The 60,948-nt window shown below is 36.4% G+C and overlaps 5 protein-coding genes and 1 pseudogene across 6 annotated transcripts; 3 read left to right on the forward strand and 3 right to left on the reverse strand.

Annotated features, from left to right (window-relative positions):
* Positions 1 to 7,576: 7,576 nt before the first annotated feature.
* Positions 7,577 to 10,064, reverse strand: LOC143631873 (uncharacterized). The gene is made up of 2 exons (XM_077100497.1): positions 9,692 to 10,064; positions 7,577 to 8,986 (listed from the first exon to the last, which is right to left on the reverse strand). Exons 1-2 carry the CDS (start codon positions 10,031 to 10,033, stop codon positions 7,733 to 7,735), a joined length of 1,596 nt encoding a protein of 531 aa, XP_076956612.1. The 5' UTR covers positions 10,034 to 10,064; the 3' UTR covers positions 7,577 to 7,732.
* Positions 10,065 to 32,503: 22,439 nt separating this feature from the next.
* LOC143631834 (receptor-like protein kinase ANXUR1) lies at positions 32,504 to 33,802 on the forward strand. Its single transcript, XM_077100459.1, has 3 exons — positions 32,504 to 33,436; positions 33,532 to 33,588; positions 33,656 to 33,802. Exons 1-3 carry the CDS (start codon positions 32,504 to 32,506, stop codon positions 33,800 to 33,802), a joined length of 1,137 nt encoding a protein of 378 aa, XP_076956574.1.
* A 41-nt stretch (positions 33,803 to 33,843) lies between these two features.
* LOC143631835 (receptor like protein kinase S.2-like) lies at positions 33,844 to 39,570 on the forward strand. The gene is made up of 8 exons (XM_077100461.1): positions 33,844 to 34,308; positions 34,362 to 34,637; positions 35,137 to 36,024; positions 36,282 to 37,175; positions 37,847 to 37,987; positions 38,514 to 38,620; positions 38,819 to 39,179; positions 39,313 to 39,570. Exons 1-8 carry the CDS (start codon positions 33,844 to 33,846, stop codon positions 39,568 to 39,570), a joined length of 3,390 nt encoding a protein of 1,129 aa, XP_076956576.1.
* A 579-nt stretch (positions 39,571 to 40,149) lies between these two features.
* LOC143631874 (uncharacterized) lies at positions 40,150 to 44,540 on the reverse strand. The gene is made up of 7 exons (XM_077100498.1): positions 43,837 to 44,540; positions 42,357 to 42,854; positions 42,135 to 42,287; positions 41,962 to 42,030; positions 41,824 to 41,871; positions 41,307 to 41,740; positions 40,150 to 40,857 (listed from the first exon to the last, which is right to left on the reverse strand). The coding sequence occupies exons 1-7, from the start codon at positions 44,507 to 44,509 to the stop codon at positions 40,243 to 40,245; spliced, it is 2,490 nt and encodes an 829-aa protein (XP_076956613.1). The 5' UTR covers positions 44,510 to 44,540; the 3' UTR covers positions 40,150 to 40,242.
* Positions 44,541 to 49,005: 4,465 nt separating this feature from the next.
* Positions 49,006 to 51,924, forward strand: LOC143631773 (F-box/LRR-repeat protein At4g29420-like; annotated as a pseudogene). Its single transcript, XR_013153429.1, has 2 exons — positions 49,006 to 49,393; positions 50,809 to 51,924. The product of XR_013153429.1 is annotated as an F-box/LRR-repeat protein At4g29420-like (transcript).
* Positions 51,925 to 53,147: 1,223 nt separating this feature from the next.
* Positions 53,148 to 56,614, reverse strand: LOC143631875 (phospholipase D alpha 1-like). The gene is made up of 4 exons (XM_077100499.1): positions 56,399 to 56,614; positions 55,785 to 55,853; positions 53,847 to 55,710; positions 53,148 to 53,606 (listed from the first exon to the last, which is right to left on the reverse strand). The coding sequence occupies exons 1-4, from the start codon at positions 56,489 to 56,491 to the stop codon at positions 53,170 to 53,172; spliced, it is 2,463 nt and encodes an 820-aa protein (XP_076956614.1). The 5' UTR covers positions 56,492 to 56,614; the 3' UTR covers positions 53,148 to 53,169.
* Positions 56,615 to 60,948: the final 4,334 nt, after the last annotated feature.

Genomic DNA, 60,948 nt, shown 5'->3' on the forward strand with positions numbered 1-60,948 from the left:
CTCATAGCATCGTCATAAGACGTCTCTGAGAAGACCCGATGCACAACCTACAAAGAAAAAGTACAAGTATCAGAACCTTTTCTTTTTACAAAGAAAAGCGTGAAGACATGAAGCTAGACTTACCCGAGACAACGCTTCTCGAAGAAGCCATTCCTTGGCAACCAGAGCTTCTTGGAGGCCGGCTTGAGCTTGGGTACAGGCGCGTTCGGCTTCACTTTTATTAAGGTTGGCAAGCAACACTTCCTTTGCAGCAGCCTCTTCGACGCCCTTTAGCTTCCGCTCAGTGTGGTCAAGCACGCCCCTCTGGTCCAGGATCTCTTGGAGCTTCTTCGCGTCCTCCATCGCCAAGGCATCATGAGCCTGCTGGAGAGCCTCTAATTTGGCCTTAAGCTCTTCATTCTCCACGCGTAGAGGCTCGGCAACAGCTTCAGCCTTGGTGGCCCTTTCAGTTGCGTTCCTAGCAGTCTCCTTAGCCAGCCGAAGCTGTTCATTAACAGCTTGGGAAGCCTTGGAGCGAGCCTCGAGACGGGCCTGAACCTCAACTTCAAGGGCCTTGAACGCCTTCTCCTTCTCCGCAACCGCGGCGGAGAGCCTCCTATTCTCCTCCCGGACAGCCCGCGCCTGAGCTACTTCCTGAATGCGAGCTGCTTTTAACTTGTCGTTTTCACGACAAAGCAGCTCGACGCGCGGCTGCATCCGGGCCAGGAGAACCCGAAGCTCATTGCTTAGCCTACCCTCCTGGTAGCTAGCCATGGCTTCCCCCAACGCACCACTAGGAGCAGCGTGACGAGCCCACTCCACGCACTCCACAGGGGTGCGAAGGGTTGTTCCTCGGCGAATGTTCCATCGTGGAACATACACTTCATTGGAATCCGACACTGCAAAAAACAAAGAGCAGTTAGGAAAAGATGATTGAAAAATATAAAATAGGCCAAAAGAACCCTACGCACCTGTAGGGTCAATAACAGGCCGATAGCCTCCGAACCCATCACCTGAACCCAAGGGAAATCCATCCAAGAGGTCAGGCAGATGGGAAGGTGACAGAGTTTGGCGATACGCCCCATGCATACCTGAAGGATCGGCCGTCGTTGCCGATGACGGAGGAGGCATGGTGGCGGCCGCCGCGGTGGCCGCTGCAGAATCCGCAGCAATAGTAACCGCCGGCTCGGTGAAAGATGCTGTAAAAATAGCACTCACAGCCGGCGGTGACGTCATCACAGCTGGAACAGTCGGCTCAAAGGAGTGAGCAACTGAACCAGCGGAAGCAGGCGCAGGCGCCTGGGTCGACGCCTCAGGTAGGCTGACCAAGCCTACCGTCATTGGCGGAGAGGTACTCCTCTGCGCTCCACCCTGGAATGCGTCAACATCCACGCCTGCGTAAAGAAGATAAGTGTTAAAACGACATTAAACTATGAAGCTAAAGATAAAGGAAGTTTGTACTTACGGGTTTTCTTGAGCCTAAAGGTACGGAGAGGAGGGGACGAACCCGATGGAGCCGGCCTCTTCACGCCGGTCACCGTCGTCATCCTTGGCTCTTCGGTGACAGTTGTCACAGCCTCCGGAATGGTGATCTTATCACCACCGGGATTCCCCGCTGGATCGGCAGTGGAGGTTATCAACGTGTACCACCCCTGGATGCACCTCCAAGTGTAGAAGGTCATCAGGCGGTCAACATAGGGCTCAACGCCCAAAATCCGGCACACCCACTCGAAGTGGCGAATCTTGGCGATCGCCATGGGGTGCAACTCGGTCAAATGAACACCGTGCCTCTCAAGGACACGGTAAACAAACTTTGTCAATGGGAACCTAAGATTCCCATAAACAAAGAATGCAGCATAAACCCCGATCTTGCCTCTGGGGGCATCGTACACCGTCTGATGGGGTTCAGGAAACTCAGGCTCGAGAGACTCGAGCATGAACTTCCTGACGACGTACCGATACAGATCGCCAGGCAGAGCACACTGGCACTCGCCAGCAGTACTCTTGTCATCAGCTGTAGATTCGAGATCACGAGACATCTTGTAAAAGAAGAAGAAAACGATTTCGGGAGAATGCTTGCCTGAAAAGGTGAGTATTCGCTGGAAATCGCAAAGAAGATGAAGAGAAGAGTGAAAGTGTGGATTACAAAGAACCCTCTCCCCCTTTATATACTAATCGCAATTAATGCGATGAAATTAATGCGGAAGAGAGAGAAAACGAAGGTGCAATGAAACTATGACACGTGGCAAAAAGCAAGCTGGCAACAGCTGTTGACAGGACGCATACCATTAATTTCGCGGCCACGCGCCCGAAAAATCGCGCCCACGCGCCTGAAAAAGCGTCTGGAATGACCATGTACTGTCACGTCACCATAACTTCCTGCACGTCCTGACACAGTCAGAAGAAACCGTCGCACGACGTTTCAGAGGTTTGGACTGTTCTTATCCTTCCACCAACTCTTCGAATTTCAAAATTCAAAATTCAAAAAGATTCAAAAGTAAGCGGGAAAATACCCCTTAACTTGGCAACCAAGTAACCGTAAGACGGATGCGGGTACAGTGTTAAGGCAAAACCCTTCACATACTTAGCACCCGCAGGGAATTGACGCCAGGAATACCTTGGAAGTGAAGTAACCGTAAGACAAGTGCGGGTACAGTGTCAAGGCAAAACCCTTCACATACTTAGCACTCTGCAGGGAATTCAAACCAAGAAGGATCTTCTGGGCCATGCTTGCGGAAACGGGAATAACATCCCCGCATGACGGGAACGTCGAGAACTATATTGTTCGAAACTCCATGGTGGGATTGATGGTTTTAGCATAATTGATCAGTATGTTGAAAACTACCAAAACCCCATGGAGAATCCACACAAGTGGGACTCAACGCTCCTGACGTACGAGGAGGTTACAAACCTACCCGCTTCACACCCAAAGATCAAGCAGAAAAGTCGGGAATTTCTGCGTGACATCAGGAAAACCGCGGGAAGAATCACCACGGAAAACCTAAAAACTAAACCCTTTTCAAAAACCCCTTGCTAAGTCCAAAAGTTCACCTCACTTATTAATAATTCATGAGAAGAATATTGGACTGGAGGGACTTGAAGAGGTAGGTCCCAGCAGAGCCCAGTTGGACCCGCAAGACTCACCTTGAATAGGGACGTCTGCGCAATGACCAACTGCTCCATCAGGACCCACCATGCTCAGAGAACCTTACGCGCAGTACGCCAGCTGTACCCGCAGGGAAAGCCTCCCAATGGTGAAGTACCCCGCCTGTTCCCGCAGCTGCGGATACAAGCCATCAGGGAAGGCTACCCGCACTAACAGCAAGGCTACACGCACAAGGCATTCGCTACTTCAGTAGTCACATGAAGGAATGAGCAAGGCGGGAATACTCCCGCCTAAATGAGCCAGTCCGTATGCTTCTGGAAGGTCTTCGTACTATACCTACTAAGGTATGGGCGGAACAGACAATTTGACCAGAGCAGCCCATGAACCAATCACAGGGTGACAGCTCACCGACAACACTACGAGGAGGAGCACCCTCTAGTACTGTTTGTCACTATTAGCCGCTGCCTACTCACCAACCCTTACGATGGGACGTGCGCAGCCTACAGTTGGTGGAACAGTGCGTAGCCGGCAGTAAAGGAACAGTATACAGCCGACCTTGTTACTGTTGGCCGTAGCCTATCCACCAACCAGCATGGCCTGTGCGTAGTCCACTGTTGGTAGAACAGGAATACTATTCAGCCGGCTGTACCTTCTAGGAAACCTACCTTCGGCTATAAATACTCCAACACCTTGGAATGGTAAGGACATTATCTGATATCTCAATCTTATCTAGCAATCTCTTAATATACACTTATATTCAGAGCAATCTAGTCTGATTCTCACGCCGGAGGGTGGTCACAAGGAGGAACCCCCCCCCCCCCCTTCTCAGTGACGAGCTTACGGTGTCTGTTTTGCAGGTCCCTTGAAGAACAACCTTCTCTGCTGGACCTCATACTCGTGGGAAACATTACTTAAACCCCAGATTATCTATAATCTGCCCAGGGTTCACTTAGTGTTTCTTCATGGATCAATTCAAGTTATTTTAACTTTTTTAATATATATATATATATATATATATATATATATCATCTTGACTTTAAATTAAAATATAAAAAAAGTAATTAACAACTTAAACAAAAGTTTAAACACAACATTTTGTTAATTAAAAAATAATACTAGTTTTTAATTGGTTCAATTGATATAAATGCTCTAAATTCACGAAAGACCCGACCGAAGCCCGAAGACGTAAATGCAGTTAATGTACGTGTAATAATATTATGGTCTACTAGTTCATCACTTGAAGGATCCTCCACGTGTTTAGAGATACACGCGAACATTGGTGAAAACACTTGATTCTTTGAAGTTTGAACATATCATATGTTTTAACTTTACATATGAGTCTTCAAGTATTTTTTATGGGTGTGATAAAAAGACATATTTGCCCTTCGCGTGAATATAATTGGGATCTTCAGATAAGGCTACTTATGAGAACTCCAATAAGAATGTGATGCAATCCAGTCAAAAAGAAGATGGCAGTAGGTATGTTTCTTGAATTTAGATCTAAATGATGTGTTAACACATTTATTTGAATGTTAACTTTTTGTGGACTAGTTCAAATGTTTTGTTACACAAAACAATGATAACGAAGAGCAATAGAGAGAAAGATGCAAATTTTGCCCAAGTTTTAGGTCACTCGTGCATTTTTGTCCAAAAATGAAGTGAAGAAGATGCATAGGTCGGGATTTCCAATATACATAATTATATTTAAAAAGTATAAAAAAAACATGTTAATTAAATTAAAAAATAAAAAAAATCTTGAAATCCATGTCACTTGTCCACTTGAGAATAAAAAAAGTATTTCCTAACTGATACGAAAAAATGCTAAAAATACATGTTAAAACCGATAATTTAAATAAAACATAAAAGTTGTGTGACTCAATTACAACTTGAGTTGACACTTATAAAACTTATAATATTTTGCAAAGTTACCCCTTAAATCAATTATCAAAAGCGCTCTTTCTTATTTCTTGAAATAAAACAAAAAATCTCTTTAATTATCAAAAGCGTCCTTTCTTATTTCTTGAAATAAAACAAAAAATCTCTTTAATTTTAAGACTTCCTGTGAATCCATTCTAATCATGATTAATCATATTCAATGGTTTATAAGAGAAGAACTATAGAGAGAAAAGATGTAATTCCATTGATTAGTTGTGTAATAATATATGTATTTACATTTAACAATATCTTGTTACTAGCTTCATCTTATATTATTTTATAACAAATATAAACGTTGATCAACAAATACAGTTTAAACATGTATATTTGATTATTATTTTCATATCCATGGCTTCCCAAAGCACTAGCCTTGCTTTGTGAAACGAATATTAAGTTTTCCACGCCTGACTTCCTTAAGTTGGAATGCAACTTTATCCCCAACGTTTAATACACCCGGCACGATTCCACTCATTTTTGTGAAATAATATTCACCAAGACGAAAGCGAAGCGATACTTTGGGAGTTTGTTTCGAGGTTGATCAAAACGACATCTAAAGGCTTTTCTTCCTTAAGCATACATTTCGAATACGCATCTAGATGGGTCACTATATGGTCTTCGACGTCTTTCTTTGGCAAAAAAACTGTTCCCTAAAAATCTATGTCACGTCCCTTGAGCGTTTTGTATACCTTTCCAAAAGACATCTCGATCGCTAGCTTACGAAATACGTATATGGGGGAGTGACTATTGCAACAATATGCGAGGTTCTATTTATATACAAACGAGTTAGCTTGAAATGCTTTTTTTTAAAGATGTTAATTACTAAATTTAAAATGAATATTATATTTGCGTATCATTTTATAAATGAAATTAAGTATTACTTGTAAATTCAGTCATTATTTTCTTAAATGACATCATGTTTTACTGATTTCAAAGTTACTTTTATTAAAAAAAGGATATTGGATTTTGATAATCCGAATTTTTGCCTATTGACCGATATTAATCTCAACTTAAGAAATTCCCTAGGTTAATCCCCACTTTCACTCTATTGGCCTTCATCAAGCTTTTACCTAACGGAGACTAACTTGGTTAATTTTAGGGCAAAAAATGTTATTTCTTCAAGTTTGGGAGAAATAAAAACGTAATTAAACTTCGAATTATTAGATTCAATATCCCTTTATTAAACTTTTTTTTTTGGGGGGGAGGGGGCGCTTGGCGACAGTCAAACCACTTATTTTGCATGGTGTTACCCAACCCGTTACATAAACAAACATAACATGTGAATCCGTTTTAATGTTTTTGTTTTCTTACAAAACAACCCGACCCGTCCATTTTGGCAACTTATAATGATTTATGATACTCAACTCATCTACTATTATAATAAATAAAAATGTTGATTGAACCACAAACTCCTTAATTGACATAATAGTTTGTCAAGTGGCACTCTCATGTATTAACCTATAATTTTTAATTAAATTAATTAATTTAAAACTAAAATTTAATTAAGATTTAAAACATACTTATATAGCCTTATCATTATCCAATCCATTCCTTATCTAGCATTATCGTGGATTACAACTAAGGGAGTTTGGTTCATATATTTATTTATTATGATTGCCCAAATGACTTATTTACTTTTTTTCTCACAAACCTGAAGTATATTTGACTCTTGATTTATATTTTGTTCCAAGTTGCCTGAAATAGATCCCCTTTGTCAATGACAAATTTGGATGTACCATGATAAAAAAATTATCCATAAACATTAGCGAGTTGGGTAGAAACCAATTGATCAGATTATTCTAGGTTATTTTGACAAAAAAAAAACCCTTATTTACAAGATCAAAAACATAAGCGGGTTTGGTAGAAGGTCAAAGTGACTAATTTCGTATGGACTGGTTGGAACCGGAACACTCCTTGTCCAGTATTTTGATTAGCAATATGGGTGTCACATATGAATACAAAAGACTTATTATTTTGAAATCGAGCTAAAATGAATTTAGCCAATCTTTCTTTCATTTTTTTCTCCATCTTTCGATCTATTTGACTAATTATGAATGTAAAAATCGAACTAAATGAACGAGACAAGTGTCGGGTATTAAATCATGGTTGGTTTGGTTATTTTTTGTTGTGAATTGCAGGTTAGAAGCAATAATTGGGCATCAGATGGCTTCATCAATGATTAGGAAAACTAGCAATAAGTTCAAATAAAAAAAATTATATATGATTTGTATATGCTTTGTTGCTATTCAACGTATGGTTTGTTAATGTTTCAGTAAAACTATAGCAATTTATTTGTATATATAAAACTTGCAACTTATTTGTAATTTTAGTGATTTATGAACTTTTCATTTTTCATTATTATATGTAATATGTAAGTTTAATCATATTACGAATTTAAAAAGATTTATCAATTATAACGTTTTTATTGTTCAACCCGTGTAATACACGGGTTCCAAACCTAGTATTGTATATATAAATACAAATATCGACTCTATAGTTTAAATTGTAAGATCAACATCTCAACAATTAAAGTGTGTGACATCCTTCGAGATTTAGGTGTGAAACACCAAACTAAAGTCACTTATTTTGAATCAATACAAACATAACATATCAATGTTCATCATATATACAACAATGTTTATATACAGTATATACGAGTCGTCCACCTCACGACCGAGGCGCTGGCTACACCGAACTACAGAAGTTGAATTCGATCTACAGCCGATGGTGCAACGAGTAATAAGGAACTGCTTGTTTTCTCTCTTCCATTTCAAGTTCTTTAAGTGGTATAGCTGCTAAAAACCTCTTTATAAACTCTTTACAACACTCTTTCCCATTGCAAACCACTTGGCCCGTCCCATTTTCGTTTAAACACGAGCCATTATCGAACCTTAATATATACGCTTGATCACACCCTTCGACGAGCCGCTCACCCAAAGTGTCGATAATATAGTAACCGTCTTCATCCACTTTCAACACGAAAAAATGATCATTCCAGCTCACTATGTAAACCCCTAGGTTTCGACTAATTTCACGGTCCCATATGTCATCAAACGACATTACACCCGTTAAGGATTCAAATTTTTCAGGACTAAAGAACCCAACAAATGATTTCTCACGGGAAACCGTTAATGGGCGGACCCCAGCTCGTAACACGGTTTCAAGGTCGAAATGTTTGTCGGGGAATTCGGCCACGTGGGTTTGGTTTTCGCAAAGGGCTCTCCATTCGGATGAACCATCGATAATGAGTGTGTCAAATTGTTGGACCGTTGGCATTTTAGTCGAGTCACTCGACATGAGCCAATTTGCAATAACCGTGACTAAAGCGGTACACGCACTTGGCCCCGCTGCTTTATTACTTCGTTGATCGAAAGACGCGAAGAAACTTTGTGTATTAAGTTTCGATTGCCCGTCTCGACTAACGAATTCTCTTGTTTCCCATGTACTATGAAACGAATTATGCGCGTATGGTTGACTTCGGTCAACCGAGTCATTAGAAATTAACTTCTCGGGTCGGGATTCTTCGGGTTTTGTTTTCGCGGGTTTAAAGTTTAGTCGTCGCCTCTTCCAGTCAAATATCCCGGTCTTTTTATCCGTATCCGGATAACCAACAACTGAAGACGATGGAATCGTCGTCGTTGATAACGATTCCATCGTTCCTTCCCGGCCAAATGTGACCGAGTCATCCGAGTCAGACAAACTCACATTATCCAAACTCAATTGTTTCTTCTTGGTTCTTATAACTTGAGTATCCTCCAACTGAGTCGACTCGGTAACCGGTTCAGCCGAGTCCCGAATTTCAACAAAACTCAGTAAAACCGAGATTGTTGCTTGTGTTGTCAATCCGGCCACCGTGAGATCAATCGGAAGCTTCTTTTCGATCACCGAAGATTCGATTTTAGAAGCAAATTCAGCTAAATCCAATGATGTTTTGCCTATCTGAGTCATTTTTCCCTTCATGTATTCTCCCTGAATGCATACATAGGACATATTAGCAACGAATCACAATTTATAATTACTTTTAAGTAGTTATTAATCCAGAAAACCGATCCGAACCCAAAAACATAAACCGACGTTTTGATTTTATGTTTTAGTAAACGCCAAACTTTCGGTTCGGTTTTGAATTTACGTGTAACTAAACCTGAAAAAACAGAACCTAGCCAAACTTATAGATAATTATTATTTTTCATTTTAAATGTTGAAGTAATTTATATAAATAATAATAAGGTCAGCTAAAAAAGCTCGTAGCCCGCCCGATAAAAGCTCGAACACAACTAGCTAAAAAAACTTGAGATCAAATTATCTGAGTCGATCCGGCTCATTTTTGTAAACGAGTTGAAGCTTGGCTCAGCTTGTTGGCTCGCTCTTTGGCTTGTTTAACTTCAAGCTCAAGTTGAGCAAAGCTGTCTCATTTAATTTCAAGCTCAAACTCGAACCCAAACTAGCTCAACTCATTTACAAGGGATATGATTTAACCCAAATACTATAGCCAAAATCCATAATTATTAAGTTAGCAAACATAAAATTCTAGATTCAAATTCATTATTTTCCGTGATTTACTTTTTCGTCCCAAAATTTTCAAGCAAAAAAGAGGAAAACCGAGAAAAGTCAGAAAACCAAAACCGAAAAACCCGAAACAGAATCATGCCTAGCAATACACATCCGAAAACTTACATAGGTTAATTTGAAGGTGACAATCCATGGAACAAACTTATGTTGATCAAACAAACAAATATTCTCCAAACCATCTTCTTCTTCCCACACAATAACCTCTCCTTTCCTAACAACTCTCTCCTTTCGCCACCTCTCTCCATGCCGCCACCGATGAAACCCGACGACCGCCAATCCATGTTTCCGCTCCCCCTTCCACCTCACCTCCAATCCCATAACCTTGTCTCCGCCTCCGTCGCCATGTTCGAATCCTTCAACCTTTATTCGCTCCAACTTTACGTGAAACTTTTTATATCCGGTTGGTGCATGCTGCCACGGTGACCATTTGTTCATCTTAACCACCATTTGAAGTTGAAAGATTTTGTTAATATTCGTGAGTTGTGTTGGAATTTTGGGTGTTTTATTGGCTTTGACTACACGGAAACATTTGTACAAGACACGTAAAGTCAAACCGAGTTTTTTTGGATTTGGACGCGGCGTGAGGGAAAACATTTGTTGAAAGTGTCTTTTTAAGGTTGTTCTAGATTAAGTAACCCCTTGGGTTTGGATCTAACTTATGAATCTTATCTTTTGTATAAAGATATTATATTCGGGTCAACTAGAGTCAACTAGCTTAACCGGGTAAGACCCGAGCTGCCTATCTGACACGGATATATTTAAACAAGTCGGTTTTCGGGAGTAAGAATGTCATTAAACGGGTCTAGATTGGATATGTCGGTAAGACCTGTTTGCTCACCCCTAGGCCGTCCCCGATAATCTCTAAAAAGTTTTGGACCGAGAAAAAAGTATTTGGGCTTTTGTAAAAAAAATATTGGATTTAAACAATTATACATTTAAATAGGCTGTTTGGACAAAAAAAATAGAAAGTAACTTAAATAAGTTAAGTAATTTGGTTTAAACATTAAGAATATATAATTTTTTTTAGAAAAAAAGGTATATAAAATATTTTCTAAAAAAATTGGGTCTACTGGGTGATCGGGCAGGAAGGGAATTGATCAAAGAATAATGACAAATGTTGGTTGAGGCAGAAAGGCAATTAAGATTAGTTTATAATTTATTTATGAATTTTGTACAATTAGGCTTTGTTTAGTATGATCAAAGCGTGATCTTAAAATAGAACATATATTATTTGATGCATTTTAGATGAATCCAGGAACGGCCTTTGGTGCACTTTTAGATCCTGTGGCTGATAAGGTAAGCCTTTAACAATATATTCTATTTTTTCAACTATGCTTGATCAAAACCAGAATTGCACCTCAATGGCCACCTTTTGATCTTACCGCATAACTTGGATAATCAAGGAGAAGGAGTGTCTCCATATAGTCACAAACTTTAATTTTATCACAGTCTCCATCGGTCCCAAGAATATTATCAGCTATAGGGTCAACATTTTTGCGAAAACCTATAAAAAAACCATCATTGTTTGAAGTAAAAGCGAACAACTTTGTAAACGAATCACCCTCCATCATCCATGCATCAAAACTTTCATTAAGTACACGATTATGCTCAACCGCAACAAGAGAACGCCCTCGCGTATACATGCCCGGAACCATACGCACTGCTGAAACGAGACTAGGGGGAGGGTTATTTTTTTAAAATATTCAGTTGTCATGTCGAACGATATAATCACATACTATTTCTCACCATCAATAGTATCAGTTGCAAGCCAGTAAAAAAGACCATCAAGAACTAGCTCATGCGGGGGTAAAAACCGAATCGAATTGCCAAGGAGACTATTGTCGTGTGGACTTCTCCAACCCCGTGTACGTAATGTGAAAACCCAAACATGAGGAGAGGGTGGGGGGGTGTAGAAGTAGGACTATACTTATCTTGATCGAAATATGTAACCGTGACAATCTTACAGTCATTGGTCACCCGGAAAACACCAAAACCAACATGCAGTTTCATATTTCTTTTTAGGGGCGCCAATTTCAACAACAATCATTTTTCCGATTGACGGGTTCCAAATAGCAACGGCTTCAGCCCATAAACTAACGTTGAATATACACATCAAGCCATGAGAAGTGGCTACTAGCCTCTGATTTTCAAGCATCTTGATCAAATAGAGGAGGGGTGAGCGGTTACACATTTTGACTTCAAAACCGATTTTGAAAACTAGTTAATCGATTATTGACATTGCAGCAAAAAAAAAACTTATTCTGAACGTTTGAAAGCGGTCTTATTACCATTTTGATGATTTTTGGACCCATTTTAACCGCCTCCACTAGTATAAATAGGTATTGGGGGTGTTGGGTTGGTTACACCATTTCCTCTCACAAATGCAACAAAAAAAAACAAAAAAACCGCTTCTAAAACCGAAAAATGTCTAACACTTCAACAACTTCCACAACTTCTAATTAGGGTTTCATGAAAATCTTTGATATCCTCTTTCAATGGTTGTTAACTGGGTGGGAGACACCATTGGGCCTGAAATCCTTCACCGAGCACCTCAAGCACCACCACCTCAGTCTTCGTAGAACACTATTGGGGAGGAAATCTGTCACCGAACACCTCGAGCACCAACATCTACAGTTGTCGGAGAACACCATAGTTTAAGACATGAATCTTGAATGATTTCGGAAGATGGGAAAGATTAATATTATTATTACTATTAATAATAAGGTATATGTTCAAGTTATTCTACAAAGGGTAACAAAAATGAAAAATGTAAGAAGCCATAAATAATTGACATGTGTCAAGTGGGAACCAAAAGAAAAAGTGTATAGAGATAATTGTACACATATTCTCTCTCCACATGCAAGACACATGTTAATACCCCCATTATTCTAGAACGTTTATAACTTTTTTGTATAATATTTTTTTAAAAAAAATCATCATAATAACAAGCGTTTTGTTATCTTTAATATGAGTATGATTTTTTTTATATAAAATTTAAAACAAAAATCAGGTAATTGTGTCTTATCGCTTATCATTGTGTTTTTTTCGTCATTGTGTCTTTTCGCACACCATTGTGTCTTTTCGCTTATCATTGTGTCTTTTTTCGTCATTGTGTCTTTTCGCCATTGTGTCTTTTCGCCATTGTGTCTTTTTTCGCCATTGTGTCTTTTTTCGTCATTGTGTCTTTTTGCACACCATTGTGTCTTTTCGCTTATCATTGTGTCTTTTTTCGTCATTGTGTCTTTTCGCACACAATTGTGTCTTTTCGCTTATCATTGTGTCTTTTTTCGTCATTGTGTTTTTTCGTCATTGTGTCTTTCAACTCATCATTGTGTTTTTTTAAATACTAATGACACCGTTGTGTAACAATAATATGTAAAAATAATGATAAAATAATAAATTATCTAATACACAAAACACAATGATTAATACATGTTACACAATAATTTGAAACGTAAAACACAATGGTGAATACGTATAACACAATGACCTAAAACGTAAGACACAATGGTGAATATATATAACACAATGACTTGAAACGTAAAACTCAATGGTGAACACGTATAACACAATGACCCAAAACGTAAGACACAATGGTGAATACGTATAACACAATGACCTAAAACGCAAGACACAATGGTGAATATATATATAACACAATGACTTGAACGTAAAACACAATGTTGAATACGTATAACACAATGACCTAAAACGTAAGACACAATGGTGAATACGTATAACACAATGACCTAAAACGTAAAACACAATAGTGAATACGTATAACACAATGACCTAAAACGCAAGACACAATGGTGAATATATATAACACAATGACTTGAAACGTAAAACACAATGGAAACAACATATTACACAAAAGAAAAATTTGTAATACAATTAATATGAAAACTCAACTAAAAGACATAATGAACAACAACAAAAAACACAATTAAAAAACTCATTAATTTTTTTTATTTTTATATAAAAATATGATACTCATATTAAAGATAAAAAAATGTTTATTATTATAGTGAATTTTTTTTTAAAAAAAAAATAATGTCGTATGAAAAAGTTATGGACATTTTAAAATGATGGGGGGAATTGACATGTGCCTTGCATGTGAAGAGAGAAAGTCAACAAAGGTGAGTTATTACCTTCATGCCATTTCCATCAATTTTTATTTATTAAATTAATCTAAGCCATTCAAATCTAAGATTAATGGACTGGATTCTTTCTCACCATTCTCATTTTTGTTGTCTTTTGTATTTTAACTTTACCCCGTTTTTATTAATCCCACTATATTTCCTTTTAGTCACTACCGGTCCCATCTAACCAAACAAGACGGTTTTCAACCCCAAAACAAGAAGCAACTTGACATCCAATATTTTACAAGAGATTTGAAGGAGTCGAGGTTTACTTGCGGGAAGACGGGTTTCGTCGAGAATGTGATATGGTGGTCCAACATAGGTGGTCTTGGTTAGCCGAATAATAACAAGAGATGGTGTAGATTGAGACATGGCTAAATCTCGGTTTAAAGTTGTACCCATGTAAGGATGAAAGCGACGGGTCAAAGATGAAAGACGAGATCCTCGGGATTTTCTGTTGTTGCAGATGATCATAAAATAACCACTGCTTGTTTGTTTGTTTGTTTTGTTTTTTCAAGTTCGAGTTGTACAGTACACCAATCAAAATTTTAAAGCTAATTCCTATTTTTTTCCCAAACTAGTGTTGGTAGAAAAACTATTTATCAATTTGGTGTTAATTAAAAACTATTTACCAAACTAATGTTTTTTATTTATTTTGGGTTTATCTTTTACCTTTAAATTAACAATATTAGAGTCTCTGTAATTTTCCCATTTTCCAATTAGTTCAAATCAGATACTATTATTGTATCATATGTTTTATATATTTTATTTTGATTAATCTATTATCTTCTTTTTCTTTTTTCTGTTTTTTCTCTTCTTCTGAATCTACATTTTTTTTACCTACCTCGTATATCAATTTATTCTTTTCATTTCTTTTTTTATTCTTTTTTCATAGATACTTAGTTTTTTCAATGTATTTATTTTACGAATGTGTTTTTTTAGTATAGTGCTAATATCGTAACGAGTATAACTGATACATACTAAGTTCACGTCTAACAGTCGCTGTAACTCTTGGGTTTTACCAACATCTAAGTTTTATCGATTTTTGTTGTTTTTTTTTTCTTCTTTAGGTTTTAAATATGTTCATTATACGAACTTATTTTTGGGGTTTTGTTCCGGTGTCGTAACGATCCTAACACATACCATCCGAATTTGCGTCGAATAGTCATTGCAATGATTGGGTTTTAAGTATTATTGTTTTAAATATGTTCATATTGAGAATTTAATATTTGTGATTAATTTTGGTACTACAACGAACCTCACGGACACCAACCCACCGAATTAATGTCAACGTTTGGATTTTACCACCGTTGAGTTTTACCGACTTTTTTTTGTTTTAAATATGTTCATTTTACGAAAAGTCGTTAAAACCCGAACGTTGGTAGAACCTCAAGTACTGCGGCAATTATTCGATGTTAATTCAGTTGATATCTGTTAGGTTCGTAAGATATTGGAACTAAATTTAAAAAGGCAAATTCGTAAAATGATGATATTGAGTGATAAAGATTCATAACCAAGTAATAAAAAAAGTAAGACTAAAAAAATGAGAAGCCAAATTCGTAAGATGACGATTTCAAAAAAAAAGAAGAAAAAGAGAAGCCAACTAAAAAAATAAACAAAGAAAAGATTCATTACTAAGTTTTAAAAAAAGAGCTAAGTGATAAATAAAAATATAAAAAGACGATATTAGATTGATCGGATATTAAAGAAATAATTGATTAAGTTAATAAATAAATTATATTGACTCAAATATGTTAATTTAAAGGTAAAAGATAAAACACAAAATAAATGAAAAACACTAGTTTGGTAAATAATTTTTAAGCAACACCAAATTGATAAATAATTTTTTCTCTAACACTAGTTTGGGAAAAAATTCAGTTATATTTTCCATTATCGATATTTATTACATTGTATAATTATTATTGTTAAATCATTAAAAATATGTCTTCCTCGATCTTGTTTCCTTTTTATAATCCTTTTTTTTTAACAACTAATTTTTTTCCATTTTTTTACCCAACTTCTTAAGTGAGACTATAAATCAACAATTTGGTTGTAAGGCATACACTTTTTCACTAGTATAAGCTAGTGATTATTAAACTTTATATTATTATTCATTTTTAAAATATTTATGTAATCTTGTACCAAGTACTAGCATCCTGCCATTCTGGTATCGCACTGATCATACCAAACAAACAAATCGGTACCGGAATTATCCCTTTATACTTTCTTTTATTCAAAATATGATTATTCAAGGATAAAAGAAATAAACAAGGGGAGTAACACGTTACAAACCTAACACAAAACTTGCTTTCACTCATCTCTTTAATCATCGTGCATAGCATTCGTATAGGATCGAATTTTTCAATTCGAAATAGGGTTTTGTTGCAATTTGTATTGATTCTAATCAATTCAAGCATCTCATAAGTATTAGGTAACATGCCAAGTTTGATAAATACATATTTGTTATACTTTATGACTTTATGTATGGAACAAACCGGTGAATCCCATAACCGAAAGAAACTTGGGATTAGATGCAAAAATGAGAAAGTGGTTAAACTTTTCTTAAAGCATGTATACATTCTTGAAGTTGAAGAAAACGGACCAAACAAGTTTACACCTAAAGTCACACACAATTCAACACTAAAATTAAGGCTTTCCAATGTGACATGGGTGGTAAATTCGACAAACACAAGTTCCAATCCTTTGCCGACGCAAACGGGCTTCATTTTCCTTTTTCGTTTCCCCATACATCTCAAGCAATACGAGCTAGTCGAGCGTATGATCAACCTCTTTCATAAAGAGATTTAATGCGCTCGTGATATTTGATTAGAAAAACAGACTCAAACATCTGTATACCTAAACTATATGGGACGAATGACACGTCTTGAGTTCTTGCTAAAAAAAAGTACCAGATATGGTCAAGATTGTTACACTAATGTGCAAAATATGTTGTTAATAACTTCATCTTATACTCGTATTATTGTATTAGTAATACATAGATCAATAGATATAGTTTAGATCTAAGTAAAGCATTGTTCATCTTTTTTAAACGAAAATGAAATATGAAGTTTTCCATCTACGACTTCCTTAAATTGAAGTGCAATTGTATCCCAAGTTTCTAATTCGAAATCCGTCAGAACTTTACCAAAATTTGTTAGCATAAATTGCCCGGAGAACGCAAGAAACAATTACTTGGTACTGATCAAGGATTTTATTTTCCTGGCTGAATAAAACAACTTCCAAAGACTCCTGTTCTTTAAAGAGTTTTATCTTCTAAATGCTGGCCTAGATGACGCACTATATGCTGTTTCACGTCTTCTTTCGGTAAAACAACAATTCCTCGCTTGCTTGTGTCACTGTCTTCGAACGTTTTATATATCGTTTCACTTGCTTGGAAAATATGTTTATGTGGGAGTGTATATCACAAAGACTATATACCGGGTTCCACTTTATATTAAGAGAGAATTCAGCATATCTTTTTTATTTAAAGATGTTGATTAGATGAATATTATATTCCCGTATCATTGTTAATGTTAATTACTTATAAATCCAGTTATTGTAATCTTAAATGTAGTCATGCTTATGGTCTTTATTATATTTATTAGCTATATATGCACACACTACATATTAAAGAAAGAAGAATTTGGGATACAAACCCAAATAAAGATCTGGGTCATTTTCTACGTCTTTAGGTTTGATGTCTATTTAAGATGAAAATAAGAAAATGTAAACTTAAATAAGTAACATCTATATAGAGTAACCAATTTATAAAACATATTTGAAGCAGTTTTAGAAGCGATCAAATGACTGAAAAATCTAATGATAATCAAATACGTTAAATCAAACCAAAGATTCCAAAAACAATGTTCTTATATCCTCAAACGTAATTAAAAACCATCATTTATTCCATCCATCCCATAATGAGCATCCTCAATAAAGTTATTCTCAAAACCGGCTAGCGGTCAACGGTCAAATAACCGGTTAGACCGGTTAATCGGGTCTGGTACTAACCGGTTTTGAGATAGGAATCATCTACCCGGTATAACCGATTTCGGTATAATCGAACCGGTTAACCGGTAAATAACTGGAAAAAATGGTTTTAAACAAAATAATATAAAGGAAAACCAAATAGCTGGTTCGGTTAACCGGTATCAGAGATCAATAATATAAACTGGTTTCTAACTGTCGGTTAGAAACAATTATAAGCCGGTTAGTGGTGGACCGGTTACTAACGATTAGGATTTCAGGCTGGAATCGGTTAGCTGTGCACCTCTAGTCATAAGTCAAATGATCTGGATTCTGGAACATGGTCAATTCTGCTTGGGCAGTCAAAGTCAATATATGGGTTATGCTAGTTTTTTACAACATCCAATAGGGGTTATATCGGTCCTTTGGTAAAATATTTGTCCCGATAATTCGGCGATATTGACCGACATCTGTCCGATATATCACTATTCACTAATATTTTGTGATATCAATGTTTAAGTTAGGGGTGCGCAAAATTAGGGTTGACCCGAAAAAAACCCGAAGAATCGGACCTAAATTACCCAAACCTGGATACACATTTAATTTCGGTTCTTAAAGTCCTGCTTTAATCAAGAAACCCGAAGACCGAATGTTTCGAGATCGAGAGAGAGAGAGATGGATGGATGGATGGAAAGCAAAACCATGTTTTCTAAAGGATAAAACCATAGGCAATCCAATAAAAAATATAACATTGGTAATATAAATAGCTAAATGAATAATACATTCACTACATTCTACTATTTGATAGAATAATTTACTTTTCGTTAAAATATTATGTAGAAAACTATATCTTGATATGATTGATATAAAATTTCATTGTAATATATGAACAGATTAATTGAACTATTAATAAAAAGTGAAAGAACCATATGAAACAAAATTATATATTTTTTTTATAAATTTATAAAGAATAAAAAGTTAATATTAATTAAATTTTGACTTTTAGTGGCATGAACTATCTTTATCACTATAGCCTTTAGCCCCTAGGTGTAGTCACTTTTTCTTTATCACTATAACCTTTTGTTTTTTTGTGAATTGTATATAGAGTATTTTTCTTTTTTATCGTCGTCCTCTCCATTCTAACCGTTGTGTTTTTTCAGAAGCCATCGATTTGCCTTGTTTTGGATAATCCTGGTAAAAAAAAACGAAGTTTGAAAGATGCATCATCAACCAGTTGTCGGTCTCAGTCTCATACGGCTAGCCCGAAGCACCAAACCCGAATATACTTGATGCTCGAAATTAAAAATAGTTCCAGTACTCGGTTCTTACTTTTATTAGTTTTCAGTTTCAACACGCGCCCGGGTTTTACCCGGTTCGGTCCGGTCCGATCTTTTGCCCACCCTAGTTTAAGTCTTAATTCTCAATTTTTAATGTTTAATAAGGTTAGTATTCCAATAGTAAAGTCACTATTTGAGGATAATAGTTATAAGTAAATGATGTGCGGTTAACATGAAATTTTACGAATGATTTAGGAACACAATCCTCTATCATCCATACATCGAAACTTGGATTAATTGCACAATCATGATGTCTAAACACAAGAGACTCCTCTAGCTTAGTATGGAGGTTACCTATCAAAAAGCCTAACACAAGAGGTCAGCCACTCTACAAGAAAAAATAACTTTGGCAGGCCCAAACTATAGAAAGGCCCATCAGGTTAAAATCATCTCCACCTATAAATTGAAGAAATGTCTCCATCTTTACATGGTTATCTCTTCTCTCTAAACTTATACTATCTCTTCTTTACACACTTGTACGCACGGAGAGACCACCATGATGGCGGTGGTAACGGTTGTTCCGACTCGGAATCGCCTCCCCCCCACTAACCCGCATCCCACTATATATCTGCCACGCCTCTTGGTGCTTTGCAGATCCGAAACGAACTAGAAAAGATGGGGTGTGGTCGTGTCCATTGTCCATTTCCAAAGAATATTTACCGATATCCGACTCGGATTGAGACATTGAGTTCATGTATTCACTTAGACATGATCAAAAACATGCATGGTGATCAAATCACGTATTTGGATATTCAAGCATAAGTAGTGTCTCCCTGTATTCACACACTTTAAACGTACCCCATGCGGTTCAGCAATCACAAGATTATCGTCGTGTTCTTAGTAAACAACGAGTTGCTTAACTGCAAATCCTAGTCCTTCTTTTGGAATATCAAATATAGGTTCACCCCTCTTACAAAATCCTATAAATAAAGCATCTTCTACGGGTGTAAAAGTGAATAGCTTTATGAAAGATTTTGGAACACGATCCTCCATCTTCCAAACATCAAAACTTGGATCGTTGGCCTCGGTATCATTCCCAACCACAACAAGAGATTTCCCAAGCTTAGACAAGGCCAAAACGATGCGTGGTGCCGATACTAAACTACGTGGAAGGGTTATTTCTCTAAACTCTTCATTTGTCATATCAAACGAAACTATCATATACTCAAACCGACCATCATCATTAATCATTTTGGTAGCAAGCCAGTAATAAACACCATCTATAAGTAACTCATGATCAAGAAAAATATGAACGAGTTTACTAAGAATCTGGCCTTTAGGATTTCTCCAGGTGTGTTTGTCTAACGTATAAACCTTAGCCTAAGGTATATATAAGGTTAGTAGGACCATCCAACTCTTGATCAACATTTGAAACCTTGACAATCTTAATGTCATCAGTCACACCACAAACCCCAAAACCTATGGCAGTTGCACATACATTTTTCTTTTTTGTTAAAATATCATGCTCACCACTCTCAACAGCAATAACTTTCCTAATAGAGGGATTCCAAATAACAACCGCTTTGGCATAAGAATTAATACCGAACAAACACACCAACCCGCGATAAGTACCAACTAGCCTAGGGCGTTCAAACGTCTCAAGCAATAAATGAGAGCTCAAGTGAACTTGCAGTTGGGGAATGTATCATCATCAACGATTGATACATAATTCTGCTCATAAACATACCTAATATGACGAACATGTAGAATCTGATCCTCATACTTCACAAGTAGTTGTTGCACATGTGGTCGTTGTTGTTGTTGGTAGTGCTAGATAACAAACTTAGGACTGTCAATGATTGATTTCCACGTTTTGCACACCGAACAGAATTGAAGCAACGATTTAACGTCAAGCCGCTTCATGATTTCAGCCTCGACGTCAACAGGTAGTGAGTTATCTGACATTGTGAAATTGAAAGAGGAAATGTGAATTGGATCTAGGGTTTGAATGTTTGTGATTATGAAATGAAAATGAAGAAGAAAATAAATCAAAAGAGAACGTTCGCCGCTTATTTAGATCTAGGGTTTCTTACAAACTAAACAACCCAGTTGAATCCCTTCATTAGCCCATATTAACCCATGAGCCCAAGTGAATCGCTTCACTACTCTCGTCACTAACTGATGACAGAAGTAGTCTACTTCTGTCAACAATTAAAAAGGCATGTTTAGAGGTGTACAAAAACGGCTTGGGTTTTGCATGGTCAAAACCGGTTCGGTTTAGAAATCCGTTTGTCAAACTGATCAAGACGGGTTCGGTTCGGTTTAGAACCGGTTGGATTATAAAATGGTAGAGCCAATATACGATACGTCAGTTCGGTTTAGTTTGACGGAAACCAATTTTAGATATAAACCGGTCCGGCTCGATTTCTGGTTAACCGGTTTCATACTGGTTTTTTTGTACAACTCTAGTCGTCATGTCAAGATACCGCGCAACTATAAATTTTAATATGGTTAAAAATAAATTATACATTTTTTATTTTTCTTTATTTAAAGAAAAAACTTATTTATTAAACAAATATTAAACTAAATAAATATATATTTATGTGACCCAAAAATATCTTAAATAACCCAAAAAAAATAGCACCACCATGTTCTTCTTCTATGCATACATGCAACATTCAACAATGGCAATGAATTAATGACAAACATGTTTTTCTTTCTCTTGGCATATGAATTAATGACAAAAGTTAAAGCACCTAAATTTTCATAAATGACGATAATGAAGGTTTATAATGGCATAGCCAGGCTAAACCATCGGATTTTATAACTCGTTGCGACATCCAGATTTCAAAGAGAGGGGGGTGACGGTGGAAACCCGGGGTACGTGTGGCGGTTTCCCCGGGCCCATCCCCACCTCCCTTACCTACTTCACATTGTGTTTACTCATTCTAGGTTTTACACAACTCACTCCACTAATCAAAGTTACCAACAAACATGTAGCCTCTGCCTAAGGATATGTACCGTTCCATAAGAAACAAAAAAACCAATTCCCATTGCAAGTTGCCTAGCTAGTTTTATTTTAAAGTCCTAATTAGTCTAATCAATTGCATATCAAGTATAACTAACATTTTCTTTGTATAGTTCAAACGTTCCTGTTTCTCTTTAGTCTTTTGACACTTTTCCCTAATTCTCTTCTTTCTTTTTTTCAAACACGTACAAAACATAATAATAAGGTTTTATTAATAAGCTAACTCACTCACACACCCATTATTCCATTAATTTTTTTGTAAGACTAAATTTTAATAAAAAAGAAAATGAGGACCTCAAGTGAAAAACTAGAGGCCCGGCATTATTCCATTAATAATATTATTATTCAGTTTATATTATACGAGGTCGTTTGGTAGCATCTTATATCTTAATAGTCATTAAAAGGCTACATTTTTATGGTTAATAGATTTTTAATAATTAAAAGATTATTAATCATTAACATGTAATCTCTTCATGACCATTAAAAAACTATGAAACATCCTCTAAGACTTGTATTAGATTCTAGAACCCCTTTAGCATAATAAAATTAGCATTTATTGATGATAAGATAATACTCACACTTAATGGCACATGCTTTATGACATATCCTGCATGTTCCTTGTTTTAAATTCAAAGTTCGTAATGGGCGCCCAATCAATTACATATTAAGGATACCAAGAATTAATTGTTTATATATTTATTCAAATGTTCATGATCTTTTTTCCTTTTCTTACATACGCTCGTTAGTAATAACTAGCTAGCTACTGATATTTAATCAAACACCATTTCAAACATCGCCAAACCTCTATTCACACGGCCATTTGAAAGCCGTCCGGATAGAGTCTAGTGACCGTTATGAAAAAAATTTTCAAAGTTTGACCATCTATAGTTAGAGCAACGGTCAAAATATTGGTCAGGCCACCGTTTTGACCATAATTTTAAGTGTTTGACTTTTTTTGGGTCAAAACGATCGTCCAAGTGTTTTGTGGACAATCATCCAAAGACTAAAACTGAAACTCAATCTAATACCAAACTAACATGATAAGAAATCAAATATAGAGAAACAACTACCAAAAGCTAGGAATGCTATTGACAACTACTCGTTGGATAAACTAATCAAACGATACTGGAAAAGATAAACCAACTCATAGTCACTCAAGTTCGTTATATCACCTCTCAATCTCTACTAGCTCACCTAAATTAATATAAGGTCAAACAAACTCATCAGGATAAAGGTTACTAAGATACCCTAATGACTTAGAACCTCTCAACCTCAACGACACAAACCATGAAGAAATATTGGTACTAGAAACTCTCAGATAAAAGAGTAACTCTATCTAATGTAAGACATGGAATTGCAAGAAATCAAACCCGAGGAGGCAAAGCTCATTCTCACACAACTCTGGCCTAACCGAATGTTGAAACAAGACAACCAACTCCCTATATTACCTCTCACTCTCAAGTGAAGTTAAATTACTTATTTAAATACATTCACATGCGATTCCTTAGCTAACTAGACCACAGGCATATCAAGACCCAAAAACAATTAATATTCTTGTAAGAACATGTGATGTTGTGCAACACGTAACGTCTCAGTCAGCAATTGAGTTGGATCTTAGATGGCTCTAGAAGTCTTAGCAATAATTTATTTGAAACCATCCCAATGGTCTTTTTATATTATGAATTCATAATTATTAAATGGAAAATACTAGCCGGTTGATCTGTCGTTTATTTATAATTGGTTTATCATTAAGTAGCAATTTAATTTATGATATATAGAGAGAGGTTGAGCTTAGAATTACAATTTAATTTATGATCTCCAGCAATAACAGGTACGCCTGTCATTTACATTTCTTATTCTTCCGATTTTGCAAGCATCTCTTAGTTTAGTTATTTAGTTTTCATGTTCTAAATGTTGGGTTTCAACGGTGGTTCGGAACGAAAACGGTCAAGTATCTTAAACCCGTTTTAGTTAATAATTTCGTTTAATAGTTACTAATCAATACTAATAATCAAAGATATAAACGAACTATAAAACGCAGCGGAATATAAACGATTTAACACGAACCAAAAACCGAAACCCAAGACCCGGATCCGATTACAACTTTATACGAGTACGATATAAACAATAATAAACAACCATAGATTAGTTTGTCGATATACCTCGGTTATCGAAACCGGGAAGACACCGAAGGCTAACGAAAAAGAGCTAGAAAAATGACACAATCAATCGGACCTCAACAAGTTCCGGTGGCGGCAGTGGTACACGGCGGCGGCGGACAACTCCGGCGACGGCGTGACACGATGGAAGCGGATATATTGCGACGGAAAGCTGCCGAACAGAAGCTGAACAATAACGGAACAGCAACAGAACAGTAGACAAGCTGCAGTAGCAGCTGCCGGAAAACCGGAACTGCCGGAATAGCAGGTCACCGGAAAACCGGGTTCGCCGGAGTTAGGGTTGCGGCCGGCGGATTGAGCAAACAACAACACCGGTGAATAAAGAGGAGCAGCGGTGGTAGTTATAGTGGTGATGGGATGACGGCAGAGGCTGTAAGCCGGCGGCCGGAGATCCGGTGGCCGGAAAAACGTCTGCCGGCGGCGGTGGTGTTATGGGTGTGGCTAGGGTTTTCAAATGGAAAGCTTAGTTATTTAATATAAAGTAATTATACTATATATAGAATAATAACTAGGGTTTAAACCAATTTGAACCCATTGGGCTTAAGCCCAAACACCAAAATAAAGCTTAATCCATCTTTGATTGTGTCGGGCCCAGACATCATGTAAGTGGGTTAATATATCGTTACCCCCAATGTAACTCATACCGCGTCATATTCAGGCCGGTCCGCGTTGACTTGACCTGAACCGACCATTAAATCCAAAAGTCTCCCACTTGGACGGATTTGGGTCAAGTATCACAACGCTAACAGCCAGAGGCGTTCTAGCTACACATAGCTGTCCCCAACCAAATATGACATTTTTCTTTAAATCCATAACCAAAGTATCTTGGAATACCTTATTGCAAGATAATGAATTTATAGTAATCGTTTTCATCTATCCTTTCCGTATAAGACATTAATTGAACAATGAGACATGGATCAAATCAATCTCATATAGTGTTCATTAATTTTAGTTCTCGATATAGAGTCAAAGTGGTCCAATCAAACACACAGTAGGTTTGGGTGAGGCCTCACACTTCACCAGTTTGAATCAACGAGGGCGCCATTATGTCTAACTATTACATCTTAATGTAAGAGTACACAATCCCATCTTGACTACATACAACTCCCACTGAACTCCAGAACATTCCCAATCAATGCCTTTATGGCTGGCAGTTACGCAACAGCGGTTAACATGATCAAAGAATATTCTTCGGTAAACGAAAGTTCTAATATGTATCTCAGGTCTAAGGATACTAAATGAGCATACTATTATCAAAACATCTTATGATCAAGATCCATGAAGATGATTTGATGTGAGTTACATCCAACGTCATTCATAATGAGGTCTGTGAGTTTGGAAGTCAACTCCTTGAGTCCAAAGTCAGAATAGTCTTAATTCAGAATCGTTCCCACGAGTCTGACCGACTACGGATAATTTAGAATATAATATTCATGGATTAAACGTATTAAAAAGAACACAGTTGTATCATTCAACGTTTGCATTTAACCATTAAATCAAAGGTGAACTGAAAAGTACAACTGTTTGAATGTTCATACATCCAAATACTAAATCAAAATAAATCACTAGCAAATCTAAACCCGACAGCATCTCTATGCTTGTCCTGAGTCATTGGCTTAGTGAACAAGTCAGCTAGTTTTTGACCTGTGTCTACTTTGCTTATCATGATGTCTTTATGTTCCAATAATTTTTGTACATAGTGAAACTAAAATGTGCTTGGCTATGTGATGAAAATTGGGCTCTTTGGCTTGAGCAATAGCACCTGTGTTATCACATATTACGTCGATCATTTTCCTAAACTTGGAACCAGATCGAGGTTGCCTATGAATTTCTTCATCCAAGCAGATTATGAGCGAGATACATCTCGGTCATTCTGGAAGTTAACGTCAGTGTAACACCTTACAGTGAGCTCCTCTTCCACTCCTCCAAACACGCTTACGAGACGTCAGGTCTAGTGCATAATATAGCGTACATGACAGAGCCAATCGCTAAAGCATATGGAATTGCTTGCATGTGCTTTGTTTCAATGTCCGTTGCCGGAGATTGCGATTTGCTAAAACGGTTCTTTTAGCAATGGAACAGCTCCTATCTTGGATTTGTCCATTGAGAAGCGTGTCATGACTTTGCTTGTGTATGTACTATGACTTAGCCCTAGAAGTCACTTAGATCTATCTCGGTAGATCTTCTATTCCCAGAATATATGCGGCTTCTCCAAGATCTTTCATTGCAAAACAAGATTCCAACCAGTGCTTAACTCCCTTAAGCATAGGAATGTTGTTTCCAATGATCAGTATATCATCCACATACAAGATGAGGAATGATATAGTGCTCCCACTAGCCTTTATGTAAACACAAGGCTCATCTTCATTTTTGACAAAATCAAATTCTTTGATCAAAATGTAGATTCCAGCTACGAGATGCTTGTTTGAAAATCCACTTGCTCCCTATAGCCCGACCTTCGGGGGTAGCTCAATCAAGTTCTAGACTTGATTGTCATGAATAGATTGCATCTCGGCGTTCATGGCATCTCGCCATTTCTCAGATTCCGGATTCAAGATTGCAGATATGTAGTTAGTAGCTTCGTCGCCAGACTCGGCTACTAATAAGACTTCCAGACCATCCAGATGCCATAGGTATCTAGGATTGGGTGCGAGAGTCCTAGTACTTCTGCGAACGCTCATGTTCATGTCTGATGTATCAGCAACAACAACATGTTGATCAGACACTCTAGCTTCTTAGCGGTTGTTTGTGGTTCTTGAATTTCTTCAAGATCGACAAAATAATCTCCAGTTCCACGATCGAGAAATTCTTTCTCGAGGAAGTGGTGTTTCCTCTTGATAGAAATCATATTTATATCAGGATGAAAGAAGTAATAATCGCTTTGGTAGTAGTATTTGACGAATGCGGGAGGTGGTTATAAGGGCGAAACTCCAAAGGGAGTGAGGCAAGCTAGTTCTACACATCATCGGTCGAACCATGTTTAGCAAAGTTCGATTCCTTCTCTCGCTCATGCCATTATGTTGGGGTGTGCCAGGTGGAGTGAGCTGTGAAATAATTCCACACTCTTTTAGATGATTGATGAACTCTGAGCTGAGATAGTTTCCACCTCGATCTGATCGAAGTATCTCAATGGTTTTACCAAGTTGGTTTTCCACTTCGTTTTGAAACTCTTTGAACATTTCAAAGGTTTCATGCTTGTGTTTCATAAGATACACATAAGCATATCGACTATAATCGTTGATAAAAGAAACGAAGTATCTTTCATGGTTTCTAGACACGGTTCTGAAAGGTCCACATACATCAGTATATATGAGTCCTAACAGATCTCTTGCTCGTTCACTTTTATGAGTGAAGGAGTTTTTGGCGAGTTTGCCAGCTAATCAAGATTCATAATCGTCGAAAGAGTCCGGTCCTGTGGATTCAAGAATTCCTTCGGATTGGAGTCTTTAACTCTTGCCTTGCTTATGTGGCCAAGTCGGCAATGCCAGAAATGTATTGTTAATGCCAGATCTGATACGTTTTGAAAGATTATATACGTTATTATTAGTTTGAACATATATCTCATAAATACCATTTCGAGGTTTAGTCTCAAAATAAAATATATCATTTAAGTAAGTAGAAATAGCCATGCCATTGAAAATGTACTTAAAACCTTGTTCAAACAACAACAAAACTGAAACGATGTTTCTGGTCAAACCAGTAGCATACAAACAATTATTCAAATGAAAAACTAGGTCAGATGGACAAGTAAAATGAAATAATCTAGTTGCCAGAACTAGTACTCTCTTCTCATCTCCAACGATGAGTTCCATGCTGCATTTATTTAGTTTCTTCCACTTCTCAGGCTCCTGCAAGACATTAACGATGTGAAAACCACATCCGGTATCAAATACCCATGTGTTGCTAGAGATAGTGAAAAGTTTAATGACGTATATGGAAATACCTCGAGAAGAGCCTTCACCATTGGTTCTCTTCATCTTGATCTCAGAAAGGTATTCGGGACAATTTCTCATCCAGTGTCCCATTTGGTTGCATCGGTGGCACTGGCGCTCCTCAGGGGGGCGGCGGTGGTATCTTTGGAACCCCTTTGTTAGCATTGGTGGCACGATGGGCAGCAATGGTAACATTCTTCTTGCCCTTACCCATATAACCCCGGTTCTTGGGATTAGGCTTCTTGACACCAGCAGATCGACTCATCAGAACTTGATTGGTCATAGAAGGAATGTTCATCTCAGCCGTCTTGAGCATGTTATGAAGCTCCGGCACTGTCTTCACCCAGCCATTCATGTTGAAATTCATCACGAACTGGTTGTATGAGCTGGGTAGAGAGTTGAGGATGAAATCAGCTGCCATCTCATCGGGTAGGGGATAATCAAGTTTCTTAAGCTGATCGATGTGCCCCTTCATCTTAAGAACATGTGCACTGACGGGAGACCCCTCTGCCATCTTGCAACTGATGAGTTGTTTCATGGTGTCGAAACGTTCTTGACATGCTTGTTTCTGGAACATGCCCTTGAGTTGCTCAAGCATCTCATAGGCACCAAAGTCTTCCAAGCCTTTAGAAAGCTCAAAAGTCAAGGTGGCTAGCATAATGCAAGAGACATCAGCCGAGTCATCCTTATGCTTCTCAAGAACTTTTTGAGCATCGGCTGTGTTGTTTTCAGGCTCGGTTGGAACAGGTCCATCGAGAACATACAGGCGCTTTGCCATGGTGAGAACAAGTCTCAAGTTGCGGTGCCATTCGATGAAGTTGGTACCGTTCAGTTTATCCTTCTCAAGGATAGTCTTAAGGGCGTAGGGTGAGTTTTCGTTTGACGACATCTGATTAATTAAGCAAAAGTAAATTTAATTAGTATTTTCGACATTGTAGTCCCATTATTAATGACCCAATAACATTAATGAAATAGGAGCATGAGAATCCGGCTTCCAGTTATTAAAGGCAGCTATAGCACACAACATTAATAAGTGGTTAGGCAGACTGACAACGATTGCCAATTGTGAATAGAGCACAATTCTCGGTTATGAGACCTATAGAGACAACGATTGTCTGTATAGATACGTTTAGCCTCATCTTTGCCCACTTTAAGTCTCCAGACAGCTTTAGCACGTAACAGGAGAGTAAAGTAATAGCTGTCCTAGTATAGTGACGTGTGAAATGGCCGGATGTGTCAACGAAACGCTTTCACCTTGATGGGATAGGCTAGAAAACAAGTGCGGTGCTGTAGCTCCAAACACTCGAAATTTCGCAGTATGCCTCAAGTGTGACTTGTAGTAGGATTAGCATGAACTATTGGTTTTAAATTGGGATTAATTTTAAAATTACCAAATAGAGTAAAAGTCAAATTTTACTGTATTTATTATCGGGACGAATTGATGAACCCTTTCATCTCTCAGGACACTTAGTTTTAAATAACCTATTAAAAACTAAGTTTGTCGCGATATGACTAACCAATTTTAAGTTAATAGAAATCTATTAAGTTATTAGTTTTGGAAATCAAAACGCTTTTAATTTGCAAAACATAATTGGTTAATAAAATGTTTATTTTCAAATTTATTTGGTATTAGGTCGGTGATATTATAATCTTATTATAAACAATCCAAGCAACCACAATAGCAAATAATATGTAAATCCTTATGGCCAAAAGGTGATCGGTCTCGCTAGAGCCAATTAGGGAGACCGATCGGGTCAAGGGGTTCACAACACAAAACAACCACAAGGAATGACTTCTTCGTGCATCCCGTCATCTTGCCCGAACTCCCACTAACTCCAAGTAATCCTTGAGCTCGTCCTCGGTTATCTTCGCGTCTTCTTAATTACAGATTTATAAACTAACAATAATTTGTCCTATTACAAATTTGAACCATCTTTATGGCCAAAAGAAAACCGAAAAATAAATAATAACCTTTTACAACTTTTGAACCATCCATATGGCCAAAAACAAGCTCAAACACCAAACACAACCAAACAAACATAGGTCGGGGCCGGATTTACATATTTAAAATAAATAAAATTTCGGGTCGTTTTGACTTGGTCAAATAAAATAAACAAAATTTTGACCAAATAAAAATCACCCGAAAATAAATCTAGATCTATAAACTTTAAAAGATTTAAAGTTTAAGATGTAGATCCGGTTTTAAACGAACCGGGATCGAATCGTACGTTGTAACCGCGGCTCTGATACCACTGTTGGGTTTCAACGGTGGTTCGGAACGAAAACGGTCAAGTATCTTAAACCCGTTTTAGTTAATAATTTCGTTTAATAGTTATTAATCAATACTAATAATCAAAGATATAAACGAACTATAAAACGCAGCGGAATATAAACGATTAACACGAACCAAAAACCGAAACCCAAGACCCGGATCCGATTACAACTTTATACGAGTACGATATAAACAACAATAAACAACCAAGATTAGTTTGTCGATATACCTCGGTTATCGAAACCGGGAAGACACCGAAGGCTAACGAAAAAGAGCTAGAAAAATGACACAATCAATCGGACCTCAACAAGTTCCGGTTGCGGCAGTGGTACACGGCGGCGGCGGACAACTCCGGCGATGGCGTGACACGATGGCAGCGGATATATTGCGACGGACAGCAGCCGAACAGAAGCTGAACAATAACGGAACAGCAACAGAACAGTAGACAAGCTGCAGTAGCAGCTGCCGGAAAACCGGAACTGCCGGAATAGCAGGTCACCGGAAAACCGGGTTCGCCGGAGTTAGGGTTGCGGCTGGCGGATTGAGCAAACAACAACACCGGTGACTAGAGAGGAGCAGCGGTGGTAGTTATAGTGGTGATGGGATGACGGCAGAGGCTGTAAGCCGGCGGCCGGAGATCCGGTGGCCGGAAAAGGTCTGCCGGCAGCGATAGTGTTATGGGTGTGGCTAGGGTTTTCAAATGGAAAGCTTAATTATTTAATATAAAGTAATTATACTACATATAGAATAATAACTAGGGTTTAAACCAATTTGAACCCATTGGGCTTAAGCCCAAACTCCAAAATAAAGCCTAATCCATCTTTGATTGTGTCGGGCCCAGTCTTCATGTAAGTGGGTTAATATATCGTTACCCCCGGTGTAACTCATACCGGGTCATATTCGGGTCGGTCCGCGTTGACTTGACCCGAACCGACCATTAAATCCAACACTAAATCCCAACTTATTTAGTTAATTTAAGTTCAAAATTGATTTTTTATAACTATTAATTACTTCTTTCGGTAGTTGTGAGTTGTGACAGTGGCGTCGGTGTAGGTAGTGGTTTGTTCACCTGTTCTTATACTCCCCTCCTGCTTGCCCAGACCCCGAGCCCGACAAGTATATCCGAAACATATGGGACAGGTATACTCGAAACCTGACGGGTATGAGATCAAATAATGCCCGGTCCAATTACCCGAGTCATACACCCGCAAAATTTTTAATTTTAATTGTTATATACCCTTAACTCTTGTTTATTAATGCTTCATTTTTAGTTTGTACACATATAAAAAAATAGTTTTTTTTCTTATGTGATATGTAATTATTGATATTCTTTATATTTTGTATGTTGTGAAGTATATATTCAGTGTATCGTATATTCATATTTTAATTAGTGATATATTTATTTATATTCAATGTAATGCTTGTATGTATGTAGTCTATCATATTTTAATTTGTAATAGTTGTAATTTGAATAAAATGTATAAAAGAATTATAGCAGTAAAAAAATGTACTTGGAAATCAAAAGTACTTTTTTTAACTAACGAGTATATTCGATACCCGCGGGTATACTCGATACCCGGCGGATAATGGGCCGGGTATGGGATACTATTCTATAAACGGGCATAGGTTTGGAATTACCAATACCCGGCCCGAGCCCGGCCCATTGTCATCCCTAAGTCTACGCCCAAAGATCCAAGCGTCCGACATATCTTTTATAGTGCCCCGACCCAACTTTTCAAGCCTAAGTGTAACTTTATTTTGAAAAATATCAACTAAGCCAAGATTGCAACTTCTTCATCAATTGGAAATTCGGAATCTACGAGTTATACGGGAGTGGGAGACAAACTTGCAAGTGCAGTTTGTAGTGTTAAAAAGAAACATTTGCAAGTATTACGAATGAAATAGTAATTGAGCGTTTTCAAAAGATGAAATCACGTAGATGTCAATTGTTATATGTATTTTGGTTATTTAGTTTATTGAAATTTTTTGCTTACATTTCTATACTTAGTTTAATTAATGTAATTTTTTACTCGGCCCATTTTTGTTTAACCCGTTCTAGGTTGACATTTTTTTAGCATCTACTAGCTAAAATTTCTAGATCCGGCGCTACGCACGACATCATGTCTTCATCTTCCATCATAGACACAACCAAGATGAACGAATGGGAATATGATCGGTACTTATCTCTCCCATATGAAGAGATAGAATCAGCCATCATTGATGAGAATCTCATCACCCAAGATTCCTATTTTAAGGTTTACAAAGCACAACTCTTGCAATCAGAACAAGTGATTCATATTGTTGCACCCAAAACTACGCAAATAAACCTCGTAGCAAACGACGCGCTTATTTCAAAAGTTCTCAAGCACAAAAACATTGCCACTGTTTTCAAGTTATCTGGCACAAAAGATTCCTTCGGGGAGGAAGAGCTAATCATCATAAACATGCATGGGGCCAATGGAAGTCTAGATAAACATCTAAGTGGCTCAACTCTCACTTGGATGCAAAGACTGCATATATGTGTCAAGGCTGCACATGCTTTAAAATACCTTAATTATGATGTCGAAGACGATCACCATGTGTTACATTGTAACATCAAAAGCTCCAAAATTTTACTAGATCACAACTGGGAACCCAGGTTATATGATTTTGCTTTTGCTCTTAGAGCTAAAAAGCATCATCTCCACTTCACTAGTAGCTATTATTGCACATTACAATATATGGACCCAACATATGAAAGCATGAAAGCTTTAACTCATAAGTCAGACGTCTTTTCCTTTGGTGTCGTGTTGTTTGAAGTCTTGTTTGGGAGGGAAGCAACCATTCAAAACAACGATAATTGGTATTTTGCTCGATTGGCCAATTCACATTTCGAAGAGAGTAAACTAGATGATTTGATTGATCCGGACCTTCGAAAACAAATGAACTTGCAATCATTGAACATCTTTGCTGAAACAGCATATTGTTGCTTAAAGGAGCAGCAATCACAACGTCCAAATATAAATCAAGTTATCTCAAAACTTGAGAAAGCGTTGGAGCTTCAACACAAACACGTAATTCTTTGACTTCTCTTTTGTGTCTGATTCCATATTCAATAGTTTGTCATGTTCACTAATTTAGTTCTTATTGTCGTGATTATCGATTGAAGAATGCATCAATTAAAGCTACTCCAGTTGAAGGTCCATCATCACCTAACCACTTGAAGGTAATTACGATTAAAGTTATTGTATGTATCATGATATTTTTTTATTAACAAGTAATTTTTACTACAGAGGAAAAACTTGGATCACTTGAAATTTCTATTAAGAGATATAGAGTTGGCAACCAATAAATTTCCCGAAATGTACTGCATTGGGTCAGGAGGCTATGGAAAGGTGTATAAAGCACAACTTAATCTTGATGAGAGAAACTACCGGTGATCGAAGTGAAAAATAAAGGCAAATCACCTGAAAATCATAGCATGGTAGCTATTAAACGCATCTTTAGTAGAAATGACGAACAAGGAGAACAAGGTTTCTTTGCAGAAATTGAAATGCTTAGTAATTGTAAGCATCCAAATATAGTTTCTCTTCAAGGTTTTTGTGATGAAGGAGGAGAGATGATCCTTGTTTACAAGTATGTTTCTAATGGATGCCTTGCTGATTATTTGGAAAACATTGATGGCAAAAATAATCTAACTTGGGCTCAACGTATTCAAATATGTCTTGATGTTGCACATGGATTGAAGTATCTCCACACAAGTACAACGGATAAACAAAGTGTAATACACCGCGATATAAAAAGTGCCAACATTCTATTGGATGATAGATGGATGGCAAAGATTGCGGATTTTGGGCTCTCCCTACAAATCAGCAAGGTAGCACCCTCATTACCTATACCATTGCTGGGACATAAGTGTACTTTGATCCAGAATATCTTAGTACAGGTAGGCTGAAAACTAAATCAGACATTTACTCTTTTGGAGTCGTTTTGTTTGAGATCATGTGTGGGAAGCTGGCATATGATAAAACTTACGGTCAAAAGGGGCTTCCATCGGTAGTACGACAATGCTTCAATGAAGGAAAGTTGAATACTTTGGTTGATCCAAGAATAATGGATGTCGATGATAAGGTTTTTCTAATAATCGGAGGGGTCGATAAAGATTCTTTGGATACATTTACAAATATCGCATATAAATGTTTGGCGGAAACTCAGTCTGAGCGTCCAACAATGGAAGACGTCATCAAAGAACTCGAGAAAGCATTAACTTTTCAAGTAAGTATCTCAATTCAAAATGTAACTGTTGGAAATCAGGCCTAAGAACACGAACATCGAAAGACTCTTTCTATTTATCATAACTAACACATTTACAATGACCCATAACCCATCTATATATACTAAACAAATGTCTTGCAAAACAAGTCAACATATTCTAGGAAACTAAATAATACTTAATATTCTTATCATACTAAAGAAACGTGCCAACACAAACATACTAAAATACTTTCACTTAGCCTCTTTAACTTTTTTGATAACCTGTTTCAGGATTAACTTTAAATATTCCCCCTTAATCCTGAAACTGACATGTTCTCTTTCTTTCTTTTCTTACGTGTTCTTTAATAATTTATTCATTCAGCCAAATCATTCACATTTTTTTAATTTTTTGTAATTTAAATTGGTGACTCGTAGTGTTTAGATGCTATCTGAATGAATTTATTGACAGTATTTTGTTTAATAATAATTACTAAGTTAATTTGAGTGCCATGTTTCATAGAAAACCGGTAAGGACAACCTCCGTATATCACTTGAAGCTATAAAACATGGCACACAAAACTTCAGTGATTGCAATTGCACAGAAGAAGGAAGATCATGGAAGCTTTACGAAGGAAAAGTTGATCATACGAGTGTTCTCATAAAGCGATGGGATAAAAATTCTGATCAAGGACATACACAGTTTCTAACCGAGGTTGATAATCTTTCCCGGTGTAAGCATGAAAACATCATTGGTCTCGTAGGCTATTGCAACGAAGAGAATGAAAACATCATTGTTTATGAGCATGCCTCTAACGGAAGACTCAATCAACATTTGGACGATCCTAGGCTTACATGGTTGCAACGCCTCAAGATATGCATCGATATTGCAAACGGGTTGAAATTTCTTCATAATTTCAACCCGCAACAGGTACTACATAGAGACATTAAAAGTGGTAGCATTCTACTAGATGGTGATTGGAATGCTAAAATTTCTAATCTTGAAATGTCCTCAAAATCTTGGACAAGTGAAGACAATGAATATGCGGATCTTAAAGATTGCACCTCGTTGGGATACGTTGACCCAGCACAAAGACGGTACGATCTCTTAGGAGATTACTCGGATATATACTCATTAGGTGTTATTTTAGTTGAGATGACGTGTGGGAGATTGGCGTGGGTAGAGGGATGCGAGGACTACTCTCAGTCGTTAGGCCCTTTATCGGTATCATGCTATATGCGGGGAAAGTTTGATGAGATGATATTTGAGGGTATAAAGGAACAAATTATTCCAACATCATTGGCTGTGTTTATGGAGATTGCCATTAAATGCTTAGATAAATATGTTTGTCATGATCGGCCAAAAGCAGACAAGGTAGTAAGACAACTTGAAGAGACCTTGAAAATCCAAGTAAGTTTTCATACTTTTATTTCATCAAAATAACGTCAAAATTAGTGCAATTTCGTTTTTGCCCCCAATGGCCCACATGTATATACATTATATGCGCACACAGCAAGCATGGCGTTCAATGTGCTTATCAATATACATATTTTTAGTATTTTGTTCAGTAGGTGACTAATAGTGCTTGGATACTAATTTAACAAATTTTAAGATACTTCTAATTTTGTTTTTCAATTACAAATCTGATGCAAGTGTCATGATCACAGAAAACCATTGTGGACAACAACCTCCATATATCACTCGAAGCAATAAAATTGGGCACACAAAACTTCAGTAATTGCAATTTCATTGGAGAAGATACTTTTTGGAAGCTTTACAAAGGAGAAGTTTCACATGCTAATGGATGTACCCCCATTGTTGCAAAGAGGACGGATGCAAATTCTCGTAGAGGCGCTTTTATGTTTTGGACAGAGCTTTATATTCTTTCTTGCTATAAACATGAGAATATTGTCGCTCTTGCCGGGTACTGTACTGAAATGGATGAACACATCATTGTTTATGAGCAGGCCTGTAATGGAAGACTCGATATGTATTTGGATGATCCTCGTCTTACATGGACAAAACGGCTAAAGATATGCATCGATGTTGCAAATGGACTGGATTATTTTCATGAGGATTATATGATGCATAGAAATATTAAAAGTGGAAGCATTCTACTTGGTAGTGATTGGAATGCTAAAATTTCTAATTTCGAGCTATCTTGTAGTCCAGATTCAGACAACAATGACTGGACTTATTTTGTTCATTATGGTGGTCGCAACTCACTGGAATACGTCGACCCAAAGTTTCGAATTGAAAGATACTCACAAAGGCGGTCGGATATATACTCATTAGGTGTGATTTTAGTTGAGATGTTGTGCGGGAAAAAGGGAAGTACCACGACTTCCTCTGATCTATCGTTAGGCCCCTTAGCTAATATACACTACAAGCAACACAAAAATCTTGATGAGTTGATATTTGAGTTTATAAAGGAACAAGTTGCGCCACAATCATTGAGTACGTTTATTGATATTGCTCTTCAATGCTTAGATTTTAACTGGCGTGATCGGCCATGGGCGAGTGATGTGGTCATACAACTTAAGAAGGCATTGGAGTTCCAGGTAAGTTTTCATACTTTTATTTTATTTACCAAAAAGCTGAACATAAACTCAGTTTTCATAGATGAGCAGTGACATCCTATATATTTTGCTTTCTTAATTGAAAGACATTTTTTCTTATGTGTTCTTGTTGTGCTTCTGTCACAAACACAGATTGATATCTTCATAATACTCAAAACAATTGAATACACCAGATTTGATTACAATACGAAATCAAACAGAAAATTTATGAACACCCTAATTCAAGATGAAAGAAGTAGAGAGAGAAATAATATGTGTGAAGTGAGAATGAATCGTCGAAGTCTCTCAAACTCTTTCCTGAGGACTTTCAGATATATATTGACTTAACACACAAACGGGCCTGAATCTTGATGACACAAATAAGCCCAAAGCAACAGCAACAGCCCAATCCATCATCAGCTCACATATTTTTTAGACATACAACACAACCGAAAAATATATTAGAGAAACAATTAATACCAAACATCCTATCCTAGATATGTATGATAATGAATTGTAAGGAATATTTTATACGATTATATATTTATATGTTTGACATTGAATTGAAACAAATACATATTTTATATTTCAACAGCTTCTTTGTGTAGAAACTAGAAAGTAGATAAATATTTGTATATCAAGTTTAAAATTTTAAATGTTTAATTGCTATATAGGAGAATCATGAAACATGGGAGCCTAAGTTGCCTATAGACTACAAAGAGATCATCCAGGCGTCAAAAACCCCGCAGATCTACGACTCTGAGCATCTGTACAATATGTTTTCCAAAGGAATCCTTCTTCAACACGACAAAGTGGTAACTAATTCATATTTCATTTCGTGTGAATAAATCCTAAATTACAAATCAAAATGCCTTTTGGCCTAGCGGTATGGAGGTGTTGAATAAGGTTGTGCCTTTCTAATGAATGAGGGTTCAAGTCTCGTGGTTGCCAAAAAGACCGATTTTAAAAATGTTCCTTAACTATGGATGAGCTCCGATTGTTAGGCGTCATTATTTTGTGGAAGAGTCGTTAAATTTGAGTGTAATGATTATTTGCAGTTAAGGAACATTTTAAACCGAATCAAACCCATTGTAAAATCCGGAAAAACTAAATCCGACTGCTTTTTAAAAGCATAGAAACCGAACCTTTAGTTTTTGGTTCGGCTTGAGCTTAAACCGTCCAAACAAGCCCAAGCACACCCCTAGTATATATTGTGGGTTCACCCTTCATTGTAGTTGGCCTTGTAATAGTCACTTTTTCAACTACTAAATGTTAATGTCCTCATCCCAAACATTTACACGTGATAGAATTCGGGTTTGATTCATTTCGTTTTGTATGTAGTTGTTTTCACTTGGCAGTGATGGAGAAATAAATGAAAGGATATCTGCGATGATGTTTTGGTTCAAAAACCGTAGGTCACATAAATGGCGCCATGTTCAGGAATCAAGGTTCGTATCTATTTCTATGAGTCTAATAGTCTATTAGATTATATCAATGATGTTTTCAAAGTAAAGATTCTTGAAACTAAAGTATATGAAATGGTTTATTATTTAGTAAGGATCATCTCAACTCAACAGTTAGTAGATTAACCTCATCAAGATAGTTGGGACATGAATATATACTTTAATATCTTATGGCAAGTGCAGGTTTCAGAAAGTAGCAGAGATATTCGATATCTCGAAGCTAATGATCCAAATTCATATTACAACTCACTATTTATCTCTTGGTGTCAATTACGGAGCTTATATCATCTTCAAATTTTGTGATACGATAAAACGTTCAAGTGAACCGATGTATGTGAACTTAAAGTACAAGAGGGGTGGAGAGAAGTTACAAGCATATTTTGCAACATGGAGAGATGACAAATGGATGATGATTGTATTGTGCCGGTTTTTGAGTCACAGGAAGGATACTCATTTTGAAGTTTTACTCGAAAGCCTTTCACGATACCATTGTGGAAACAGTTCCATCTATGTTGAAGGCATTGAGTTTCGAGTCATCGACAATGTAAGCTTGAAAATACTCTTTAGTTTCCATTATGTATTCTTCCTCTCATGTTTTAAAAATTAAAATTAAATAGTGGTGCATTTGTAATAATATCATCATAAATTAGTTATATGATCTCATAACTTTTTAACAGGATAAAAATAAAGAAATTGAGCAAGCCCCCAAGGATCAGGTAGTTGGCACTCATGAAATGCTCAAAAGATATGAAATGATACAATATTCTTTGGTAACATATCCTTCTTTTCAACCCTTTGATGAACAGTTGTTAACGCCAAACGAAGCGAATGGAATGAAACATCTTATGCTTTCAGCAAAGGAAGCTTTGTATGGCTCTTCTAGTGTGAAGCATTTTCATCTAAAACCCTCATCCGAGTCGAGGTTTGCTTTTTGAACAAACTTAAATATTCCAATTCTAACTCTTCATTTACATAACTTTACTATATGCTCTTCTATATTACATGTTGTCGCAAGATACAGAATATTTGTGTTACATTGTTTTCAAGCTTTCAGAAAAATGTGTTGGGTTGCATTGTCCGGTGATAGTAAGAGATCTAGTTCGTCGAAACAAGAAACCAGCTGAAATTATTTATTTTAGATCCCCAAGCCCGTGGAACTTACATGAAAACCATAGTGTTCCAAAACGAAGAGAAGACGGATGGATGGAGGTTAAAGTCTGGAAATTCAACTCAAGTCATCAACTTAAAAATGATTGTATTTCGGTGAATCTAAAATTGGTAGCATATGAAGGAACTATGTCCGGTCTTATTGTATGTGGCATGGAGATTCGGCCGATGTAAGAATATTTACAAAATTTGACTAACATATAATATTTTCTGACTCGTGTCTCGTAATAAGATTATATCATAAATTAGATAGATCAATATAGATCCAAATCCACCAAGTTATATATCGATGCCCTAATACTGACGTTGATGGTTACTTCAAGGCTCGGTATGCATAAATATAGTAATTAAAACAACAAAACATCAACATGTGTAAAACATTTAACAAAACATCCAACTTCTAGTCTCTAAAGTTCATATAATCTTAAATAAATAGAAAGTCAATAAAACGGTCGATCGCTTTGCTTACCAAAAAGTCCCCGACCATACGTACACGATATTAGCTCTGCAAGAAGTGGAAACTGTAATGTCACAAAACAAGTAATTGGCAAACACGATAATGCAGCTATCGGGATCAAAATCCAATCTTTCCCTTGCCCAAATAAAAGATACAATGATGCACCAAAAGCAATCATCATTGAAGTTGTGGACAAAAACAATGTCGCGAGTCCCATTATTAATCTTGAAGGTAACGTGAAGAGAAAATCTTGTTCTGCATAACGAGCGGTTAGGATTGATAAAAATAATAATAATGATGTGGTGGATGAGAACAAGGAGATTGCATCTGCAACTGCAAATATTAAAAAAGATGCTTCTTTTGCGTAAAGTGGGTGGCCCGTATCGCCACTGTTGCCACCTGGCACTGTAATGGCTGCTGCAAATACTATTGTGGTTATGAGGCCTGCGGTTACTGTGTATGAATCAGCTGTTTTTTTCATCCATTCTTCACCGTCTCTCACTAGTTTTTTATGTTCTTTGCTGAATAACATCTCGGGTGTTTGTTCAAATGAGTTCTTTTCGGTTTTGTACTTTGGATGCACGAACTTCTCGACTTCCTGAATAAATTAAACGATAACAACAAATTATTAATCTAAAATTTTAAAACAATTTATGGTGTTGTATACGTTAAAAATACCATTTTGACCCATTTTTTTATTAAACAATTTATCTGACCCATTTGATTATAATTACTAAACTAAGCTTCAAAAGGTGGGTTTGGTTTATGTTTTCATAAAACCTGAACTCTCAGTTCCATTTCGGTTTTGCATGAATTTATAACCGGAAAAAAAACGAATTGAATTAGTGGATAATAATTTTTTTTTTATTTTGAATTTTAAATAATTTATAAGAATTTAATATTTAGTTAAACCAAATATTTTAGCCAAAATGTATGATTATCAATTAACTATCAAATAACAAAAAAATATTTATGCCGAAATTCATATTTTAAGCCCAAATGGAAAAACCGAAAACGAACAAAACCCAAACAGGAAATATTTGTTACCTTAAACCACTGCAATTCGCGTTGCATTTGTAAAGCTGCACCGGAGACAAGATTAAGTTTCTGTTGAGGTGCCAGTTTTCCCGCCAAGTGCAAAAGATTATTATTGTACGGGTCTTTAAGCGTCTTGTGAAAATGCTTGTGATCACTCATTTGATAAGTCAAATTATAAACCTTTTCACATCGATGAAGAATCGCCAACTGGATCATGAAATGACCATTTGTGTCACCGTACCAAATTGCTTGTGGAAATGTGTCAGCAATTTCTTGAATAACCTCATACGCACCGTTGCTTGCTGCCTCAATAATCGGATTTGAATAATGTATACTGTTTGATTGAAGATTCAATGCACTGATTTCTCGACATAAACATTTCACGAGTGCAAGCGCTTGATGATGAGCCAGTTTTAACTTCTGAATGTGTGTAATATGAGGCACTAAATTCAAATCAAGATTCAAGAATTAGCTTCTTTGACTTTTACAGTTGACTTTTGTTTAACAAGAAATTGAAGATACTCACCGATCCTACCCAAAACTTTCCAGACCACAAAGTTGATCTCTTGAAGAACTACCATCGAAGCGTATAAAATTAGCAGATTCTTATATTTGTAGATTATAAAATCTTAATGACTTTTAGTGATGTAAAGTTGCAGCAAACCTGAAGTGCAGAAGTGCATCTTCCCCTGCTTATTATTCGATTTCGGTTTCTCCAACTTCAAAGGAACATCTATAACATGAAACAAAACAACTTTTGTTAATTTATCCTTATATCATATAAAACACAGCTAAAACTTATATAATGTTAACTGTCTAAACGCAATAAAGCCTTACATTTATAGATTAAACTATCAAAGAAATTGAGGCGGCATCCGCTTTCAAAGGCGTCTGCTTTTCTTGCTATAGCCATTAAAGGCGCATCGACATTATCAGAAGGTATAGTTGTAGCCAGTTCAGGATACTGAGTGACTAAATCAAGTGCAATATCTGTCAAAAAAAAATAAAAATAAATTAATTAACACATAAAAAATCAACATTTTAGAATTACAAACTCACCAAAATATCCTGCGAAAATGACATTAGACAAAAGTGTCACACCCATGTTTCCTGTGAAAGTACTAGGATACTGATTACCCTTTGTGACACTCAACAAATATAAAAATGTATCTTTATGAGAATTAATAAGAGCTCGATGAATGGGCAGTAACCCGTCAACATCTTCAGTATACAACAACTTCGGATACTTATTCACCAAGATTTTAACCGCTTCGGTGTTGCCAACAACCGCTGCAATATGAAGTGGTGTGTATTTTTCTGAAGAAGTTAACATTTTTAGGAGAGATTTAGGTGGCAACTTTGCTACCAATTTCTCAACAAAATTAATCCCTTGCTTTCCCGTCCCGACTGCAATATGTAGAGCTGTAAAACCGTATTTGTTGATATTGGCGGTGACTGCTTCTTCGTCTTGGTTTATGAAATCTTGTGCTTCATCCCAGTCGCCTCTAAGGGCGGCTTTGTATAATGGAAGATAAGCACTTGTGTTCATAGTTGGTTCTGTTAAACACATGTTGAAAATTATATCACTAAGAATAATATGTACACATAGTACAGTCATATATAACTACATATACAAAAAGTAGGCAAATCTTTAGATTATTTTAACATTTGCATACAATCAAATTAGACATCAAAACCTTCTTTTGCATTAGAGTAAGAATATACTAGTAACAGAAAAAACAGATATTTTGTTTGGTTCTGCACATGTCATTTGACAAATCCTTAATTCTGTGGTAGCTAAGTTGAATACTACCAAATCAGGGAATCTGATTCACAAAAGATAACTGAAATAAGTCAAAATAAATGAAACAGTTGCTGATTTGTCATTTTCTAATGAATTTAAACAGCAATGAGTCAATGTAAATGAAGTTCAGGATACGTGCAGACGTGCAGTTAGGGGTGCAAAAGAGCCGAGCCTCTAATAAAGCCCGTTTAGTTATCAAGCCCAACGTCGGACCTTGTATGAGAAGCTCATTTAGGCTCGCCGTGCCTTAACGAGGATTGTGTATATTTTAGGTTTTTAACTTTTTTGGATTTCCATATATTAATTTCACACTGTATAGCCGAGCCTGACCCGATCTTTTGGCTCATTTAAGGTACTACACATGACTACATACAACCGAGCTTAGACTCATTTGGATTTTTCTCAAAACATATAAAATAATTAGCAATTACCTAAACTAGTAAATAAATAATAAACGAGCCGAGCCTGAGCCTGAGCTTGAAAAAAATGACTCACGAGCCGAGCTCGATCTCAAGCTCTTCTAAGTCAAAACAAGCTGAGCTCAGGCTCTGCTTGGGTCGTTTACGCCCCTAGTGATAGCTAAGTTGAATACTACCAAATCAAGTAGTCTCATTCATGCAAGTGGACCAAAATAAGTCACTAAACCATAATTTATCACATTCAATTCAATCTAAACAAAAGCAAGTCACTAAACCATTAATCCAAATAACAAAACAGCTACAAAAGCTAAATTACCATGCAGGAAATCCGAGATCTCATTAAGATCCATCGGGAGCATGGTCGGCGATATATCCGTCCAGCTCTCTTCAAACACCGTCCCTTCCAACCCCCTCGACTTCCCAAGACGCGTATTAAACCGACTATCAACCGCCGATGTACACGAATCGCCTTTCAAATCAATCTGCTGCGACACTCCACGTAACGGCACAGGCAACGACCTCGAATGCGGCGTGGATATCATCAACCCACTACCACCACCACCACCACCATCCAACGTCATCATATCATCCTTAATAATTACCGACCCAGGACTAGGCGATGGCATACAACCATACAAGCCTTCCAAATGCACCCAAACATCCTTAGCTGTTTTAAACCCAATGGCAAACGTTAACACGTCTTCTGTCACCGTACCTAGTATCCAACCTCGTACCAACGCGTCGGATTGTCGCCACCAGTGGTGGGTATCGGGTGAGGACTCGTCTGGTTGTTCGTGTTTCCCGTTGATGAAACCGAACATGTCGTGGCCTTCGATGAGGCATAGCATCTGGGTTCGCCATAATGGGTACTTGTCGTGGCCTGAGAGCTTCACGGAGACGAAATTTGAGACGTTTACTGTGTATGGGTATGAGTAGGCTGATGCAGCTGGTTCTGTGGGTGGTTGTGATCTGATGGAATTGGAAGCCATTGATTTGTTTGTTTGAAGGTTTTACAGTGTGATGTTTGTTTAATCATTCATTGCCTACCAAAATCTCATCGATGTAAAAACTTATTATTACAACTTGGGTTATTATACATACGTATAAGTATATAAATAACGTAAAAAGTCATTATAGTTTATTATTTTTTATATTTTAATTTTTAATCATCATGTAATACTACTTTCTTTCTGTTTTACTCATTATAGTCGTTTGTTTTTATTATTTTATTTACTAGTAGGGATTTTTTTTAATTCCTCCATTCATACTTTTTAAACTATTCCAAGAAAATCTATTCGTATATTATGATTTGATTTTTGAACCTGGTCTTGACTCCCAAAGACAGAAGCCTTACCACCGAACCAAAGATGAAATGACTACTACAGAATTATACTTTAAATTAAACACAAATGTTTTTGTGAGTGCTTTAAGGTGTGTCACGCCAACAATTTGTTCTTAAGTATGTTACTTTTTGTGTTACCATAAACTATACAAACATTGATGCTAGTTTAGGAGTTTATTTCCTTTATCTTGGGCCAACGAAATTCGCATCAATTCGTCACCACAACGCGTTTTATTAACTGGTTTTGGACTTTTGCCACTAATGGTTTACTTGCTAAATAGATGATTGAATTACCCTTTTTTGAACATAGGTGATTAATTATCTGATGCAAGGAGATGTTCTTTTTTGATAATACGAGTCTTTTTTAAACAGGGAAAAACATGATTTAAATGTGAAGTTGTTAAACACTGTGTTATATTTATTTTATATGTACATTGTATCCATTGAATTTGACCAACAATATACATTGTTCTTCTATCTCTCTTTTTCTTTGATAAGCAAGCACAGAATGCGCGTAATAAAGATAATATTATTTAAAAATTTCATAACGTCAAAATAAATTAACCGTATAATAGTTTTGTTAAATTGTACAATTGTATGGAGAATGTTAATCTATCTAATTAATAAAATAATGAGATGGCGTGATACTTATTTTTCATCTAATCACTCTCCAAATGATTTTCCAAAGCTCAAAATGCTGTCCTAATATTTCAAAATCATGGTGACTGAATATGATGATAAAAAAGGATGACGACAGAGTTAGGGAAGGAATTGGATAATTGGGTTGGTTATTGTGGAGGCGCTAAAAGGGTACACCATCCGCCTCGGCCTCCTCTTCATTAACCGGTTAACGCTCAAAAGGGCTCAAGTTACATGGGGTCAGCCCACTAACAACCCATCACAGTCTTTTTGTTTTCCTAATATCTAGTTATTCATATATCACAACACGTGTTTGAAGAGTAAGTAAGGTAAAATATATTGCGTATGTGGCAAATGACGTGACGCTTTAACTAACTAACAAACATTTCTCCACGATACATAAGGCTTACTATATATTTTATTTTCATTTGTACTCAAGGTAGTATTAAAAATATTATTAGTCCGAAAAACAAATGTCCATATATCTTAAACTTATCAAATGTGAAACAGTTGAATTAATGGATTTTTATACTATATTCATAATTTCTATAAAATTGAAGTATTTATGCCATCCGAGTCGGTAGCTCTAACTCTGCAATAGCAAAGTCAACATGGTTTAAAAAATAGCATGTTCACATTTATTGGGATGGCTGCTTTTGTCCCATGTTACCACCATACCATGCACCAGGAGAACACATACGTTTCCTTTAAACATATTCTCGCTTTTTTAAATTATTTTTAACTATCTTAGATAGTGCAATATATGATAATTAAATATTAGGAGAGAACATATGAAACTTGAATCTAAAGTAGTCCGTTAACAAAAACTAACACAAAATCTGAGTATATGTACTTTCAAGTTAAACAGTACACTAATTACATTGTTACACAATATTAATATTTAATTTATTAATTTGTTTTAAGTAATCACTAAAATTAGAAGAAACTGTTTTGAAAATTGAAATAGTTTACAATCATTTAAAACCAAACATTGAAGTTTTAAGTCCTTGTTTACAAGATTATGAGTTGCAAGTTTAGACTTCGTAATTTTGAAATTGATCAAGAGAAAACATAGTCATTTAAACTTTTCTTTGAATGGCAAACTCCCAGGCTCCTACATATTTCAAAATTTTCAAGATCATTCTGACCACAATATGATTTGAACGTTTATTTATCACTATGAAAATATTCCACTTTATCTAACACCTTGATATAATAGGATTGCAAGCCAATTAGTCACAAACATATAAATTAACTTGTAATAAAACAACTAACACCGGTTACACAACAACGTATGCAACTGCATATCATTTAGTGGTATACGTTGGGTTATTTGTTAAGGTTCAACAAAATTTATTCAACTCTTGTATCTAATGTTAATCCAAATAAATGTAAGAAGCAGGCTTCATCCGTTGTTTTTAACACCAAGCGGGTATACTTCCTAAAATATAACTTTTAAAAACTTTTCAAATCAAAGGATAGTAGCATAAATTGATGCCGGTTTTAAGTTTATGTCGTCTAGATCTTAGCAAAGGATATAACTTTCTAAAACCACCCAGAAGGTCCGATTTTTCACTCTTCAAATCATCTAGATCTTAGCAAGCATTTATAGAGTGAAAAATCGGACCTTCTGGGTGGTTTTAGAGTAAGAGACCGCTCGAGTTGCACCAAAGAAAGACATGATCAACCTCTTCATAAGCCGAACCACAAATATGTTTTGATTTTTTTCGATTATTAGCTTGTTATAGTTAAAAATGGCATAAATAATAAATACAATTGATATTATATTGATAAAATGAAGAGTAGCCCATCAGGATTGATTTATTTGGATAAATTAATAATAGCATGAGGATGGATGCTATTATTACGCTTTGTGTTTGGTGGAATATTTGCTTTTCTACTATAAAATACTTTTTCACCCTAGAAACAATTTACTTTGTCAATGATTCTCACTATTCTAGGATAGAAAATAAGAAAATCATTTTGCTATTAAACAAAAAGGAAAAAAAACATTATTATATTAAAATGAACATTAAAAGTACACTTGAGAAAAATTGTCCATATTTATTTGTTTTGATCATAACGTGTGATGTCATTTTGTCGAAAAAAGCCAATATTGCCATTGGCCCAATAGCAAACACCGCCACACCTTTGTTAGTGCTTCACTGCTTCCTGGTGGCAAAGGCGTTGTGGAAATTTCAAAATTCTCACACTGAAGGCAAACACGAACGTGGACCATATCATTTATTCACAGCTTTTTTTGAGCTTTTTCAAGTAGAATATCTTAGTCACTTCTCACATTTGCTCTTCTTTAAACGTCTTTTTATATTTATATAGAAAAAGTTCACGTTGAGTCATTAGCAAACTCGAATTATAAACAAGCCACGTTCAAGCTTTCACGTTTTCAAGTCGTGACGAGCTGACCTTAGTCGTATATATTCAAACTCAAGACAAAGCTTACCCTTCAGCCACTTCACCTTTGATTCTCATCCGCATAACGCATTACTAATTATACTACCAGCATGCCACCAATTTCTTGAATCAAAATTACATGTCATGTTTGTAACCTGACTAACCCAATCAACCTGACCCTAATAACCCAAAACCTGACTAAACCTTAACATGGTCGGGTTGCAGGTGAGTTTTTCTTTTAAAGAAAAGCCCGACTAACCTAGGATCGGGTTGTGGGTGGTTCATTTTTTATAAAAAAAAACCGACTAACCTGAACTTGAAAAATCTAAACCATAATAGGGTCGGGTCACAAGTGATGTTTTTTCCTTTAAAATATACGACTAACTAGGGCTGTTACTTTTACCCGAAACTTAACCCGAGAAAACTTATACCCGAACCCGAACTAACCCGATCCGAGAAACCCGAACCCGAACCGAAGTAATTCATGTTGGTTCTTGGGTCCGAATTTTAGGTTTTGGGTCAACCCGAAAAACCCGAATAAATTTTTAGTTTAAAAAACTACATATATTTTTAGGCATTATAGGTTAAGCTTAGCCGCTGACGTTATCCAATTTAGCCCAAATCGACTGTTCTCAAATTACCCTAATCACGGCATATTGAAGACGATTATGTCAATCTTGTTTCTTATGGTTGAACTTTATTACATTTTATTCTTTTTAAGATGTTTATCAGTTTAATTTTGTTTTATTATTGGTTTCTTTACATTACAAGTGAAAAAGAATATGTAACATATAAATGTAACAATGTAGTTATATTTCTAAGATACTCGAAACTCGATTGCCCAACCCGAAAAAACCCGAACTCGAATAAACCGTGAGAGATTTGGGTTGGGTTTTGGTCTGGATTTAAAACTTTGAAACCCGAAACTTGAAAAACACCCCTACAACTAACCCGACTTTAATAACCCGAAACCCGTACGGGTCGACCCAATTAAAAGCCCTAGAATCCGGTCGGAATGTGAAATAAAAAGGTATAATAAATAAACACCAAATCAATAATATTCATTTCTTTTCATTTCATTTCGTACCCTACCCTCAATGGACAGACTCTCGGAGTCTCTTCTTCTGCAAATACTGAGTCGACTCGACGACTCAGCGGACGTGGCTCGGTGCCGAGTGGCTTACAAGGCTTTCAATTCCGTGTTTCCAGGCCTTCGATCGATTAATATTCGATGCTCAGAGGATGACTGGTTTCCTTTCAGGGCCTAGGGTTTCAATGAGGCAGGTGTTTGTAGACCTAGTTTCTAAATTAGAGAGTGTTGAATCAGTGAGCATTGTCCTTGAGGATACGTTCTTTGTTGATGAAGATGACTTAGAATTCGCAATGGCGTGGCTGCCTAGGGTTTCTCGGTCATTGAAATCGCTTACGGTTTCTGGTCTTCCTCGCCACTCGCATGTTTTCTCTCTCGTGTTTTTCTATTGTAAGTTCTCAGTTTTTATTAATCATCTCCCGAATTTAAACCACACTTAATCAAACAAATATTTATGTTCATTTAAAATAGGTTTATTAGATTTTAATAATCCCCACTGAAATGTATTGACTGATAATAATAGCTTTTTATTTTAACGCCACTGCCGGTCCCAAATTTAAAAAAGTTGGCCCGCATTGGTCCCCATTAAAAAGGATTTAATGTCGTTACACTTTTTTTCTGAATTTCAAACTAATGTTTTATGGCTTTTGATTGGAAGGAGAATACGAATCGATTGATGTAAAACTTAGCTCGAAACGGTGATCCAAACGGCTTGAATTTTGTTAATTGTAAGTTCGAGCACTCGAATTGAAGCATTATTTCGTCGTTTTGGAGAACTGTTTCGAACTAAGTTTACATCAATTGGTTTGTATTTTCCTTCCGATCAAAAGCCCTAAAACATTAGTTTGAAATTCGGGAAAAAGTATATCGTCGTTAAATCATTTTTAACGGGGGACCATTGGGGGCCAACTTTATTAAATTTGGGACTGTCAGTAGTGATAAAATGAGTAGGGATTATTATCGGCCAATACCATGCAATAGAGATTATTAAAATCCAATAAACCTTTAAAATATAAACAAAAATGAACATATTAAAACACATTAAGTGGATGATGATACATCCAAAGTTCCATAAAAATAAACGAACATAACATAAATGAACGAGAACTTTTTGTTCGTTCATTAAGTGAACATAAACGAACTTTCGTTGAACGGTTCACGAACATAAATGAGCATATATGAAACAAATATGAAGCATTAAGTATCCAAAGTTAATAAAAAACGAACATAAATGAACGAACGCGACATGTGTTCATGCTCGTTCGTTTAATTAATTGAACACAAATATTTTGTCCGTGCTTGTTTGTTTATTAAATGAACGAACTTCCCGCCGAACGGTTTACTTAACACAAACTTTTTGTTCTTGTTCGCTCGTTTATTAAATAAACGAGCATCCCGCCGAACAGTTCACGAACATAAATGAGCATATATGAACAAACGTAAACGAACATAGATGAGCACACTTAAATGAACACAAACAAACAAATATAGAACGTCAAGTATCCGAAGTTTCAATAAAAAATGAACATAAACGAACACAGATAAATTAACATAAATGGACGAAAGCAACATGTGTTCATGTTTGTTCATTTATTTAAATGAACACAAAGATTTTGTTCGTGTTATTTCGTTTATTAAATGAACAAAGATAAACGAACTTCTCGCTGAATGATTTACTGAACGTTCGGTTCGTCTAATGGCCTACTTGTTCCATCTGATCTACAATAAAACAGTGTTACCGTTTAAGTTCCATTTCTAGCAGGGCCTGATTTTCTGCTTAATAATAAATTTTTTGATGCGCGCAGGTCAAAATCTTGTTAACTTAAAGCTGGTGCAGGGAAAGCTGTCTGTGAAGAACTTGAATCCAATGCCAATGCTAACAAGTTTGACACTCGAATCGGTAGATTGGTTTGACCAACACCTAATGGAGTGGAACCACTGTTTTCCCAACCTTCAAGATCTTAAAATGGTAGATGTTGCAGGACTTAAAGGTCCTGTGATCCACCTTCTCAACCTCCACACCTGTCATTTAAACGTAATTAGTTATCCACCCGATTTGACTGTAATCGCCCCCAATCTCATCAAACTCAAAGTCCAATGTGAAATGCCCACTGCAGTTCATGTCGAAGCTCCCATGTTATCTGACTTTATGCTTCACCTTATTGAAGCCGGGACGTTCACATTCAAAAAGTTAAATAATTTGAAAACCCTTTGGCTTGACTCTCGCTTACTTACCTCCTTTCTTTCAGAATTCCCAATCATAAAAACAGTAGAAAATCTCACATTGGATATATCGGGAGAGTCGACAACAGGTCCCGACCCGGATCCAAACCTGAGCCTAGCGAAGGTGTTCACGGTTTTCCCAAATGTGACTTATCTGTGTATTAATCCAGGTGCTTGGATAGACTTAGAAGATTACCGGGCAGGTTGGGATATTTTGGACGGGGCAAAAGGGTTGAAAACATTACGCGCGTATCTGATGTTGGGCAAGCCGTCGTTAACTTTCAAGTATGTTTCTTCTGTGCTCGAACAGTGTGTTGATCTGTTAGAGGTCTCGATGCTCATTCATTGTGATGTTAGTGCTGCTAAGTCTAAAGGTTTCATGTCTAAGTGTAAGGCTCGTTGGCCCGGGTTGAAGTGGCGATGGGGAATATGGACTCATGAAGATCTCGAAGATTACTGGATATCATGGAGTGAAGATAATGAAGATTTTTGGTTAACCTACTGACGGTATATCTAAGAAACGCGCTTGTGATGAGGTAAGATCAATTGATCATATATCATAAATATCGTTTAGTTTATGTTTTAGGCCCGTGTGTTTTTATGAATTATAATGGATTGATGTAGAGAATAGCTTTAAATTTTAGACTCTTTTTTTTTTCGTGTTTAAGCTTTCAAGTTTGAAAGTAGATCTTTTGAAAATGTGGACTTTTAAATTTCATGCCAAAATATGTTACTAGAAAGCTCAACAGTACTCGCAACCAATGGGATGGGTTGGGATATTTGCTGTTAGTTGACCCGCCAGGCCGCCATTTGCTTTTCAGTTTGTTGATTGTATTCGGGTTAGTATAATGGTTATTTTCTAATAAACTTGTACTTTATGTAATATAAACATATTTTAATATTTTTAATTACAGTATCAAGCTATTGATACTTGCTGTTTATTTTTGAAAAAAGAAAAAAAATAATATTTCACAAATAGTAAATTGAACTTTTGGAATATGGTTTTGTTTGGTAAAGCTTGAATTAATTTAAGTTAATGAATTTAATAAACATAAAATTTTAATGTCCAAAAAAAACAATTAAAGTATTGAAACAAAAACATATACTAACTGCAAAACTTGTTTAAAACGGGTCAGGTTGGGTCGGGTCAAGGCTCCAAAGGAGATTTGAGATGTTAGAACTACTAGTTTCTAGTGCGCTTTTCGTTAGGTTCTCTTATGGAGCTGGATTGGAAATTACGGTTTTGCCCACAGGCTAATACGAGCCTTTGAGCCCATATAAACTTTACCAGTGGATGTTCGTTCTGAAACCGGTGAAACTTCTTCAAAGTCAGTTTCAGTATTATTAAAGAACTTATCAAGGGGTGCAAATTGTGATCTTGTTTTGGAAGATTTTTATACCAAGGGTGCTTCATTGTAATCATCTGAATTTGATTCAGAACTCGCTATGGAAACTTTGTTGTCTGGACTGCTTGCTCTCAAATTGAAAAAGTCTGTTTAGATGTCGGGTCAACTTTTACGAGAATTTCGTTGGTTCAACTCGATTCTGGATTTTGAAGTTGACTTTTTTTAACTCGTTAAAAGTTGACTTTGTTGTCTCTGGGTTCAGTTTCAGAATCTAGACCATCTCAATAGTCAAACTTCATCGAATGCTCAACATATTTTAACGAACCAGCCTGACCCGTAGTGTTGCCGGTTTGCTTTTCGATCTCAAGTCCCGGTATGGAGATGGAAAGAATGACTAGATCTCTCCTTCATCATATTCAAATCCCGTATCGAACCAAGAACGGTCATCAGAATCAATTTCATCATCTGTATTAACTATTAACACTATAGCTTGCATCTTTTAATAATTGTAATAAAATAATCAATGATAGTAGTGATAACAATAATTTTGTATCTTATATCAAATAATTTCCAAATAACGAATTACAATGAATGATTTCAAGTGGTAAGAATAGGAGGCAAAGTCACTGATCTTGTCCCAAGAACACGTGCTTTGGTGTCCGGGAAGAACTCAAATCCCGGCAATGCCGTAACATCTCCATCGTGAGAAATAGCCACCGGATACCGGAGCAAATGACCGGGAAGATCTTTAACAAATGTTGGGCTCGAATACAAATTCCAGTTATCGTCCGCAATGGCATTTACCCTTTTAATGCAGTCTAAACTTTCAGGATGACGAAAAGTGTCGTCTATTGTGTAATTGAGATGTTCTATCCACAAAGCTAACCGGAACCCGTAAATGGTACCACGAGGCGGCCATTGAGCCGATATGTTGTTTGGTTGGTACCCACCGATGGCGATTTCTGTGTCCCTGGCTCCGTCCATTGATCGTTGGTTGATGTTGGCTGATCCGACAATTATGTACTCGTCATCAACTACAAGATCATGTGGGGAAAACGGACGTTAGAAAAATGGATTTACGCAATGAACTAAATGCTCATTGAACTGTTTATGAATCTTTGGCGAAAGGTTCATTTATGTTTGTTCATTCGACACACGAACGAGTATAAAATTAAAATTGATCGTTTAGTTAAACAAACGAAGACGAACGTGTCCTTTTGCTTTTAAGTGTTTTATATGCATTCATCTATACGGTTAAATGGTGTAGTACTTACCGATCATCATTTTTGCATGAACGTAAATCATGAACCGCCGTGATTCTTGTGCTCTAGCGTAATCCGAATCTGGTTCGGGCTTCTCCGGGGGCTCATACTCACCGGGCTTTTTAACTTCTCGGTTACCAAGGCAAAAGAATGCCAAGTAATCCCTAGGATCTGCTTCAAGCCCTTTAGCTCGAATTTCGGAGGCAACATCTTTATACATCATCTCCATTGTTCTTCTTTGCCAATCTAAAATCACCTGAACGGACCCGCTTTCTGGGATCCCTTCGGGCCACATCGGGATGACAATGTACACCGAGAACCTCTCGTTCGCTTGGATTTTACTCACAATTTTAAGCGAGAGTTCTTTTGGTATGAGGTTCAAAGCCCCAATATCCTCGATTTTGAATTCGTTAGTCGTTTTCCAATCGTATGAGCTCCCTATAAAGTATTGGTTTTCGATGTAGATGAAGTTTTTCGCACGACGAATGGCGTTAATATACGCATCTTGAATGCTACGATCAATCACATTGTTTTTTCCCGTAACAAGGCCCGACATAGACGCTTCCTCGGGCTTTACCGGAAAGCCCGAGACCGCCCCACCATCGATTGACCGGAACAATTGGACATTCCACGCGTTCTCATCATTCGATGTACTGATTGGAGCGGGGTGAGTTATGAATTTATCAAGCTCGGGAAGCGTGTAAAGAAACCGGGCCCCAACTTGTTTGGTCCACCGCTGCTCAAAATTGTATAACACGTCCCACGCGATTGGCCCTTCGAGTCGGCAATGTATGTCGTGCCACGGCTCTCTGGGCCCGCCGCGTGTGATCGTGGCCCCAGTGAAGTTCGGTTGGTGAAAGTCATCATGATGAACGTCTTTTAACGTCCGAAACAAAGAATGGTTATGAGTATCGTACCGACCGTCACAAAGATCAATACCGCCAACAAACCCGACAACCCGTCGCATACCCGACGAGTCTCCTGGGATTTCGCTATCCACAACGATCGTTTTCTGATGATGCGTAAACATCGTCGCGACTTGTATCCCTTGCACATAACTATTTTTATCATCGGGTTCACGCGGGCACAACACGCAATGTACTTTCGTGTCACGAAAATAATCCGCGGTTTCTTGATCGTGGGTCGCCATTAACCCGTCTTTCTTTAACGCCTCGACCGAAGTTCTATCGTCCCAAACGAGCATTAACACGTTCACGCCTTCCTCGGCTTTTCTTTTCAATAACTCGCCCAATGTCACGTCTCCACCCGGTTTTGGCCTCCTAGGGTCACGTATCAACACGATCTTAGTATAAACGGACCATCCCGTTATATAAATCAAATGTTTCGCATTACTAATCGCGTCGAAAATATCCTCCCAACATCTTTGGGGCTTATATAACCCTTCAGAGGCCAAGTAAGTGGTAATATAATCATCAGCAATATGTGCATCAGGGTACAATGTTACTTCACAACCTTGCCTTTGTCTAAAAAAGGTATAGGGTATACCTCCAAGTGTAGGACTTTTAATACCTTGTGACCAATGACTATCTCTTAAAACACTAACATATTCAAATGTTACATGAATTCTTGATCTTCCTTGAATTGGTTTATGATCTTCATCTAATATTTCAAGCCATCGGTCGACTTTGTTCCCGTTGATGACCTCCTCAACGGGGAGGTAAGCTCGACCGATAAGAATCGCACCCACAGGGTTGTCGTCTTTGACGGTGAATATAATGCTTGATACATTATGTGCACAATATATGTGAAATGACTCGTTCCAATGAGGGTTAGTTGGCTCGTTTTCGATCATTCTTGTCCGTGCAACTCTCGCCTTTTCCAAGTCGACAGTTGCGTAGATTTTCGATCCGACAACCTAGTAAATTTTTATAAAAATTTATGTATTATTAATGTGGTTTGTGTTTGAGTTTTGAGTGTGGAATGATTTACCTCAGGGCTACAAAGTATCATTCTCTTGACTTGTGATAAAAACTTTTTTCCTTTGCCTTGACTTGTTGGCTCCATGGTAGAAATTATAAAAGAAAACATAAATAAAACACATAAAAGAAGATATTACATTCTTGTAATAAATTGTAGTTACATAATCTTTTTATTAATGTATTAAAAGAAAATATTTGGTTCTCAGAAAAATAAAAATGGTAGAAATACTATATTCTACTTTTACAATATAATTAATAATTAATTAATGTTCAAGAAAATAATCCCAAAATAGTTAAATTTGTCTTAACTAATTAATCACACATTGTCACTCATATGCTCAACTAATGTATTGACTTTTTTTAAAATCTTTGTGAGACATCAGTTAGAAAATAAAAATAATAAATATTTTAATTATAGTTTTTGATATTAAAAAAAAAGAATACATAAACGTTATGATTTTGTATAGAATTATAAACGTATATAAGTGTGATCGAATAAAAATAACACGCATACAATTAAGGAAAAGATGATCCGTAAATGTGAAACTATAAAACTTAACGCTTAAAAATGTGCAACTTATTGGTTACAAGACTAAAACGTTAAGAAACAAATATATAGTGTACCTTAAAACAAGCGTTACAATCCCATCTGTTATGTAACCTATCGACCTCAAAAATGGTCGCATGGATCGTTCCATGGAGTAAATGTGGAGCCATGAATTATGAACCAAACGCCTTAGAATTAAAATGATACGATAATGTTATTCGAAATTAAATGGTGAAATGTATATTTATTGTTGATGGTAACGAACGATTCTTTGTTATCATTAAGGAAGAAAGAGATATCTTTTAGTGTAAGTGTTTCATTACGTAAAACCATACAAAGCTTCATGCATGGATGTACTTGCACGTAAGTTTCTATCTTTACAAACACTTTTCTTACATACACTTGCACTTTCAAATGTTGCACCTATGATCCTCTATATCTATATATACATAACTTACATAAAACTATTGGTTTTATATTCAACATGGCCTCGCATGCATAGTGATGAATTAGTGGGTAAAATGTGATAATTTGTAAGAGTTAAATATAACCCGACTATTTTTTTTGAACGGTGACTTTCATATACAAGGCAATCAGCCACAACTCTCAGCGAGAGCCCCAACCGCCCCACTCGGGCCAAGACTATGTTGTCTTAACCGGATCAACGTTTGACATCCGAGTTTGGCTAGGCATTCCACGAGAAATTTCGAGCCCCCTGCCACATGACAGGAGTTTCCTCACTCTAATAGAAACTCGTGTCGCCATCCGGATTCGAACTTGAGAGGCCAATGGCATCAAAGTCTTACCCTTCATTTGGCTGGCCACTTGAGCTAGCCCAAGTGGTTAAATATAACCCGACTTAATTTAAACACTTATTATACTTGGTTATAATAATAATAATAATAATAATAATAATAATAATAATAATAATAATTAGTGATTACATTAAATAATTATTAAATTAAATATTTATTATTAAATAATGTATACTATTTATTAGCGGTTACATTATTACAAAAGACAATTTTACTTTTCAAAACGTTACTGTTAAAATATCTATATACTACATATAAGATACTAAAAAAGAGCAAATTAAGACACCAATTTTTAAGTAATTTACAATATTTAAAACATAAGATACATGTGTTGGTAAGGTTAAACATGTCTTTTAAACACAATCCATATTACTTACAAGTTTTGTCTCTCATCTTTAACCATATTATGTTTTTAATTTAACTTGTAAACTAACTTCTCACCCATGATTTTTAAACGACTATAGCCTTTTCATACGTTAATATTTTTATAAACAAATTGCACCATAAAAACGAGCATTTTATTCTCTTTAAGTTGGATATGATATTGTTGTAAATTTTTTTCATTTTAAATAAATTAATATGTTACGTAGGGGTGTTCAGTGTCAGTTTTGATGGTTTTTAAGTAAAACTTGTGAGTCAAACCGTTAATACTGATTTATTCTCGTCCAAAACCAAACTCAATCATTGAAAGTTGAAACCGAGGCGTTACTAACGGCCTGATTCCAGTTTGGTTTCACAGTTTAAATTTTAGTAGTAATAAATTTAGATTAAAATAATTAATAATTTAAATGAACCATCAATTTTAATTAAAAACCAACATAATATGATACTTGAGATGATCATAAATAAAAAATGATAATTTAGCCACATAAATGGTAAATATTAATAGTAGATCTAGAACATGAAATAATAACAACAAAGATTACAAAAGGAATCATATTGCAATTAGGTTAATTTGCAGTCTTTTCTGGTTTCATATGGCCGGTTGCCGATATAAACCGCGAACCAACCGTTCACTACGTTTTGAAAATTTTGAAACCGACCAACAAACCGAAAGTAAAAAAGAAAAAAGAAAAAAGAAGTCAAGTCAATGACCGATTTAAACGATTTCAAGGTTTTAACCGAACCATAAACACTTATATGTGTACGTGATTAACGGGTTCAAACACCAGCTGCATCGCGCGGGCACCCGTCTAGTTAATTATAAATGAATCTTCGAGTGTTGTTATGTGTAAACAAAAACTTGTAAAACTTTTAACATGCCATTCTCAAATGTATTACTCCGTATAATATAGTATAGATAAAAAAAGATGGAATTATACAAATAATGAGATGGATAAAAATGAATATATAATATAGAACGTTAAATAAATGAAAAACAAAATAGCATATTTATAGTTTACACCCTTCGTTGAATGGCTATTATTAGATAGATTAATTCATTTTCTATCAGAAAACGGTACATCTCATAACAACTACACGCTTTCTTATTTGTTGACATTGTAAATGTGCTAAACTGAACTGAGCTTGAGCGTGACAAAATATTCGAGCTTGATTCGCTTAAAAAACAAAAGTGGAGATCGAGCTCGGCTTGGTTCAAGCCTATTCATCACAAATCAAGCTCAGCTCATAAACAAATTCGAAGGATCAAGATCAGCTTGACTCAATCTGAATTGTTGAAAAGCTTATACGAGCCAAAGCTCAGCTCGAGGTCGGCTATCGAGATAAGTTTAATATATACACTTTATCAATAAAGTAAATGGATGATGACCTTTCCGATTTAATTACAATTGTCTATGTAACACGCACATGCTTTAGTATTAGTACCAGACCCGTCTCAACGTCATCGGAGGCCTAAAGCTGACTAAAACGTTAAGGCCTTTTTTATTTTTTTATTTATGCGTATAGTGCTAGAAAGTATACAAGAATTATAGAATATGAATGATATGCCGTGATAATAGGTATGGAGCAATCATCCTTAACTTGTGGCTCATCATTGAGTTATTAATTCTAAAAGAACTCTACTTTCAAAATCTCATAATGCATAACTCTTATTTAAGATGGAGCCCCCCTATAAATCGAGAGGCCTAAAGCCATTGCCTCATTTAGCTTACCCAAGAGACGGCCCTGACTAGTACCCTGACTAGTACTAGTTACAGCTATAATGATAATGATTGTATCGTCGCATGCATATTCCTCCAAACAAATTCCAACTTAAAAACTTATAACACAATAAAATTTCTGCTTAGAACCATAAAAACCTAATGCAAAAAACTTCCTCCATAGTGCTAAATAATGTAAACTAGTGTTTATACCCGCCGCGTTGCGGCGGGTGGCATAAAGTTAAAAAAAATAAAAAATTACAATTTTATGTTGCGAAAACATAAAATTACCACTAATTTTCTTTGAGCGCATCTCCAACTGCATTCGGCGGACTCTCCAGTGTCCCAATAATGTGCAAATTCAACTTTTGTTGAAACAATTTTACATACATAAGTTCTTAAAACGCACTTTTTTCTCACCAGAAAATTGTTAACAAAAACCGTTTTAACTGAAAAGGATGATGAAACTTACGTGTTTGCAGGGCTAGAATATTGTTGAAGCATGAAAGTGTCTGGTGTGTTCTTCAGAAGAGTTCCAAAAATCCAACATCACCACCACACTACTGGCACCATTTAAGTTAACAAAATCAATTTATCGTTCCGGTCAAAAGAAGCCAAAGAAGATCCTCTGCCGACCCCGAAAGCGAATACCCGAAGAATTAAACAGAAGGATAACTTTAAATATAAAGACACCAACTTATTTTTTTTGTGCAATATATGAATATGAATATAATCAATTACTATGCATAAAATACGTAAAGATAACAAATATATACCTCATTTGGATCAAGTAAAAATGTTTGCCACAACAGCCCCAGCATTCCACTTTCATAATTTCACATCAGGCAAAAATCATAATGTAATAAAAGTTAGTTTCAACTTGCAAATTTCCTATTTTAATATATATAAATAAGTACTAAAGAAACCTGTTTTCACATTTCTTCAGTTCATTTCATTAATCACCAACTTAGCTTAGTATTTCGAACCCGTGCATTGCAGTGGGAGTCCAATGTGTTATCGTTGTGGTACAATTTATTTGTTTTTCTACTTTCTACTGACATTTGATACACCCTGAAATAGAATAACAAACATGAAGTTGTATAAATAAGCAAAAAGTTAGAAAAGGTTATATACATCCATGGCATTCAGAAATCTAAAAGATATCACTAACAATCAATCAACTACCTCATGCAAACCCAAATTTGAAAGCTACAATATTCATCAAGTCATCAACTTTCACCACCTACAAACATCAAAACAACTCAATTTCAATTCATACAGAGAAAGAGCTACATTCATGACTCAAAACCCCATTGAATTATAAAATATTTAATGAATCATGGAAACCAAAATATGAATAAAGTAAACCAAAGAAAACATATCTAACAAACACAAATACTGAGAAGATTGATTTAGTTCATTAGAGATTAAAAGTTCACTTCGTTGAGTAGAGAAAATTAGTGATTAGAAGTTAATATCCTGACCTGCTATAATAATTGAAACCAATCTTTAACATGAAAGGAAACATAACGGGCCGATTTAATGGAGTATGGTATATCCAACAGGTCAGACTCGAGTTATAATTTTGTTTGTAACGGATCAATTTGGGTTATACGTTAACTCTTAATAGGCCGATTTGGCTTAACTGGTTGAACGTTTTATGCTTTCTCTCTAATGAGACCAGCTCGGACCATATAAGTGTAAGTTAAA

The sequence above is a fragment of the Bidens hawaiensis genome, unplaced genomic scaffold (genome assembly GCF_021521415.1).
Source record: "Bidens hawaiensis isolate Kalapana, Puna unplaced genomic scaffold, B.hawaiensis_p1.1 tig00006258_1, whole genome shotgun sequence".
In the NCBI taxonomy this organism is placed as follows: domain Eukaryota; kingdom Viridiplantae; phylum Streptophyta; class Magnoliopsida; order Asterales; family Asteraceae; genus Bidens; species Bidens hawaiensis.

Excerpts from the sequence above, each read along its gene's own strand:
- LOC143631873 (XM_077100497.1), bottom strand. The coding sequence starts at position 10,033 with ATGGTGGTTAAGATGAACAAATGGTCACCGTGGCAGCATGCACCAACC. Across the intron at positions 8,987-9,691 it reads TCACCTTCAAATTAACCTAT|GGAGAATACATGAAGGGAAA; the intron begins GTAAGTTTTCGG and ends GTATGCATTCAG.
- LOC143631834 (XM_077100459.1), top strand. The coding sequence starts at position 32,504 with ATGTCTTCATCTTCCATCATAGACACAACCAAGATGAACGAATGGGAA. Across the intron at positions 33,437-33,531 it reads TGGAGCTTCAACACAAACAC|AATGCATCAATTAAAGCTAC; the intron begins GTAATTCTTTGA and ends TATCGATTGAAG. Across the intron at positions 33,589-33,655 it reads CATCACCTAACCACTTGAAG|AGGAAAAACTTGGATCACTT; the intron begins GTAATTACGATT and ends TTTTTACTACAG.
- LOC143631835 (XM_077100461.1), top strand. The coding sequence starts at position 33,844 with ATGGTAGCTATTAAACGCATCTTTAGTAGAAATGACGAACAAGGAGAA. Across the intron at positions 37,176-37,846 it reads AGAAGGCATTGGAGTTCCAG|GAGAATCATGAAACATGGGA; the intron begins GTAAGTTTTCAT and ends ATTGCTATATAG. Across the intron at positions 39,180-39,312 it reads AGTTTCGAGTCATCGACAAT|GATAAAAATAAAGAAATTGA; the intron begins GTAAGCTTGAAA and ends ACTTTTTAACAG.
- LOC143631874 (XM_077100498.1), bottom strand. The coding sequence starts at position 44,509 with ATGGCTTCCAATTCCATCAGATCACAACCACCCACAGAACCAGCTGCA. Across the intron at positions 42,031-42,134 it reads TGATAGTTTAATCTATAAAT|ATGTTCCTTTGAAGTTGGAG; the intron begins GTAAGGCTTTAT and ends TTCATGTTATAG. Across the intron at positions 41,872-41,961 it reads GATGCACTTCTGCACTTCAG|TTCTTCAAGAGATCAACTTT; the intron begins GTTTGCTGCAAC and ends CTTCGATGGTAG.
- LOC143631875 (XM_077100499.1), bottom strand. The coding sequence starts at position 56,491 with ATGGCTCCACATTTACTCCATGGAACGATCCATGCGACCATTTTTGAG. Across the intron at positions 55,711-55,784 it reads TGATACTTTGTAGCCCTGAG|GTTGTCGGATCGAAAATCTA; the intron begins GTAAATCATTCC and ends AAAATTTACTAG. Across the intron at positions 53,607-53,846 it reads TCATGCAAAAATGATGATCG|TTGATGACGAGTACATAATT; the intron begins GTAAGTACTACA and ends ATGATCTTGTAG.